The sequence below is a fragment of the Nicotiana sylvestris genome, chromosome 3 (assembly GCF_000393655.2).
Source record: "Nicotiana sylvestris chromosome 3, ASM39365v2, whole genome shotgun sequence".
Classification (NCBI taxonomy): Eukaryota; Viridiplantae; Streptophyta; class Magnoliopsida; order Solanales; family Solanaceae; genus Nicotiana; species Nicotiana sylvestris.
In genome coordinates this window covers 152,910,699-152,982,787 of record NC_091059.1, presented here as the reverse complement: position 1 = coordinate 152,982,787, position 72,089 = coordinate 152,910,699, and the positions used below count along the sequence as shown (strand labels likewise).

Here is a 72,089-nt window from a genome sequence, read left to right as displayed (position 1 = left end):
GAAAAGGTCCAAAATTGTTCCTCTACTATGGTATATTATTTACTTCTGCCACCCGTTATACTTTTCGTCCAAATCTATCCCTACAATTAACAAAGTTTGCAAATTGCCCTCAACCCTGACGTCCCTCCACTGTGGCACTCAACCCTTCTAATATTTTGTCTATGTCAGTCTATCCTCTAATATAAAAGTCCATATTAATCTATTTTTTTATGTTTCTGCATTTGAATAGTTGACCAAAAAAAGTTCTCATTTCCTCGTACAATCTCTTTACCCCTCCCCCTAAAAATGAAATCTTTTCCCAATACTTTTTTATTTTTTTCCATTCTTTCCCAAAACCTTTTTCATTGCATAGATTATACCTCCACCAAATGAAATCTAGTCTTCTTCTCCCATTAACAAATCATCATTGCTGAAATATTAGGGTTCATCAAAGGAATCACAATTGAAAGACCTTCAATGTGTCAACAATGGTGTTCTCCAATACTGGTTCTTGAATCCCACTACGGTTTATTTTTGAATGTCTAAAAATTTCAAATTTCACTTAGATTAATTGATTATTTATGGAGGAGATCGACTGAGTGTTGTCATTTTGAGCTTAAAGTCGTGAATCAAACATTGATTTTGTGGATTTGAGTAAAAAAAAAAATAATACTTGAACTATATTTTTTTGGTCGTCGAAATTCAAAGCTGGAAAAAGACTCAAAATCCTGAAATTTCTTGCTTCTTTTATACTGAAATCTAGTGGAGAAGACAAATTTTGGATTTTAAAAAGGAAAGAATTAAACTGGTGTTCAAAATTTTGAAAAAAAATAGAAATCACCATTGAAAGAACTATAAAAGAGCTCGAAAACATAAGATGGGTATTCTGATTTGCTGAAGTTTGAGCTAAGTGTTTTGGAGTTTGTCGGGAATATTTATGTAGAGAAGTTGTGGACGATCTGAGTCTGTTTGGTTAAAAATTTTGTTTGGATCGAAATATTTGAAGCAAAGATGAAGAAGCATTGAGGAAGAAGGAGAAGCAACTTTTTTTGGGATTTTTTTTAATTTGCTAATTTAGTAAATAAGTGTAATAAATAAAATATATTTTAAAATAATGACATGGACTATTACGTGGCACTTTACTAAATGCAATAACTAAGATATTATTAAAAGTGGTGATATGGACTTTACCTTGGCATTTTATTTGGTGGGGTCAAGTGACTTGGCAGATGACATGGACAAAATATTAGAGGGGTTGGGTGCCACAGTGAAGGGACGTTAGGGTTGAGGACAATTATGTAAACTTTGTTAATGGTAGAGATATATTTGGACGAAAAGTATAACGAGTGACAGAAGTAAACAATATATCATAGTACAGGGATAATTTTGAACCTTTTCCCTTTCCTAGTTTCCATTTGGATTATTTCAAAAGTATTTTTCTCTTTCTTGAATCAAAAGTTGTAAATTAAAATTAAAAAGGTCCGACTTTTCTTATTTTATCATAATCAATAAGTATTATCTTTATTGGAGAATTACACAAAATACAGTCCACCCACATACATTGCAGCAGAATAACCCAGTTACAATTTTGCAAATCTGGCCCATTAACAATAGGCCAAAGTGTGAAAATTGAGCATTTTTCTTATTATTTTTATTCAACAGATCTTCAAGCACGAAAATTGGGTAACTTTTATACTTCTTCCCCAAGTTTGTATATATTCCTATTCCATCTAAAAAAAAGCAAATTAATATATAATGCAACTCGAGAACCTTAAATTTTATTCTTTTCCAAATTCCAAATAGCAGAAATAAAAATGAAATTTGAAAATTGTTGCACATGATTGGAGATAAATCAACAAGGAAAGTCGATTTATACATAGATTGTTCGAGAAAAAATAAAAATTAAACATATGAAAATTTCAATTTTGGATTTAACTGCACATGTGTATAACTTTGTATAAGCTTGTATATACAATCTCTAATAATGTATACCAGAAAAATAAGACAAAGAAGAAAAAGAGAAGAAAGTGTCAAACTTCGATGGATGCCTATTATACATGTACAACGTATATACACACTTATACATTAAAAACATATGTAACACCCCTTCTTTTTTACAAACTTCACTAACCCTCTTAAAAATAATATAAAAGATTTAGTAAAGCTCAAAAGGGTTTTCAATTAGAAAGTGACAAAATTTTGGTATTCAAAAGGATTAACTTAGAGTCGCCACCTGACATTTAATTTCGGTGTGCCAGGTCACCGATTTTAAAAAAAAAAAATCCTTTTAAAACACTTGAGACTCCAAAACTAAGTCTGCACCAGATATTTGGGTAAGGGAGTTTATTTGACTCGGGGAGAAGGTGTTAGGCACTCCCAAGTCCCGTCACTAGTACGATTGCATACTTGATCTAGTCGGTTTTTAAAATATTCGAATTGAGGTAAAAATACACAAATAAATAAATAAATAAACAATCAAAAGAGGCTCAAGATCGTTTCCACATAATAAAAGAAAGATAAAAATAAAAATAAAATAAGAATAAAAGTACTACGAGTTCACTTTTGGACTCCAATTATAGAATACTACGGGGCATTCCCCGGAATAGAATATATACAAATACTTCGGGGCATTTCCCGAATAAATTTAACTAAGGGAACGACCTATCGCCTCAAAACTAACAAAAATCCTAAGGCTTGCCTACCCAAGTGTGATCGGCTTATACATAATACTAGCGGACAAAGCAAGAAATAAGAACGTAAAAATGTGACAATGAGTAAAGCAGATACAAATTACCTTTTTAGTTTCAAGTTCTCAACCCCACGACCCAGTACACTACTTCTAATTCACATCATCAATATCCTTTAATTTAATTACAATAACTAATCCAACAACCAACCATTTAAATTCCAAACAAAGCTTGATTAGAACAATTTCATATTCGGTAAAAAATTCATCATCACACAAACAAACTAAATAAACTTCCAAAACATATTGAGCAAACTAACGAGATAGAGGAAAATAATAGACCTCAATGTATTTTGCCAAATGAAATTTGAAATATTGTTCCCCAAATCCTTGAACCATGAACAGGGACCCAAGATTGGAACTCACTGACGGAACCGAGAAATCAACTGATGGAGATTGATTCAAGTGAAAATCCCAATTGACTATTTGATTATGAGTTGAGAACTGATATCACTTCCAATTATACTAGTATCCTTCCTAACCACATTTTGAATCAATCCTCTAAAACATCTTCTTCGTCTCTGTTTCTGTCGCTTTTTTTGCTTGTTTTTTTGGGTTTTTTGATTGTGTATACGTGCTTCGCCGGTGGAGCTGGTGAGGACGGCTGTGGCTCTGTGGGTGTTCTTTTTGATGGCGGCAGGTTGGTGTGTTAGTGGAGATTACCGTTTTGGGGTCGATTTATTGGTTCTAAGAGTGTGTAAGGGTGAAGTAGAAGATGAAGAAGCAAGACTCGTTAGTTGGTTGACGTGAGGTCTGGCAGGTGGCGATGGCTGAGTAGAGTCCTCTAGGGTTCAGCTAGGGTGTTGGAGAAGGAAAGGGAGCAGCGGCGAATCTGTCCTCTAGAAAGGGTCCTCCCCGCTAGTCTTGTTCTCTTAGGGTTATTAGGAGATTAGACTTTTTTTATCTCCTTAAGGGAAATGGGGTATGGGCTAACAAGATTTGGGGTTCAAAATTGGGCTCTAGTTTCCTACAAAAATTGAGCTAAGAAAGCTGAAAATTCAATTTGTTTTTTTTAAAAAGTAATATGAATACTTATAAAAATATAAAATTACTCTTACTAATTGATTTTAATAAATTATTAATATTCAAATAAAATTAAAATTAAAGTTGAAACTATTTTTGTAATGTTCAATTTTTAAATTAAAATAAATTTGGTTTAAAATAATATTATCCTTCTAAAAATATCTAATACGTGAATTAAATAGGGAAATATGGAACTATTTTTGTAATTTTCAGTTTTTGGCCTTAAAATAAAGTAAAAGAGTCAAAACTAGTTAAAATAACAATATTAGGCCTAAACTAAATATTTAAATACTAAAATATATAAAATCTTGGGGAGGGTAAAAAATCACATGTCTACAGCTGCCCCTCTTTGACTGGAAATACGAAGTGTTTTCAGATAAAGAATGACTAGACATGTTTTTTGACCCGACCCTTATTAGGGAGACCAAAAACTAAGAGGAAGGAGAATGTGACCGAGCTCTGGTATCTGAGTTGCCTACATATCCTTGGCTATAAAGGAATCAGACCACGTGTAGTTCAGAAGTTGGAACAGTGATGGAGTGTACCGAGGTGGAGAGCCGATTGAGGTGTCGTCGAGGTTCCGGTCTGAGGTCCTGTTATTACATCAAAATCAAAAATAAAAAAGACTAACTAGGCATGTCAACTATGAATTAAAAGATTCATATCTATAAGTCTTTTGAAGCTTGATCTTGAGTCTTGAATGATTTTTCATGCAGACTTTAAATTTGAACCTTGACGCTTGCTAGCTGCAGGTGCTAGTTCATTCTTCTTAAGCTTTTCGGATCAAAACCGGACATGTAGCGCTCGTGACTTCCACCATGTCTTGAGCAGTTCACATTTTTCTTTGCTTCTGCGTTTTGGGTTCACTTCTTTTTTTTTTCTTTTTTTTTGGATTGAGACTACTTCTGCTGGTCATCTCAGATTATTGACTCGCATTCTTGCCGCGAGCTTCTACTACTTCTAACTTGAATTGAATTCTGAAATGACATTCCCTTGTTCTTCATGCGGGCGCCTGCTACTGACTTAAAATTTGAAGTAGCTCTGAAAAGAATTCCCTCATTCTCCAGGTGTGTGCCTGCAGTCAAAACAACAAAACAATCAAAATTTTCTGCCCCAGTTTGCACTAGGAAGATTTATGAGTTGTTAGCAAAACTGTAAATCACCTATGTTATTGATGCAATGATGAGAGCAAAACTAAAGACTTGACTAGGATGTGCATCTCCTGTGAGTAAAACCAAGAACATTTGACTAGCAAATTCATCAGACTAGGTCTACTATCTTAGGAGAAAGATTCATCAGACTAAGATTTCGATCATAGGAGAAAATTCATCAGACTAAGTCCCTCTCTTTCTTTTTTTTTTCTTTTTGTTGTTATTTTAGGAGAAAGATTCATCATACTAAGACGTCGATCCTAAGAGAAAATTCATCATACTAGGTCTTTTTGTTATCTTAGGAGAAAGATTCATCAGACTAAGATTTTGATCCTAGGAGAAAATTTATCAGACTAGGTCTTCTATCTTAGGAGAAATATTCATCAGACTAAGATTTTGATCCTAGGAGAAAGTTCATCAGACTAGGTTTTTTTGTTACTTAGGAGAAAGATTCATCAGACTAAGATTTTGATCCTAGGAGAAAGTTCATCAGACTAGGTTTTTTTATCTTAGGAGAAAATTCATCAGACTAAGATTTTGATCCTAGGAGAAAGTTCATCAGACTAGGTCTTCTATCTTAGGAGAAAACCTCATTAGAATAAGATTTCTATCCTAGGAGAAAATTCATCAGACTAGGTTTTCTATCTTAGAAGAAAGATTTATCAGACTAAGATTTTGATCCTGGGAGAAAGTTCATCAGACTAGGTTTTCTTATCTTAGGAGAAAAATTCATCAGACTAAGATTTTGATCCTAGGAGAAAGTTCATCAGACTAGGTCTTTTTCTTCTTCTTTTTTGTATCTTAAGAGAAAGATTCATCAGAATAAGAATTTGATCCTAGGAGAAAGTTCATCAGAATAGGTTTTTTTTGTTACTTAGGAGAAAGATTCATCAGACTAAGATTTTGATCCTAGGAGAAAATTCATCAGACTAGGTCTTTTTGTTATCTTAAGAGGAAGATTCATCAGACTAAGATTTTGATCCTAGGAGAAAATTCATCAGACTAGGTCTTCTATCTTAGGAGAAAGATTCATCAGACTAAGATTTTATTGAGAAGAAAATCCATCAGAATAGGACTTTTACTAGGAGGAAAAATGTGAAGAGCAATGGCAATATTTTATGCGCACTAGCAAGATAGGTAAGGGAAAAGATTTGAGAAACTTCCCTTTGTCGACTCTTCTCTTATTCTTCTTTTTCCTTTTTCTTTCTTTTCTTTTCTCTCTTTTCTTTTTTTTCTTTCTTGTTTTTCAACCAATTTGCTTGCATTGCTTTGTTCCTGTTTCAAACAAAGAAAACTTGTGAGTTTAAATGTGGTGGTTAGTTTGTGTCCTTGACCTTGAGGGCGGCTGCTTCTACACTTGCCAAGATAACTTAGATTTCAACTTGGACGACCTTGACTGTTATCAACTACCCATTTTCTTTCAACCTTTATCACAAAAAACACCTCTGATCCATTCGATCCCAATATCCTCTATCTATTGCATTTTGCTCATGAATTGACATTTATCGAACCCTCTCATTTCACATGAATCCCTAAGCATGTTGATTGTTACCAACTCAATGCGCATACCACTTTTTCCTAACATATGCCACTTTGATGTGCTAGCCAAATTCGTTTTGTGCAATTGGAAAGCTGGTAGCAAATTTTGAAGTCATTTCTCACTTGTTCTGACCAAACAGACTCAAGAAGAGACTCAAACAAAATAAGAGGAACAATATAAGGGACAAGAAAAAGAGATGATACCTAACAAGAAAATTACAAAGTAGAAACTTATCAGATGTGGATACCAACTTTAATGACCATGACATGCACCTTTGGATTAAGTGGCCTAATTTCTCAAGCAAGTCTAATATTCAACTCTTATTATACCTCTTCACTGTGAAACTGGGCTTCATCATTTCAATTGTCCCATTTGATCTACAATCCTCAGTTGACTTGTAGTGCCCTGAAGGTTTTCACCATCAAGCCTCTCTCATTTTGCTCTTTTATCAACTCATCGTCGCCTTACGGTGCCCCTGATGGTTTTCACCGATAAGACTCTCTCATTTTATCATTTTCTCTCATTGTGCTAAGAACAAAGGTATTACCCATGATGCAGGAAAATCATACTTTCACCACACACTTGATTTGACATCCTCAAAGATTTGTCAGAAGGTCTTTCTTTGGACCGTAATGTAGGTTTTTGGACAGGGTTGGAAAGAAAGGATGGTATGAAGGCTCAAAAAAATTTAAGATGAAAAGGGTTCAAAATTACAACTTTTGGAATCAGGCCTTTTGGCAAAATTAAAACTTCTGCCCCAGTTTCTTGGAGTTTGAGGATTTTTTTGGGGGATTTCTAAGAAATTCTGCCCCACTCTTAACTTCGGGGATTATGAAATATTTTATTTGGTGTGATCGAACCGTAAGGCTGCCTCCGTATCTTGTGGTGACAAGAATCAGGTCAAACGTAGTTCAAACACAAAGTTAGTTTTTTTTCCTTTTCTTTCTTTTTTTTCCTCTTTTTTTTCTTTTTTTCTTTTCTTTTTCCTTTTTCTTCTTTTTTTTTTCTTTTTCTCTTTTCCTTTTTTCTTCTTTTTCTCTTTTTCTTTTCCTTTTCTAGTTCTTAGCTCTATTTCTGATTCCAAAAGAGGGGTATGAAACAAAAATTAGGGCTCAAAATGGGTAGTAAAGGATAAAAGTGTTTGTGTAGCAGAATAAAATGCCTTCATCATACCAAACTTTAAAATGCCAAGTATAAACATGCAATTGAAGATAAGCAAATAAATCATACATAGTATCTATTGATAACATCAACACAAACAAAAAATGTCAATGGGCAATACATGTGTCCTAATGAACAACCCTTGCCAGTTCGAAGCAGACTTGACTCAACCTTATCTTGATGTGGAAGAATGCATTTCAGCACTGACTGATTTACCTCAAACTGCTTGAGAGACATTTCCTTGTTGTATGCTCTTATCAACCTCTTAATTTCCCAGACTTACTGCCTCAGTTTCATTCAATTCAAAGTTCATGTCATCTCAGAATGCGTGAAACTTTAATTATTTCCTCAAACGCATCCTTTTATCATAATCAAAACTGTGCCATTACTTCATGATTATACTAACTTTCAAGATCAGGCTGAGAATTATGCGTGCATGTCATGTCTCTAGAGTCGGCATGAAAAGAACTATAAAAGGAAAAATGACCTAAACAAAAACTTATTAGAATTAACAGAAAATAGGAGATTGCATTAGACAGATGATGAAAAGCGTTTGAACAAGACAAACAAAATAGACATGGGTTACAACCCTGGAACAATCCTAAATAATACTAGACGAGTTACTACAACTAAACAAACTAGACAAAATAAGAAGAAGAAGGGTTTGAGCCACAAGACAATATCCAGATTACAACCCTGAAATAACCCGGACAATAGTATTGACAACAAAATAAACCACCAAAACTCCTCCCTAGCTAGACAAGAAAGGAGTCTTTCCAATTACCAAGCTCGACATCTTAGCCACTGGACTGCACATCAAAATTACTTGGACCAATTTCCATCACGTTGACCTTAGCAAATAGCTTTTGGGTCCTTTTTGCCAACTCGTCCTTACGATCAACCTTTGGAACCGAGACTGATAGCGTTGAAAACTTTGCGATAAGTGGTTCTCCAAGGGATTCAGAAGTGTTCTTATATTCCTTGTCCATACAATTCATGCCCACCACATGCGTCTTATTATGAACAAGCAATGGACTTTGGCTAGTATCTGTTGCATTTGGATTTTGCACGGTAATGTCACCTGCATCAATAAGCTTCTGGACTGCTCTTTTTAGATGCCAATACTTTTCTATGCTGTGCCCCAGGGCATTAGAGCAATATGCGCACCTTTTAGAAAAATTAAAATTCTTTGGAAGGAGCTTCGACATTTTTATCTGAATCGGCTTCAACATGTCCAATTGCCTCGGCCTTTGGAACAAACTGGCACATGATTCTCCAATAGGAGTGAAAGACTTTTCTCTTTGCTGCTGCTTTCTCATTTTGTACTTCGGCCTTGGTTGGAACCTCTTTCGGGTAGGGGGTTGATATGCTTGTAGAGGTGGGTGCAAACTGTTGCGAGTTTTGTGGGTGTGGAGCATACGACAGTGCATTGTGGATAGAGTACTGGGAAGATGAGGTATGACTTTGGGGATTTTGTGGAGGAAAGTAGCATTGGTGAGGATTATCTGGAGTACAAGGATATTTATAGGGTCTGTATTGAGGCTAAAAGCATTTAGCAGAAATGCCTACTGGATCCTGTCGTTCGCTGGGCTCGACAACATTTTTTCTATCAATTGGAGGACTGATCCCAGCAACTTGTTCGTTCCATCTGAACCAAAACTCCCTAAAACTTTCCTTGGGTCTCTATCCTTGGGCATCGAGGACTTGAAAACAGTCTCGCTAGAGGATCGAGGAAGAGTAGCTGGTGGATGAGATACAAAAATACGAGTGGTCAAATGAGCGGGATATGATGTGCTTTTGAGGGGTGGAGTGTGAAAAGGTTGTGGGGAGATATCAGCAGCAGTGGGAACCTGGGCTTGTGATAGTGGTGGGATAGTTGCAGGGTTTTCAGTGTAGTTAGTGGGGACTGAAGGTGGAGGATGCCCCCTGATCCAAGACTGATACATTTCTGCCATCTGTTCTTTCAACCTTTGGACCTCCTCTTTCAATTTCTGACTCCGACTCCACAAACTCCCTTGGTGGGTCTACAACCCCAGTGTCTATTTCTTTGCTAGCCATGGCTTCCTTGCTCTTTGACCTTGTGTTGTATGGGTGAATTGCCAAAGTACCACAAACTAACCACCCTCTGTTACAAGAACAATGAAAGTAACAAAAGGAGCAAAACAAAGTCAACATGTTAGCGTTAGGGCATTTATCAGATAGAAATATCACATTGCGTGCAATGCACCTAGCAACAATTAACTGTTCTAGAATGACTTCAAGGGTCACAAGGTCATTTGGCATCATTCCAATTTTGTTCATTTCAATCTTCTCTTTTCTTTCTTTTCTTGCACTTCTTTGCTTGCTCATTTTCCTTCCTCTCTTTTTCTTTTTAATTGCCACTCTTTTCTTTCCTCTCATTTTTCACATGCACAATTTCATCTCTTTTTTTCTTTGTTTTTTTTGGTTGTTTTTTTTGTTTTTAAAAGATGATTCGATCGAACCCTATGTAGGTTGCCTACGTATCATGTCCCTCATGAATCAGATCAAGCGTAGTTCTGGAAAAGTAATGGACAAAATAAATTAAGAAACAAAATCTTTTTGAATTTTTCATTTACAAATATTTTTGGTTTTCAAATACATCATAGGAAGTAGGATAACAAAAGACTAGACAAACTCTTAAACCACCTAAAAGTCTCAAAAACAGGCTCAAAATATAAACAATCTCCTCAAATAGCTCTTGATGCAATTGTCCTGGGATATCTGTCATGCTCGAGTCCTGGTACGTAGATCCACACCTGAATGAGAAAAATAGGACCAAATAGATCAATGACTCAAGACACCATGGAATCTCCTATTGGACACATGCAAGGCATAATTGGGCTATTTTTTGCAAAATGACCTATGTGGCTCAGGGTGGCTATAAGTGCAAAATCAACAAGGGTGACTACTCAGATATAGAAATACCTCACTAAGGCTTACATGGATTCACACTCCCAATAATCATGGCCCGAAATTAATTTGCAGAAATGACCCATTTTGCAAAAAACAGCCGATATGGCCAGAAGTGGCCAAAGGTGCAAACTCAAAAAGGATGGACCTTAAAGTAATATGATACCTAGTTGTGGATCAAGATCCTAAGACATGGGTTATTGAACCACTTTTGCGAAAATGACCCCATTTTGCAAGAATGGCCGATGTGGCAAAAAATGGCTAGTCATGCAAGATTTGGCTAATACCCCGCGAAACCAAAAACCTAAGATTCACTAGGAAGACGGATCCTATGTGGGTTGCCCACGTATCTCGCCCCGAGAGACGAGAATCAAGTTCGCGTAGTTCGGGAAGATTGGACATGGGAGAAAGCCTTTAAAAAAAGGCAACTAATTTGGAAAAACCATATTTATTGTCTTTTTGAGAAATGAAGGAAAATATAAAATCTTTTGGATTTTCTTTTTCTCCCTTTTTTGAATTTTTGAAAAAATGATCGGAAAATGTAAAATCTTTTTGAATTTTCTTTTCCATTTTTTTTTGAATTTTTGGAAAATAATGGAGAAGTGTAAAATCTTTTTGAATTTTCTATTTTCATTTTTTGTGAATTTTTGGAAAATGATGGAAAAGTGTAAAATCTTTTTGAATTTTCTATTTTCAATTTTTTTTGAATTTTTGGAAAATGATGGAAAAGTGTAAAATCTTTTTGATTTTCTATTTTCAATTTTTTTTTAATTTTTGAAAGACTATGAAAGAAAAATGCGAGTGGGCCCTGCTTGCTTCATTTTATATTTCACCCTCAAATATCCTTGGTCTGCCAAATGACCCATTTACCTCTAAAGAGATGCATCATGTAGCACATAGAGATGATTAAATGCCTTTTTGGGCCATAAGCCCATTTTGACATAATTTGGATAGGCCTCCTACAATGGGACACGGTGCCAGGGACCGAACCCTGATAGGTTTAAATGATATGATGCACATAAGCATGACCTAAAGGATGACCTACGGTTTGGGTTCACTAGACAAGGCAATTCGGGGCGGCACGTGGTCAATGGCGGCTGCTCTAGCTGTCCGCCCACTCCACGCTCCCACGCCACCCCCCTAAAGACACGGGTGACTCACAAAAGGCCGTGTACGCTCAAACGTACTCCGGAAGACTTGTTGTAGAAAGAAGACTCGGGGTTATGCAAATGATGACAGCTTATGAAGCAGTAACACATAAAGAAAAAACTGTAAACAAATGAGAAGCTAGCAAATAATAAACGACATAAACAAAATAAAAATCATATAAAGCAAACAAAACACATAAAAACCTCAACCGAATAAAAAAACCAACAATATCAAGCACTAGCTCGAACCTGCAACTCCCCAGCGGAGTCGCCAGAGATGTCACACTCCTTTTTTTTACAAACTTCACTAACCCTCTTAAAATAATAAAAAAGATTTAGTAAAGCTCAAAAGGGTTTTCAATTAGAAAGTGACAAAATTTTGGTGTTCAAAAGGATTAACTCAGAGTCACCACCTGACATTTGATTTCGGTGTCAGGTCACCGTTTTAAAAAAAATGATTTTTCCTTTCAAAACACTTGATCTCCAAAACTAAGTCTGCACCAGAGATTTGGGTAAGGGAGTTCATTTGACTCGGGGAGAAGGTGTTAGGCACTCCCAAGTCCCATCACTAGTACGGTTGCATACTTGATCTAGTCGGCTTTTAAAATATTCGAATTGAGGTAAAAACATACAAAAATAAATAAATAAACAATCAAAAGAGGCTCAATATTGTTTCCACCTAATAAAAGAAAGATAAAAATAAAAATAAAATAAGAATAAAAGTAATACGAGTTCACTTTCGGACTCCAATTACAGAATACTACGGGGCATTCCCCGGAATAAAATACATACAAATACTTCGGGGCATTTCTCGGATAAATTTAACTAAGGGAACGACATATCTCCTCAAAACTAACAAAAATTCTAAGGCTTGACTAAACAAGTGTGATCGGTCTACACATAATACTAGCGAAAAAACATGAAATAAGAACGTAAAAATGTGACAATGAGTAAAGTAGATAAAAATTACCTTTTTAGTTTCAAGTTCTCAACCCCACGACCCAGTACACTACTTCTAATTCACATCATCAATATCCTTTAATTTAATTACAATAACTAATCTAACAATCAACCATTTAAATTCCAAACAAAGCTTGATTAGAGCAATTTCATATTCGGCAAAAAATTCATCATCACACAAACAAACTAAATAAACTTCCAAAACATATTGAGCAAACTAATGAGATAGAGGAAAAGAATAGACCTCAATGTATTTTGCCAAATGAAATTTGAAATATTGCTCCCCAAATCCTTGAACCATGAACAGGGACCCAGGATTGGAATTCACTGACGGAACCGAGAAATCAACTGATGGAGATTGATTCTAGTGAAACCCAATTGACTATTTGATTATGAGTTGAGAACTAATATAACTTCCAATTATACCAGTATCCTTCCTAACCACATTTTGAATCAATCCTCTAAAACATCTTCTTCGTCTCTGTTTCTGCCGTTTTTTTTTTTTGCTTTTTTTTTTTGGGGTTTTCGATTGTGTATACGTGCTCTCTCGATGGATCCGGTGAGGACGGCTGTGGCTCTATGGGTGTTCTTGTTGATGGCGATTGGTTGGTGCGTTAGTGGAGATTGGCGTTTTGGGGTCGATTTATTGGTTCTAAGGGTGTAGGGGTGAAGTAGAAGATGAAGAAGCAGGACTCGTTAGTTGGTTGACGTGAGGTCTGGCGGGTGGCGATGGCTGAGTGGAGTCCTCTAGGGTTCAACTAGGGTGTTGGATAAGGAAAGGGAGCAACGGCGAATCCGTCCTCTAGAAAGGGTCCTCCCTGCTAGTCTTGTTCTCTTAGGGTTATTAGGTGATTAGCCTTTTTTTTATCTCCTTAAGGGAAATGGGGTATGGGCTAACAAGATTTGGGCTTCAAAATCGGGCTCTAGTTTCCTATAAAAATTGAGCTAAGAAAGCTGAAAATTCAATTTGTTTTTTTTAAAGTAATATGAATACTTATAAAAATATAAAATTACTGTTACTGATTGATTTTAATAAAATATTAATATTCAAATAAAATTAAAATTAAAGTTGAAACTATTTTTGTAGTGTTCAATTTTTAAATTAAAATAAAGTTGGTTTAAAATAATATTATCCTTCTAAAAATATCTAATACGTGCATTAAATAGGGAAATATGGAACTATTTTTGTAATTTTACAGTTTTTGGTCTTAAAATAAAGTAAAAGAATCAAAACTAGTTAAAATAATAATATTAGGCCTAAATTAAATATTTAAATACTAAAATATGTAAAATCTTTGGCAGGGTCAAAAATCACATGTCTACAACATAGATAATTATGCAACATTGTATGCAGATATACATACTTATACAACCTTATACAATATTGTATAAGTGTGTATAAACATTACCCATACAATATTTACACTAGAAAACATCTTCTATCCATCACTACTTTGTATTTTTGAGTGGCGGCTGGTGTTGAAATTTTCCGGCGAGGTTTTGGCATTCAAATCTGGGCTCCACCAGTAGCAAAGGATGATATAAAAATTGGGAAAAATAAGAAAATACGAGACGAGGCCGTCTGAGATGCTCTTCTAGGCAAGATTTGATAGTTTTAAGCCAGATCTAATAGTTTCTGGACCGATAGGCCAAATTTATTGTGGTTCCTTAACCTCTTTTCGTCAATTAACTCATAATTCGAAACCTAATTGACATAGAATGTGAGGATTAAAGAGCTCTTGTGCTCAAAAGCAATTAACACAAATGTGTACAAAATAATTCTGTAATTTTTAGGGAGAAAAAAGAGAGCGGCGAGTGGGGAGAGATTGAGTATTCTGAGAAAGAAGATGTCACGACCCTAGTTCACCAACCGTGAACATGTCATGACGGCACCTAGTCTCCGTGACCAGGTAAGCCTAACACTTGCGGATACATAATAATTGCGGAAAAATAGAATACCATATTTAATTATCTAAAAAGGAAATTGTACTGAATGCCGCTCGGCATATATGACTCAATATCTCAAGACTAAAACAATCCCAAAACTCGGAAACTCACGGGAAAACATAGGCTACAGAAATGTATAGTGAGGCTCCAAACTCCAGAATATCTAACAAACGGAAGGAAAGAGAACTAAGTACTAAAGATAGAATAAAGAGGGAGACTCGTCGGTCTGCGGACGCAACAGATCTACCTCGAAGTCTCCGTAGTCCTCCTGCCTCACTGATAGTGCGCCTGAGTAGAGGTACCTGGATCTGCACATGAAAACATGCGCAGAAGAGGCGTGAGTACACCACAGCGGTACTCAATAAGTGCCAAGCCTAACCTCGATTGGGTAGTGACGAGGAAGGTCAGGGCCCTACTGAGGTTATATAAAATATAAAGATGTCAGGATAAGATAAGAAGTGCAATTGAGAACCTACAGTAAGAATCTATGCAGGATAATAAGAGTACAATAACGGAAACAATGATGAAAGCAAGCCATAAGGAAAGTAACTGGGGATCTCTAAGTATCCCGAGGATCTCTTAGTATCCTCGACATGTACTAGGGATCTCTTGGTATCCCGAGGATCTCTCAGTATCCTCAATATAAGCCAGGGATCTCTTGGTATCCCGAGGATCTCTTGGTATCCTCAATAAGTACTAGGGATCTCTTGGTATTCCGAGGATCTCTTGGTATCCTCAATATGTACTAGGGATCTCTTGGTATCCCGAGGATCTCTCGGTATCCTCAATATATGTGTCGGGGATCTCCCGGGAATCTAACCCATAGTCCCAAAGTAAACATGCAGGGGGAATCTCCCGGGAATCTAACCCGTAGTCCCAAAGTAAATGTGCAGGGGGAATCTCCCGGAAATCTAACCCGTAGTCCCAAAGTAAATGTGCAGGGGGAATCTCCTAGAAATCTAACCCGTAGTCCCAATTTAAAACACAGAGCAGCAACACAAGAATATTAAATTAAACGTTAATTTCGTACCAAGTAAACATTTACTTCTAGCCTAACATGCTTCACGTAATGCAATTCAGGCAATTTAAACAAATAGGCAATTAAGTCAACTAAACATGCCTTTCTAGACTAGCAACATGCTAAATTCACAAGTAGAATAAAACAAGAAAAGAACTCAATTGAAATACTTAAGGAAAAACCGGATTTTCAACAATTAGCTCAAGTACGCGCTCGTCACCTCACGTACAGGGCATTTCAATTATCAAATATAGCACATCCTAAGGGGAAAGGTCCCCCACACAAGGTTAGACAAGTCACTTACCTCGAATGCTCCAAACTCAACTCACGCTTCTAGAATAGCTTTACCCCTCGAATTCACCACCCAACCGCTCGAATCTAGTCATAAATTGCTTGAATGCATTAATAATTACTATTGGAACTAACCCCAATGCATAAAAATAGTTTTTACAAGGTTTTTTCCAAAAAGGTAAAAAATACCCCCGGACTCACGTGGTCGAAACTCGAGGTTCAGACCAAAACCCGGTTACCCATTCTCCTACGAATCCAAATATATGTTTTGTTTTTAAATCGGATCCCAAATTGAGGTCCAACTTCTCAATTTGTAGAAAACCTAGGTTCTACCCAAAACACCCAATTTCCCCATGAAAATCTTTGATTTGAAGTTGAAATCATGTCAAAAGATGTTAAGAAGTGAAGAAATTAAGTTAGAAATCACTTACAAATGGTTTTGGAGAAGAAAAGTTGTTTGGAAAATCGCCTCTTACGTTTTAGGTTTTTGAAAAGTGGAAAAAATGACTGAAGTCCCGAATATATATACTTTTGCTGGGGGCTGGCGCGGACCGTGCAGAAATGCACCGCGGTCGCGCCGAGGGAGGGAAGAAGTGGGCTTTCTCTGAACCCACCCAGCGCGGACCGTACTGATTTGGTGCGCGGCCGCGCTGGTCGACCCTCTGAAATCCACCACGCGGACCGCACAGAAAAGCACCGCGGCCGCGTGGCTGCCAGCGCGGACCGCGCAGAAATGACCGCAGCCGCACTGGGGCCTGCAACATCTGAACCTGCATTTTTAAGCCTAAGACCTCCCGGGCCCCACTCAAAACTCACCCGAGCCCTCGGGGCTCCAAACCAAACATTCATATGATCTCGAAAACACCTTACGGACTTACTCGTGCGATCAAATCGCCAAAACGACATCATATACATAGGATCAAGCCTCGAAACACATGATTTTCTTTCGACTTTCATAAAACTCAAATTCCCCATTTTAAGTCCGAAACACGTCATATGACGTCCGTTTTTATCCAAACTTTACAGATAGTGCTTAAAACATATTTAAGACTCGTACCGAGTGTCGGAACCAAAATACGAGCCCGATACCACAGTTTTCTGATCAATTTTCTTCTTCTTTTTCCTTAATTAATTTCAGAAAACAATTTCACACAAAAATTCATTTCTTGGGCTTGGGACCTCGGAATTTGATTTCGGGCACACTCCCAAGTCCCATATTTTTCTACGGACCCTCCGGGACCGTCGAATCACAGGTTCGGGTCCGTTTACCAAAATGTTGACCGAAGTCAATATTATGCATATTAATATCAAAATTCATCAATTTTTTCACATAATTCGCATATTTCAACATAAAAGCTTTCCGGCTACGCGCCCGGACTGCGCACGCAAATCAAGGCAACTAACAACGAGATTTTCAAGGCCTCGAAAGCACAGAACAAGGAAGAATTACGGTGATGACCCTTTGGGTCGTCATATTCTCCACCTCTAAAACAACCATTCGTCCTCGAACAGGCAAAAGAAAGAAGTACCTGAGTCGGGAAATAAATGAGGATAACGGCTCCACATATCAGACTCGGACTCCCAGGTCGATGCCTCAGGAGGCTGAGCTCTCCACTGAACATGCACTGAAGGAAAACTCTTCGGCCTCAACTGTCGAACCTGCCGGTCTAGAATAGCCACTGGCTCCTCCTCATATGACATATCCTTATCCAATTGGACAGTGCTGAAATCCAACACGTGCGATGGATCGCCGTGATACTTCCGGAGCATAGATACATGAAACACGGGATGCACAGCTGACAAGCTAGGTGGCAAGGCAAGTCTATAAGCCACCTCTCCCACACGATCAAGAATCTCAAATGGACCGATGAACCTAGGGCTGAGCTTGCCCTTCTTCCCAAATCTCATCACGCCCTTCATAGGCGATACACGGAGCAATACCCGCTCACCAACCATGAAAGCAACATCTCTGACCTTGCGGTCTGCATAACTCTTCTGTCTGGACTGAGCTGTACGAAGTCTATCCTGAATAATCCGGACTTTATCCAAGGCCTCCTGAACCAAATCAGCACCCAATAATCTAGCCTCTCCCGGATCAAACCATCCAACTGGAGACCGAAATCGCCTACCATACAACGCCTCATACGAAGCCATCTGGATGCTAGACTGGTAGCTGTTGTTGTAGGCGAACTCTGCTAAAGGCAAAAACTGGTCCCACGAGCCTCCAAAATCAATAACACAGGCTCGGAGCATATCTTCAAGAATCTGAATAGTCCTCTCGGACTGACCGTCCGTCTGGGGATGAAATGATGTGCTCAACTACACCTGGGTGCCTAACTCTCGCTGAACTCCTCTCCATAAATGCGAGGTAAACTGCGAACCCCGGTCCGAAATGATAGATATGGGCACCCCATGAAGGCGGACGATCTCCCTGATGTAAATCTCAGCTAATCTCACGGATGAATAGGTGGCTGCAACGGGAATAAAATGCGCTGACTTGGTCAGCCTATCAACAATAACCCAAACCGCGTTAAACTTTTTTCGAGTCAACGGAAGTCCAGTAACGAAGTCCATAAAGATTCTCTCCCACTTCCACTCGAGAAGCTCAAGCCTCTGAAACAACCCACCAGGTCTCTGATGCTCATACTTAACCTGCTGACAATTCAAACACCGTGCCACATATGCCACAATATCTTTCTTCATTCTACGCCACCAATAATGCTGCCGCAAATCCTGATACATCTTCGCGGCGACCGGATGAATAGAGTACCGGGAGCTATGGGCCTCCTCTAAAATCAATTCCCAAAGCCCATCCACGTTAGGCACACAAACTCGACCCTGGAATCTCAATACACCATCATCTCCCAAGGTCACTTTCTTGGCACCTCCACGTTGTACCGTGTCTCTCAAGTCACACAAATGGGGATCATCGAACTGCCAATCACGGATATTCTACAATAACGAGGAACGAGCGACCATGCAAGCTAATACTCGACTAGGCTCAGAAATGTCCAACCTCACAAACTGATTTGCCAAAGCCTGAACGTCCAAAGCAAGCGGTCTCTCACCGACCGGGATATAAGCAAGACTGCCCATATTGGCTGACTTCCTACTCAAGGCATCGACCACCACATTGGCCTTTCCCGGGTGATATAAGATAGTGATGTCATAATCTTTCAACAATTCCAACCACCTCCTCTGCCTCAAATTCAACTCCTTTTGCTTGAACAAATACTGAAGACTCTTATGATCCGTGAACACCTCACACGTCACACTATATAAGTAATGGCGCCAAATCTTTAGGGCGTGAACAATGGCGGCTAACTCAAGGTCGTGAACAGGGTAGTTCTTATGTATCTTTAACTGTCTAGACGCGTAGGCAATCACCCTACCATCCTGCATCAACACCGCTCCGAGGCCAACCCTCGAGGCATCACAATAGACTATATAAGGCCCCAAACCTATAGGCAGTATCAAAATTGGGGTTGTGGTCAAGGCTGTCTTAAGCTTCTGAAAGCTCGCCTCACACTCCTCCGTCCACTGAAATGGAGCACCTTTTTGGGTCAACCTGGTCATAGGGGATGCAATTGATGAAAACCCCTCCACAAAACGACGGTAGTAGCCAGCCAAACCAAGGAAACTACAGATCTCGGTAGCTGAGGATGGTCTGGGCCAACTCTGCACGGCCTCTACCTTCTTCGGATCCACCTGAATACCTTCACTCGAAATCACGTGGCCTAAGAATGCCACTGAATCCAACCAAAACTCATATTTCGAGAACTTAGCATATAACTTCTTCTCTATCAGAGTCTGAAGCACAGTTCCCAGGTGCTGCTCATGATCTTCCCGACTCCGGGAATACACCAGAATATCATCAATAAAGACAATAACGAACGAGTCAAGATATGGCCGGAACACACTGTGCATCAAATGCATAAAGGCTGCTGGGGCATTGGTCAGCCCAAATGACATAACAAAGAACTCGTAATGGCCATACCGAGTCCTGAAAGTAGTCTTCGGGATATCTGGTTCTCGAATCTTCAACTGAAGGTAATCTGAGCGCAAATCAATCTTAGAAAACACTCGTTCACCCTGAAGCTGGTCAAACAGATCACAGATACAAGGCAAAGGATAACGGTTCTTAACTGTAATTTTGTTCAACTAGCGATAATCAATACACATATGCATAGAACCATCCTTTTTCTTTACAAACAAGATAGGAGCACCCCAAGGCGATACACTGGGCCGAATAAAACCCTTATCAAGCAATTCTTGCAACTGATCCTTCAACTCCTTCAACTCAGGAGGAGCCATACGATATGGGGGAATAGAAATGGGCTGAGTGCCCGGCAACAGATCAATGCCAAAATCAATATCTCTATCAGGCAGCATGCCTGGAAGATCAGCTGGAAACACATCGGGAAAATCTCGTACTACTGGAACTGAATCAATTGAAGGAGTATCAATACTGACATCTCTCACATAAGCTAAGTACGCGGCACACCCCTTTTCAACCATACGCTGAGCTTTAAAAAAAGAGATAACTCTACTGGGAGTGTGATCTAAAGTACCACTCCACTCAACACGCGGAATACCTGGCATAGCCAGCGTTACGGTCTTGGCGTGACAATCAAGAGTAGCATAATGGGGCGACAACCAGTCCATGCCCAGAATAATATCAAAATCAACCATGTTGAGCAACAATAGGTCTGCTCTAGTCTCAAAACCACGAATAGTGACAAAACACGACCAATAAACGCGGTCCACAACAATAGAATCTCCCACATAAGTAGATACATAAATAGGAGAACTCAACGAATCTCGGGCTACACCCAAATGCGGAGCAAAATAAGAAGACACATACGAATAAGTGGAGCCTGGATCGAATAGAACCGATGTATCTCTGTGACAAACCAGTATAATACCTGTGATGACGGAATCAGAGGCAATAACCTCGGTACGGGTAGGAAGGGCATAGTATCTGGCCTGGCCTCCCCCTCTAGGGCGACCTGTACCTCCCCGATCTCCACCTCTAGCTGGCTGAGTAGGTGGGGTAGCAACTGGAGCTGTAACCATAGCCTGAGAACTCTACGGGGCACGCTGTAGCTGAGAAGTGCGTGGAGGTGCACCCCTCCCAAGTCTAGGGAAATCCCTTACCACGTGGCGTGTGTCACCACACTCGAAACAAGCTCTGGAAGGACGTGGTGGCTGTGACTGGCTAGGGCCAGGTCTACTAGGATGACCTCTAAAAGCACACCGCGCAGGAGGCGCGCTAGAAACTGGAGGTGTATAATATGGCTCCTGAGATCTGGGAGGAGCTGGAGCATTGCTGGCTGCTGGAAGAGCTGAATGAACGGGGCGACTCATATAGCCCCTACCATGACGACCTGCAGCTGGGGCACGTGCACCAGAAAAATGGCCCGACTCACGAGACCTCTTGGCCTCCCTCTCCTCTCTCTCCCTAGCATGCATACCCTCAACCCTCCTAGCAATGCTCACTACCAGCTGATAAGAAATATCCATCTCCAACTCACGAGCCATGCTAGATCTGATGGGAGGAATAAGCCCCTCATTAAACCGGCAAACCCTCTCGCGGATAGTAGCAACCAAGGCTGGTGCATGCCTAGCCAATCTGGTGTAACATATAGCATACTCTAAAACAGTCATAGCACCCTAGCACAAATGCTCAAACTCTGCACGCCATGCGTTCCTGAGGCTCTGAGGGACGAACTCTCTCAAAAACATGTCTGAGAACTGGGTCCAAGTCAGTGAAGCAGCCTCGTCTGGACTGTCTAACTCATAGGTGTGCCACCACTCATAGGCGACTCCCCGAAGTTGGAAAGTAGTGAAAAAAAACCCGCTCGATCCGGTAATACCCATAGTACAAAGAATACGGTGGCAATCCTCCAGAAATCCCAAGGCATCATCTGTCGCTAGTCCACTAAAAACCGGAGGATCATACTTCTTGAACCTCTCGAGTCTCCGCTGCTCATCCTCAGAAGCAGCTGCCCCATCCTCGGGCTGAACTGGAACTGTAGTCTGTACAGGAATGATCTCTGGGACCTTCTCAACCTGCACTCGCTGCTCAGAAGTGCGGTCGGCAGGAGTCTGTGCCCCTCCCCCGGCCTGGGATGTGGCTGTAGCAAAGGGAAGCAACCCTGCCTGAGCCAGCGTGGTGTACATACTCATAAACTATGCCAATGTCTCCTGAAAGGCTGGAGTAGTAGTGGTTGTAGGCGTGTCGGGTGCCTGAACTCTAGCTGGATCTGCTGGCGGTACCTCAGCGGTAGCTCGCACAGGTGCTCTGGCTGCACCCCGTGCGCGTCCACGGCTTCTGCCCCGACCCCTGCCTCTGACGGCTGCAGGAGGGGGTGCGAGTGCCTGATCATCCCGAGTAGCACGTGTCACACCTCCTTTTTCCGCCCCCGCGAGGGGTGCATAGGGAGTTTTTCCAATTAAAGGACAATCGAAACGAGATTTATTTATTTATTTCAGAGTCGCCACTTGGGAGATTTAGGGTGTCCCAAGTCACCAATTTTAATCCCAAATCGAGGAAAAGAATGACTCTGTTTAACAGTCTACGCACCAGAAATCCGGATAAGGAATTCTGTTAACCCGGGAGAAGGTGTTAGGCATTCCCGAGTTCTGTGGTTCTAGCACGGTCGCTCAACTGTTATATTCGGCTTGATTATCTGATTTTATACAAATATGAACTTATGTGCAAATTTTATCTTTTTACCGCTTTCATAATTGTTATTATTATTTTTACAAGAATGTGAACATCGTTTAAAAATATGTCTTTGGATTGCGTCACATAAAATGCACCCGCGATCCGGAACGTATTTTTATTCAATGTTTTAGGATTTGGATTTGGGTCGCATAAATGCGCACCCGTGTTTAAGAATGTATTATTATTAAATCGTGCCTAAAGCGATTAGCGTATTATTATTTATGGGTAAGACTGTGGAATTCACTAAACAGTCCATCCCGAATTCTAAATACTCAATTAAATATTTATTGAGGGCCCCACAATTTTGTATTTTTTATTCGGCGAGGCTCGTCTCATTTATTTTTAAAAGACAATCCTAAAATGCCTACATTATTCTCTATTAAATTTGTCTCTACAAAATAAAATAAAAAAATGTCTTAATTTATTTACAGGCTGAAATTGACCAATAATATTTAATTAAACAACATTCTTCCAAGTTCCAAAATGGTCTATTTTGATAAACTAACGTGTTTTTTGAGACATGATAATCATCCAACAATAGCAAATTAACTAGACGAAGTTACTACATCATTTATTTATTTTTAGGCAATATATAGGTAGTTCGTCCGTTAAGCTATCATCCGATGTTTCACTATATGTATTAAATATCTACATGATTCTGATTTTTGCAAGCTAAATAATTTATACATACAAATAAAATTCAGAATATAATTAAAGCTAATTCAGAATTTCAACTCTTCATTTTTCGTATTCATGCTTCATATTCGGATTACAATAACCAGCTTTTCAGTTGTGTACCTGATATTGGAAGCAAAAGAAAATGAAGATGAGAATCAGCAGCAGTAATAACAGTACAACACAACAACAACAATCCAGCAACAGTAACAACCCAGGAACAGAGTTTGCAAACCGGTGGAGTATTAATCCCAAAACAAAAGCTTCAAGCTTTGATGACACAACAACAATTAATGCTGATTTCAAACAATGAAAGAAAGCAGAAGATTTTTTTTAGTTTTCTTTTAATTTGAAAGTTTTAATATTTTTCAGAATTTTTCTCTCTCTTCAATATTCAGCTTTTTTTTTCTTTCTCTTATTCTCTGTTATTCTCCTTATCTCCGTCTTATAAATCAGTTTCAAGACTTCTATATATATCCCATCCCATAAATCTTTTAATCAATTAAAATCAACCCATTTTCTCTACCAAACCCCTTATCTTCCCACTCATCCCCATTACATTAAATAAATATATCACACCACCCCATTATATTTTGTCCCCCATGCTTCATATAAACAATTACAAAATGTATAATTCCTAAACTACCCCTCCGACCTTACTGAAATTACCAAATTACCCCTGAACGTACTGCAAATTACCAAACTACCCCATCAGCTACAACAAATCAATTAATCACACTCAACCAAAATATAGCCAATATGACCAATTTCTACACAAATTTAAACAACAAATTTCATGAACATGATTTCTTCAACATTTCAACAACAAATCACATGAACACAAATTGCACAACAAAGAACAACTAAAATTTGATTGAACAATATTTTTAGCAACATACAAACCTATTTTCAGATTCAACAACAACAACAACAACAACAAACAAGTATATTCAGATTTCTAAATTCAATAATATTGAACTTAAAATCAATTCTAACAGCATTACAACCAACAATTCCTATAAAACTTAAACAAGATTATGAGACAAATTCAAGAGATAATCATAAATGATAAACAAGAAATCAAACTATACAAATTTCGGATTCAAGATCAACCAAACAAAGTATGAACATAAACGAAAACATTCAATAACAATAACAAACAAACTTTGTTCAAATTTCGAATTAAACTTAAACAAAACAAATAAACCAATTCAAATCACTAATCTTCAAATAATCAACTAATCTTTCTTAGATTAAATCCAACAAAACTTATAACAAAGATGCATGATTAAAAACATAACTTCGCATTAAATTACTGGACGAACTTCAAACAATGAATAAACATGCATTAAACTCTATTTTAAGCAACATGACGGATTCAAACGATTCAAACAACATTAATAATTTCTAGAAAATACATAACAACATGAAACAAATTGAAGAAATAATCAATTAAATTTCAATTTGAATCTAACAAACATTAAACTACCAAATATTTACCTAAACAATAATACAAATATGAAATAAACATGAAAAACAACTAATTAAACTTCCATTTGAAATCTGAAAATTAACTCAACAAAACATATAAACATGAACAAAAACCAAAAAAATCAAATATCTACTAACCGGATTGAACGAAATATGTATGGACTGTTTCGACAAGCCTGGACCAAAGCTCGACCAAACGACGATGAACTCGAACAGTGATCGACGACATAGACCAAAACTCATCCATGTACGCGAACTCGACTGGAGTTGACGCCGAAGTGAAGCAACAGTCGACGCAGCATCGTGGTTTGTTTTAACCTCAGCTGTTCGACGTGCACAATAGGGTCATGTGGGCTGGGAGCAGCTGCTTGTCGAAGGTCGTTCATGGCTGAACGACAGTGAAGCCTGGTGGGTGTTAATGGTTGGTGGTTCTTGGGGTCGCTTGAACGTGATGTTGAGGTAGCAGCTAGGAGAACGCTGAAGTAGAAGCAGCGGGCAGTCCATGGACGAGCTCGAGCTTGCCATGGAGAAGACAAATCAGCAAAAGGTAGCCATGGTCGAGCTTGAGCTCGTCAATGGAGAAACAACGCTGGGGCAATGGACTATCGTGGTGGTTGTGTCATTTGGTTGTGTATGTGTGTGTGAGTATGACGACGTGAGGGGGTGTTCGTGGGGGAGGGTGGTCGACGTTGCAGGCTGGGGTTTGTAGGGGGGGGCAGCCATGGATGGGGTGTTTTGGAGCTTGAGGAAAAAGAAGGAAAATGAGGGGGGGGGTGGCGGATGACTTAGTATAGTTTTAGGGTTTTTGGCCCTTTTTTTGTTTTGTTTTTGTTTTGTTAAAATGAAAAATGATAGGATGTTGGGTTATGGACTGGGTCGACCCAGTTCGAAATGGACTGGGTCGTTTGGGAAGATTGGGCCATTTTTTGGGCCTGAGGCTTGAAATCGAAGAAGAGGCCCAATTCCGACTTTCTTTATATTTTCGCTCTCTTTTCTTCTTTTATTTCTCTAAAACTAAATTATAAAAATACTTAACTTATTATTAAGAACTAAATTAAGTTATAAAAGCGCAAATTAACAATAAACGCATAATTAAGCAATAATTAAGCATAAAATTGTATATTTGGACATTAAATGCTAAAAATGCAAACGATGCCTATTTTTGTAATTTTTAATTTTTGTAAAACAAATTTAATTACTAACAATTGTATAATTAAATCCTACATGCAAAATGCGACATATTTTTGTATTTTTAATAATTTAACAAATAAACATGCACAGACAAACATACAAATATTTACACAAAATATCACAAAATATCACAAAAATTCCACACCAAGGAAAATTATTTTATTTTTGAATTTTTTGGGAGTAATTCTCATATTGGGCAAAAATCACGTGCTTACAACTGCCCCTCTTTGCCCGAAGACACGAAGGGTTTTCGTGCAATGATAAAGCGAGCGATTTTTGCCCATCCGAGTACTCCGTATGAAGCATTTTTTGAAAAAGATTTGACCGAACCTTTGCTTCAAAGGTTTCCTACATATCCTGGGCTAAACAGGAATCAGGTCAATGTAGTTCGGGAAGTTTTGGTAGCTGGGACTACCGTTGGACTGCAATGTTACTGTTGTTGCATGCTATTACTACTGCTTACCGATCTCCTTGTTACACCGTGCTTAAAAGAAAACAAGAAGCTAGGCTAGACTGCAATTTTTCTTGTTGCCTTGCTTTCTTGTCTGCTTGCATTTTTTTCCGGTGCTTTTCTTCTTTTTTGACACATGCACTTGAGTTTGTACTGAGACCTCTTGTTGCAACCTTCTGCTTCCCGGTGCTGGGGATTTTTATTGTTTCCTGCTGGGGATTCCTGTTGTAAACCCTCTGTTTTATTGTCCTTTGACTTGATCTTGAAATGTATTCTTCTGTTATATGGGCGGGCTCCCAACTTCAACGCTCAAAATCTAAAGACTGAAATGTATGCCTCGTTATCTGAGCGGGCTCCCAACTTCAACGCTTGAAATATAAAGACTGAAATGTATGTCTCTGTTATCTGGGCGGGCTCCCCACTTCAACGCTTGAAATGTAAAGACTGAAATGTATGCCTCTGTTATCTGGGCGGGCTCCCAACTTCAACGCTTAAAATGTAAAGACTGAAATGTATGCCTCTGTTATCTGGGCGGGCTCCCAACTTCAACGCTCGAAATGTAAAGACTGAAATGTATGCTCTGTTATCTGGGAGGGCTCCCAACTTCAATGCTTAAAATGTAAAGATTGAAATGTATGCCTCTGTTATCTGGGCGGGCTCCCAACTTCAACGCTTAAAATGTAAAGACTGAAATGTATGCCTCTGTTATCTAGGCGGGCTCCCAACTTCAATGCTTGAAATGTAAAGCCTGAAATGTATGACTCTGTTATCTGGGAGGGCTCCCAACTTCAACGCTTAAAATGTAAAGACTGAAATGTATGCCTCTGTTATCTGGGCGGGCTCCCAACTTTAACGCTCGAAATGTAAAGACTGAAATGTATGCCTCTGTTATCTGGGCGGGCTCCCAACTTCAATGCTTGAAATGTAAAGACTGAAATGTATGCCTCTGTTATCTGGGCGGGCTCCCAACTTCGATGCTTGAAATGTAAAGACTGAAATGTATGCCTCTGTTCTCCAGGCGGACTCCTGATTGCTAAATTTGAAATGGAATGTCTCTATTCTCCAGGCGGACTCCTGATTGCTAAATTTAAAATTGAATGTCTCTATTCCCCAGGCGGACTCCTGATTGCTAAATTTGAAATTGAATGTCTCTATTCTCCAGGCGGACTCCTGATTGCTAAATTTGAAATTTGAATGTCTCTATTCTCCAGGCGGACTCCTGACTTTTGAAATTTAAACTGTATGTCTCCGTTCTTCAGGCAGACTCCTGACGTCAAACTTGAAAAGTATGTCTCTGTTCTCCAGGCGGACTCCTGATTGCTAAATTTGAAATGGAATGTCTCTATTCTCCAGGCGGACTCCTGATTGCTAAATTTAAAATTGAATGTCTCTATTCTCCAGGCTGACTCCTGATTGCTAAATTTGAAATTTGAATGTCACTATTCTCCAGGCGGACTCCTGATTGCTAAATTTGAAATTGAATGTCTCTATTCTCCAGGCGGACTCCTGATTGCTAAATTCAAAATTGAATGTCTCTATTCTCCAGGCGGACTCCTGATTGCTAAATTTGAAATTGAATGTCTCTATTCTCCAGGCGGACTCCTGATTTCATCAACAACTTAGGAGGAAATGTCTCTCCTATGGGTAAAAACAAACTTAGGAGGAAATGCATCTCCTATGGGTGAAACTAAACTTAGGAGGAAATGTCTCTCCTATGGGTAAAAACAGACTTAGGAGGAAATGCATCTCCTATGGGTGAAACTAAACTTAGGAGGAAATTCATCTCCTATGAATGAAACTAAACTTAGGAGGAAATGCGTCTCCTATGGGTAAAAGTAAACTTAGGAGGAAACGCATCTCCTATGGATAAGAAAAACTTAGGAGGAAATGCCTCTCCTATGGGTGAAAACAAACTTAGGAGGAAATGCCTCTCCTATTGGTTCAACAACAACTTAGGAGTAAATGCCTCTCCTATGGGTAAAAACAAACTTAGGAGGAAATGCATCTCCTATGGGTGGAACTAAACTTAGGAGGAAATGCCTCTCCTATTGGTTCAACAACAACTTAGGAGGAAATGTCTCTCCTATGGGTAAACACAGACTTAGGAGGAAATGCATCTCCTATGGGTGAAACTAAACTTAGGAGGAAATTCATCTCCTATGAATGAAACTAAACTTAGGAGGAAATGCGTCTCCTATGGGTAAAAGTAAACTTAGGAGGAAACGCATCTCCTATGGATAAAAAAACTTAGGAGGAAATGCCTCTCCTATGGGTGAAAACAAACTTAGGAGGAAATGTCTCTCCTATTGGTTCAACAACAACTTAGGAGTAAATGCCTCTCCTATGGGTAAAAACAAACTTAGGAGGAAATGCATCTCCTATGGGTGAAACTAAACTTAGGAGGAAATGCCTCTCCTATTGGTTCAACAACAACTTAGGAGGAAATGTCTCTCCTATGGGTAAAAACAGACTTAGGAGGAAATGCATCTCCTATGGGTGAAACTAAACTTAGGAGGAAATGCATCTCCTATGAATGAAACTAAACTTAGGAGGAAATGCGTCTCCTATGGGTAAAAGTAAACTTAGGAGGAAACGCATCTCCTATGGATAAAAAAAAAATTAGGAGGAAATGTCTCTCCTATGGGTGAAAACAAACTTAGGAGGAAATGCCTCTCCTATTGGTTCAACAACAACTTAGGAGGAAATGCCTCTCCTATGGGTAAAAACAAACTTAGGAGGAAATGCATCTCCTATGGGTGAAACTAAACTTAGGAGGAAATGGGTCTCCTATGCGTGAACCATTTCCTTCTTCCTGAATTATTTACTTACCTGTGTTGTCTTCCCTCGAAACTGCTGGGGATTATTTTGATGGGGATGACTCTTCCTTTTCTTCCTTACCCACTCTGGGTTGCCCGAAACTCTGTCGAGGATGCTTCTACATCTCGATGATCCATTGGGAATAAACTGCTGTGGATAACTCTGCTGAGTAAATATGTTAGCTTATTCCTTCCAAAATTACTTCTTTTTGAGTAGGATGTTTCATTCCTCTGCAAACTACTTCCCTTTTTTTCTTTTTCTTTTTTTCGTTTTTTTTTTCAACACTGCTGGGGATAAAAGTGTTATCTTCTCGGGATAACGTTGTTGAGGATAACGCTGCTGGGGAATTTTATCCCTTCAAGTCGATGCTTCATTCTTCTGGAAGCTGCTGGGGATGATAATGGCTTTTTGCTTTTCTGAGCACAAGTGTCATCCCTTTATTCTGTCTGCTGGGGAATACTTCCTCCATTTAAACTTATTATGTTGGGGCAACACTGGTTCAAATACCACTTCCCTTGAGACTGGTGCTATCTTTATTCTTCCTCGAATGGGTACCTGACTTCCAGAAAATTTTCCAAATGAAAGGAAAATTTTCTGCCCCAGTTTGACAGTCTCCCTTATGGCATGCATTTCTGTCATCAATGCCATTTCCTTTACCTGTTTCAAATCAAACAAAATTTGTTAGTTTAAAACGTGGTGGTTGGTTGTGATACTCCTACTGGGATGGCTTTTCCTTTTCTCCTTCCTTGCTCTGCGCTCCACAACTTGTTGGGGATGATATTATTTGCTGGGGATAATCCCTTTCTGCTGGGGATATCCCTCTTCTTTTGTGGCATAGCTCGGAAACTGGCATTTCCCCGACCTTTTAGTCTAGTATGAATTTCCCCAAATCATGCTCACTGCTCTCCTTGCTTTGTTCAACGGGCCTTGGCCTTGAGGTTTATAACCTTTGATTTCGGCAAGGGTATCCCTCTTGACACTTGTCAATCCTTTTGTCAATTCCCTTTTGCTGGGGATATCTTTTTTTGACACTGGCCTCGCGTTTGTTCCTCGCTGACTATACCACTTGGATGTACTAGTCAGATCTTATCTTGCATAATTGGAAAGCTGATGGCATATTTTGAAGTCAATTCACACTTGTTTTGACCAGACAGACTCTATTGGGGAGTTTTTCTATGAAAGGAAAAAGATAAAAAGGGAACAGAATAAAAGACAAATGAAAAAGATGACTCTGTAACAAAAGAAACTATAAATAAAAACCTATCAAACGCAGACACCGACTCTAATGGTCATGGCATGCATTTGTGGCCTATCTTCCGTCGTCAATCGTCTTTCAAGACCTTCAATTGGAAATTCCCCATCTGATTCTCAATCTTATTCGACTTGTAGTGCCCGAAGGGTTTTCACTATCAAGTCTCTCTCATTTTGGTTTTTCTCTCAGCTTTCATCGCCTTATGGTGTCCGTGAATATTTTCACCGATAAGACTCTCTCATTTGTATCACTTTCCAGCTGGGGATTTGGAGTGTTGCCGGTATGACTCTCTCTGCTGGAGATTAGAGTCCTTTCTGCTGTGGAACATAATGTTATGTTCGCCGGTAAGACTCTCATTTGTCTAACTTGGCATCTTTTGCAGACTGGTCAGAAGGTCTTTCTTTGGACCGTAATGTGGGTTTTTGGACAGGCTAGAAAGAAAGGGTATTAAAGGCTCAAAAACAAATCAAATTTGGGGTTCAAAATTACAACCTTCGAAATCATATTTGTTTACAACAAGCGCAACCCTTGCCCCAGTTTCTTGCTTGGGGATTATTTATTATTATATTTTTTTATTACACCATGTACACTGTGACCATTGTGGCCATTATGCACCCTATGACCGAGCCGTGAAACGCCTACGTATCATCTTTGAGGAATCAGGTCAAACGTAGTTCCCAATTCCTCTGTTTTCATTTGACTTTCTTTTGTTTTTTTTATTGTTATCATTTTTCTCTTCTTTTTTTCGTTTTTTTTTAATTTTTTTTTCTTTACCTTCCAGGCTCGTATTTCCTAGTCGTTGCTATTGATTCCGAACGAGGGGTATGAAAGAAAATAAATAAGGCTCAAAGGGGGTAACGAAGGATAAAGTGTTTAGATAGCAGAACAAAATGCCTTCGTCATTCCAGTCTTCAAAACATGCCAAATGCAAACAACACAATTGATCATAGATTTATAGTCTCTTCCAATGGTGCTGGACTTGACAATTATGTTAAACACTTGCTTTTTCATTTGTCATTTCTAAAGCATCGTTGGGCGACACTCTCACTCTTATGAACGATCCTCATGCCAATTTGGCGAATCTTGCATTTAACGATTTTCTTTATGTTTTACTTGCCCCAGTTCCACATGACTCGGGCTTCAAATAATCTCAAACCGTTCTTATTTCCTTTAAATGTTCTGGTTGCCTTTCCGGGGTTTTATGATTAACTTTAGAGACTAGGCCCAAACCGTGTGCGCATGTCATGTCACTAGAATCGGCGCTGACCAAAAATGATAAAAGGACTAAACAAAAGATGACTGGAAATAATAAAAGATCAGATTTTGCATTAGACTACCGGTGAAATGGTTTGAATAACAAAAACGAACCAGAATAAAATCCTAAAACAACCTGGACAAACTTAAACAAACCGCTATGACAAAACGGAAAGATAAGACAGTTTGACACGAGACAATATCCGAATTACAACCCTAATAATCCGAACAACAGAAATGACAACAAAATAAGCCACCACAAGCTTCTCTCTTGCTAACCAAGGAACGGAGCGTCCTCCCACTTTATCAAAATTGGCATCTTAGCCACTGAGCTTCGCATCAGTATTGTCCAGACCATTGCCAACTTCGATATCATCAACCTTAGTCAACAATTCCCCAATAGGATTCAAGTGCTTCTGTCATCAGGCCTGATCCCCGCAAAGTGTGTATCATGATGTGCAGGTAAAGGATTCCGCACAATATTCTGGGTGTCATTGTCCGGCTTACCACAAACCAACCACCTTAACTTTCTTTGTGATTCAAAACAAAACAGGTTAAAATGGACTCAGCCGGTCCTCATTATTAACAACATCTTTTTTTTTTCATTTTTCTTTTTTTCTTGATTTTTTTTCGATTTTTTTTCTTTCTTTTTTTTCATTTTTTTTTCATTTTTTTGTTGTGGTCGAATCTTATGTAGATTGCCTACGTATCATGACCCCGCATGAATCAGACCTTGCGTAGTTCAGACCAATAAAAGATAAACAATAATAAACTTTTTTTCAATTTTCATATTAAAACAAACTGGGTTTCAAAGGTTTGAAGATGACCTACAAACTCGAAAATCAAACAACCCACATATTCTAATCAAAAGATTTACAAACGGCCAGTTTCTTTCCCCGTTTGACAAATGCAACCAAACGGCTATTTTTGCAAATGTGGCCCCTTCCAAATCTCACATGAATTTCGAGGTCGGGGAGGATTATTTTGACACTTTACAAACTAGTCCATTCTTTTACGAAAATAACCTTTCGACAATTGAAAGATACTCTAAGGCTATTTCGGCAAGAACGGTTTAAGACGCGGCCGAAGCTGGCTCGGCTTATTATGACAAAATTCAAACGGTATTCACCTGACCGCCGACTCTTTTTTTTTTTTTTTTAAATTATAATAAAAACCTGGTGTTGCAAACACGGCCCTTCAGCGCCTTGGGGACGAAGATTTATAGGGCTGTGTGGGTCAACTAGACCAAAAATCCTAAACATGACCCAAAAGTGGTTGTTTATGCAAAGTCAGCCTTCCGGCGTTCCTTTCGGGAACATTCGGCTATTTATGACATAACAACATCACCTGACTTATTTATGACTCTTTTTATCGTTTTTCAAATTAGAAAACTCAATATTGCAAACACGGCCTTTCAACGTCTCGGGGACGAAGATTTTTAAGGCTGTGTGGGTTAACTGGACCAAATCCTAAATATGACCCAAAAGTGGCTGTTTATGCAAAGTCAGCCTTCCGGCGTCCCCTTCGGGAACATTCGGCTATGTCTTGATAAAACAGCGTCACCCAACTTCTTAGAAATTCGATATATATATATTTTTGCTATTTTTTTTTGTAAAAGGGGAAGTTGGACATCACCCGACTTATTTATGACAAAATTAAAAATCTTGACATGTTTTTTTTTATATTTGTTTTTGGCTTTTTTAGCAAAAGGGGGGTTAGACCCGATGAGGGTTGCCTATGTATCTCACATCCGGTGAGAATCAAACCCGCGTAGTTCGGGCAAATTAACCGAACTATTTTAAAACATGACTCTTTTCCATTTTTATTTTTTCCTGGCGAGAAAATCTATTTTCCTTTTCTATTTTTGAAAAAGACAAAATAACGATTTTTTTTCATATTCAACAAACAATAAAACAATCTATTTTTCCAAAAATAAAAGACTCTTTTTTTCTATATTTTTTAGTAAAACAAAATAAAATATTTTCCTCTTTTTTTTCAAAATTTCGGCAGAGTTTCGCCAGTAATTGGTCATTGATTTTTTCTAAAATAATCAATTAACTCCCCAACTGATATATTATTTTTCCCTTTTTTTTCTTTTTTTCTTCAATTTTCCCAACATTCCCGAGATTCAGAAACCGGTCAACATGCAAGTTCGAAACAAATATATGTACAGAGCAAGTTGGATGCATCAGAATGGTCTTTTCATTTCAGGTTGCTACTTCTAGACGGACCCAACCCCTGTGTTGAGTCCCCTAAGTCAAATGCAACGTGATGCAAATAAGCTTTCCTACTAGGGATCCGACATGAGGTTTCGTTATACTAGGTTTATAACCTGGGTATATGTTCTAGACTGTGTATCCGAGCGGACAACTTGAGTCGAGGAGGGGGCAACTTACCGGGAACCAAAAGGCCATCCGGCTTCGTAACTTATCCATCCTCTTTCTTATTTCAGGTATTGACACTAACAGAATAGGGAGCCTCGACCAGCGAGCTTCTCCCCGGAGGTAAGAAGAGAAAGGTTTCGGCACAGTTTATATACAGTTCAGATAATATCAAAGCGGTAAAAGACAATATTTAGTATGTTATGTCAGAACATGCAATATATATGAGATAATAAAGCCAAATATAACAATTATTCTAAGCTCGAATTCTTGAACCCTGAACCAGTGGTTCTGGGTTTAAAATATCCCCAGCAGAGTCGCCAGAGCTGTCACACCTCCTTTTTCCGCCCCCGCGAGGGGTGCATAGGGAGTTTTTCCAATTAAAGGACAATCGAAACGGGATTTATTTATTTATTTCAGAGTCGCCACTTGGGAGATTTAGGGTGTCCCAAGTCACCAATTTTAATCCCGAATCGAGGAAAAGAATGACTCTGTTTAACAGTCTGCGCACCAGAAATCCGGATAAGGAATTCTGTTAACCCGGGAGAAGGTGTTAGGCATTCCCGAGTTCCGTGGTTCTAGCACGGTCGCTCAACTGTTATATTCGGCTTGATTATCTGATTTTATACAAATATGAACTTATGTGCAAATTTTATCTTTTTACCGCTTTCATAATTGTTATTATTATTTTTACAAGAATGTGAACATCGTTTAAAAATATGTCTTTGGATTGCGTCACATAAAATGCACCCGCGATCCGGAACGTATTTTTATTCAATGTTTTAGGATTTGGATTTGGGTCGCATAAATGCGCACCCGTGTTTAAGAATGTATTATTATTAAATCGTGCCTAAAGCGATTAGCGTATTATTATTTATGGGTAAGACTGTGGAATTCACTAAACAGTCCATCCCGAATTCTAAATACTCAATTAAATATTTATTGAGGGCCCCACAATTTTGTATTTTTTATTCGGCGAGGCTCGTCTCATTTATTTTTAAAAGACAATCCTAAAATGCCTACATTATTCTCTATTAAATTTGTCTCTACAAAATGAAATAAAAAAAACGTCTTAATTTATTTACAGGCTGAAATTGACCAATAATATTTAATTAAACAACATTCTTCCAAGTTCCAAAATGGTCTATTTTGATAAACTAACGTGTTTTTTGAGACATGATAATCATCCAACAATAGCGAATTAACTAGACGAAGTTACTACACCATTTATTTATTTTTAGGCAATATATAGGTAGTTCGTCCGTTAAGCTATCATCCGATGTTTCACTATATGTATTAAATATCTACATGATTCTGATTTTTTGCAAGCTAAATAATTTATACATACAAATAAAATTCAGAATATAATTAAAGCTAATTCAGAATTTCAACTCTTCATTTTTCGTATTCATGCTTCATATTCGGATTACAATGACCAGCTTTTCAGTTGTGTACCTGATATTGAAAGCAAAAGAAAATGAAGATGAGAATCAGCAGCAGTAATAACAGTACAACACTGCAGCAACAATCCAGCAACAGTAACAACCCAAGAACAGAGTTTGCAAACCAGTGGAGTATTAATCCCAAAACAAAAGCTTCAAGCTTTGATGACACAACAACAATTAATGCTGATTTCAAACAATGAAAGAAAGCAGAAGATTTTTTTTAGTTTTTTTTTATTTGAAAGTTTTAATATTTTTCGGAATTTTTCTCTCTCTTCAATATTCAGCTTTTTTTTTCTTTCTCTTATTCTCTGTTAATCTCCTTATCTCCGTCCTATAAATCAGTTTCAAGACTTCTATATATATCCCATCCCATAAATCTTTTAACCAATTAAAATCAACCCATTTTCTCTACCAAACCCCTTATCTTCCCACTCATCCCCATTACATTAAATAAATATATCACACCACCCCATTATATTTTGTTCCCCATGCCTAACATAAATAAATACAAGATTCCTCCCCACTAAATTTTGTCTTGTCCCCCCTTTATATTAAACAACTATATCACAACCCACCCCATTACATTTTGTCCCCCATGCTTCATATAAACAATTACAAAATGTATAATTCCTAAACTACCCCTCCGACCTTACTGAAATTACCGAACTACCCCTGAACGTACTGCAAATTACCAAACTACCCCATCAGCTACAACAAATCAATTAATCACACTCAACCAAAATATAGCCAATATGACCAATTTCTACACAAATTTAAACAACAAATTTCATGAACATGATTTCTTCAACATTTCAACAACAAATCACATGAACACAAATTGCACAACAAAGAACAACTAAAATTTGATTGAACAATATTTTTAGCAACATACAAACCTATTTTCAGATTCAACAACAACAACAACAACAACAACAACAACAAACAAGTATATTTAGATTTCTAAATTCAATAATATTGAACTTAAAATCAACCATAACAACATTACAACCAACAATTCCTATATCAAACTTAAACAAGATTATGAGACAAATTCAAGAGATAATCATAAATGATAAACAAGAAATCAAACTATACAAATTTCGGATTCAAGATCAACAAACATAATATGAACATGAATTAAATCTAAAAATAAAAACGACGGATTCAAATGATTAAAACCAACATACTTCCTTTATTACAACTTCAAATAATCAACTAATCTTTCTTAGATTAAATCCAACAAAACTTATAACAAAGATGCATGATTAAAAACATAACTTCGCATTAAATTACTGGACGAACTTCAAACAATGAATAAACATGCATTAAACTCTATTTTAAGCAACATGACGGATTCAAACGATTCAAACAACATTAATAATTTCTAGAAAATACATAACAACATGAAACAAATTGAAGAAATAATCAATTAAATTCAATTTGAATCTAACAAACATTAAACTAACAAATATTTACCTAAACAATAATACAAACATGAAATAAACATGAAAAACAACTAATTAAACTTCCATTTGAAATCTGAAAATTAACTCAACAAAACATATAAATATGAACAAAACCAAAAAAATCAAATATCTACTAACCGGATTGAACGAAATATGTACGGACTGTTTCGACAAGCCTGGACCAAAGCTCGACAAAACGACGACGAACTCGAACAGTGATCGACGACATCGACCAAAACTCATCCATGTACGCGAACTCGACTGGAGTTGACGCCGAAGTGAAGCAACAGTCGACGCAGCAGCGTGGTTTGTTTTAACCTCAGCTGTTCGACGTGCACAGTAGGGTCATGTGGGCCGGGAGCAACTGCTTGTCGAAGGTCGTTCATGGCTTAACGACAGTGAAGCCTGGTGGGTGTTCATGGTTGGTGGTTCTTGGGGTCGCTTGGACGTGATGTTGAGGCAGCAGCGAGGAGAACGCTGAAGCAGAAGCAGCGGGCAGTCCATGGACGAGCTCGAGCTTGCCATGGAGAAGACAAAGCAGCAAAAGGTAGCCATGGTCGAGCTTGAGCTCGTCAATGGAGAAACAACGCTGGGGCGATGGACTATCGTGGTGGTTGTGTCGTTTGGTTGTGTATGTGTGTGTGAGTGTGACGACGTGAGGGGGTGTTCGTGGGGGAGGGTGGTCGACGTTGCAGGCTAGGGTTTGTGGGGGGGGCAGCCATGGATGGGGTGTTTTGGAGCTTGAGGAAGAAGAAGGAAAATGAGGGGGGGTGGCGGATGACTTAGTATAATTTTAGGGTTTTTGGCCCTTTTTTTTTTGTTAAAATGAAAAATGATAGGATGTTGGGTTATGGACTGGGTCGACCCAGTTCGAAATGGACTGGGTCGTTTGGGAAGATTGGGCCATTTTTTGGGCCTGAGGCTTGAAATCGAAGAAGAGGCCCAATTCCGACTTTCTTTATATTTTCGCTCTCTTTTCTTCTTTTATTTCTCTAAAACTAAATTATAAAAATACTTAACTTATTATTAAGAACTAAATTAAGTTATAAAAGCGCAAATTAACTCCAAATAACAATAAACGCATAATTAAGCAATAATTAAGCATAAAATTGTATATTTGGACATTAAATGCTAAAAATGCAAACGATGCCTATTTTTGTAATTTTTAATTTTTGTAAAACAAATTTAATTACTAACAATTGTATAATTAAATCCTACATGCAAAATGTGACATATTTTTGTATTTTTAATAATTTAACAAATAAACATGCACAGACAAACATACAAATATTTACACAAAATATCACAAAAATTCCACACCAAGGAAAATTATTTTATTTTTATTTTTTGGGAGTAATTCTCATATTGGGCAAAAATCACGTGCTTACAGCACGTGTCCTCACCATCTGTGGGAGAATAGAAGACAGAAGTTTAGAATTGATGTCAAAAATATCGCACGACAAGGAGATCAATGAAGTGAAGGATTTTTCCTAAACAGTTACATAGCCTCTCGTAGATAAATACAAACGTCTTCGTACCGATCAGCGAGACTCTAATAAACCGGCGTGTGTTCCGTGACTCCTATGAACCTAGAGCTCTGATACCAACTTGTCACGACCCTAGTTCACCAACCGTGAACATGTCATGACGACACCTAGTCTCCGTGACCAGGTAAGCCTAACACTTGCAGAAACATAATAATTGCGGAAAAATAGAATACCATATTTAATTATCTAAAAAGGAAATTGTACTGAATGCCGCTCGGCATATATGACTCAATATCTCAAGACTAAAATAATCCCAAAACCCGGAAACTCACGGGAAAACATAGGCTACAGAAATGTATAGTGAGGCTCCAAACTCCAGAATATCTAACAAACGGAAGGAAAGAGAACTAAGTACTAAAGATAGAATAAAGAGGGAGACTCGTCGGTCTGCGGACGCAACAGATCTACCTCGAAGTCTCCGTAGTCCTCCTGCCTCACTAATAGTGCGCCTGAGTAGAGGTACCTGGATCTGCACATGAAAACATGCGCAGAAGAGGCGTGAGTACACCACAGCGGTACTCAATAAGTGCCAAGCCTAACCTCGGTTGGGTAGTGACGAGGAAGGTCAGGGCCCTACTGAGGTTATATAAAATATAAAGATGTCAGGATAAGATAAGCAGTGCAATTGAGAACCTACAGTAAGAATCTATGCAGGATAATAAGAGTACAATAACGGAAATAATGATGAAAGCAAGCCATAAGGAAAGTAACCGGGGATCTTTAAGTATCCCGAGGATCTCTTAGTATCCTCGACATGTACTAGGGATCTCTTGGTATCCTGAGGATCTCTCGGTATCCTCAATATAAGCCAGGGATCTCTTGGTATCCCGAGGATCTCTTGGTATCCTCAATATGTATTAGGGATCTCTTGGTATCCCCAATATGTACTAGGGATCTCTCGGTATCCCGAGGATCTCTCAGTATCCTCAATATATGTGCCGGGATCTCCCGGGAATCTAACCCGTAGTCCCAAAGTAAATGTGCAGGGGGAATCTCTCGGGAATCTAACCCGTAGTCCCAAAGTAAATGTGCAGGGGGAATCTCCCAGAAATCTAACTCGTAGTCCCAATTTAAAACACAGAGCAGCAACACAAGAATATTAAATTAAACGTTAATTTCGTACCAAGTAAACATTTACTTCTAGCCTAACATGCTTCACATAATGCAATTCAGGCAATTTAAGCAAATAGGCAATTAAGTCAACTAAACATGCCTTTCTAGACTAGCAACATGCTAAATTCACAAGTAGAATAAAACAAGAAAAGAACTCAATTGAAATACTTAAGGAAAAACCGGATTTTCAACAATTAGCTCAAGTACGCGCTCGTCACCTCACGTACAGGGCATTTCAATTATCAAATATAGCACATCCTAAGGGGAAAGGTCCCCCACACAAGGTTAGACAAGCCACTTACCTCGAATGCTCCAAACTCAACTCACGCTTCTAGAATAGCTTTACCCCTCGAATTCACCACCCAACCGCTCGAATCTAGTCACAAATTGCTTGAATGCATTAATAATTACTATTGGAACTAACCCCAATGCATAAAAATAGTTTTTACAAGGTTTTTTCCAAAAAGGTCAAAAATACCCCCGGACTCACGTGGTCGAAACTCGAGGTTCGGACCAAAACCCGGTTACCCATTCTCCCACGAATCCAAATATATGTTTTGTTTTGAAATCGGACCCCAAATTGAGGTCCAACTTCTCAATTTGTAGAAAACCTAGGTTCTACCCAAAACACCCAATTTCCCCATGAAAATCTTTGATTTGAAGTTGAAATCATGTCAAAAGATGTTAAGAAGTGAAGAAATTAAGTTAGAAATCACTTATCAATGGTTTTGGAGAAGAAAAGTTGTTTGGAAAATTGCCTCTTAGGTTTTGGGTTTTTGAATAGTGGAAAAAATGACTGAAGTCCCGAATATATATACTTTTGCTGGGGGCTGGCGCGGACCGTGCAGAAATGCACCGCGGTCGCGCCGAGGGAGGGAAGAAGTGGGCTTTCTCTGAACCCACCCAGCGCGGACTGCACCAATTTAGTGCGCGACCGCGCTGGTCGACCCTCTGAACTCCACCACGCGGACCGCACAGAAAAGCACCGCGGCCGCGTGATTTCCAGCGCGGACCGCGCGGAAATGACCGCGGCCGCACTGGGGCCTGCAACATCTAAACCTGCATTTTTAAGCCTAAGACCTCCCGGGCTCCACTCAAAACTCACCCGAGCCCTTGGGGCTCCAAACCAAACATTCATATGATCTCGAAAACACCTTACGGACTTACTCGTGCGATCAAATCTCCAAAACGACATCATATACATAGGATCAAGCCTCGAAACACATGATTTTCTTTCAACTTTCATAAAACTCAAATTCCCCATTTTAAGTCCGAAACATGTCATATGACGTCTGTTTTTAGCCAAACTTTACAGATAGTGCTTAAAACATATTTAAGACTCGTACCGGGCGTCGGAACCAAAATACGAGCCCGATACCACAGTTTTCTGATCAATTTTCTTCTTCCTTTTCCTTAATTAATTTCAGAAAATAATTTCACACAAAAATTTATTTCTCGGGCTTGGGACCACGAAATTTGATTCCGGGCACACTCCCAAGTCTCATATTTTTCTACGGACCCTCCGGGATCGTCGAATCACAGGTCCGGGTCCATTTACCCAAAATGTTGACCGAAGTCAATATTATGCATATTAATATCAAAATTCATCAAATTTTCACATAATTCGCATATTTCAACATAAAAGCTTTCCGGCTACGTGCCCGGACTGCGCACACAAATCGAGGCAACTAACAGCGAGGTTTTCAAGGCCTCGGAAGCACGAAACAAGGAAGAATTACGGTAATGACCCTTTGGGTCGTCACAGAAGAAAGAAGAAAAGAAAAGAAAAGAAACCTTATAAGTGTTTCTTCAATAATGGGCTAAAGGTTGAAAAGTTTCTTTCAAATTTTATACAACCTGGAACAAATCGGATAAGAACTTACAATGAGATTTTTACCTAGCTATACTATAATAGAAACCTATTTACTACATTTATTTAAATTCCTTATTAATTACTTTATATACCTATATTTACTAGTTTTATACAAAATCATAAAAAGGAGGAAATGAAACATACCTTAAATACAGGATATCAGTTACACATAATCCTCCTACATTTAAGATACTCTTCCTTTTTCAAAGGATTACAAAACATCATCCGTCTTTGTACTTACCTACCATAAGAAACCCACTGATACCCAAAATCATCACCTCTCTTTCATACAAATCAACCAATATCTCTCTCCCCCCCCTCATACAAATCAAACTATTATCTCTCTAAAATTATAGCATCATATATTTCTCTGAATCAATTCCACCAACAACCATTAAAAAGCTTCAACTATTGACAAATCTATCAACATTATCTCTGAAATTGTAGGTGGAGGGGTCTGCCATTGACATACCATTAAAAAGCTTCGAAGTTTTGAATTAGATATTCAGATTTTACGAATTTGTGATTTTTTTGGATTGGGTGTTCTTGAAAATGATTGAAAATATCCTTTAGAGTTTATATCTCAATTTTAAGAGAGATATGTTAAGTTTAAAGTTGGGTTTAGGTTGAATCTCTTATTGAAACTCGAGGAAGAAGAAGTTTCAGAATTGTATTACGATTGTATGATAAATGTATCATAATTGTATCTGAGTTGTATTTGATATGTCAATACCTAAGAAAATTATGGTACAATACTAATACTATTAAAATACAATATTGTATCATAATTTAAGTTTAGAGTTGGTTCTAGGTGGATGTTTTAAATTGAAACTTGAAAAATATGAAGATCAAAGTTGTATCATAATCAAGAGTTTTATCATAATTGTATCGCAATTTGTATCTAAAACAATATATGATACAATACTAATACAAATATAATACGATATTGTATTAATTTAAGTTTAAAATCGGTTTTAAGTTGTATCATAATTGTATCAAAATTGTGTAAGAATACTTTCGGGATTATATCAAATTTGTATTTTAATAATGAGTAGTTGTGAGTTCATGACAAATTTCACAGTTTATATCACAAATATATGATAATTATATATTAATTTATTTGTATTTTATCAGGTATTATTTTCGATATTATTGTACCATCGTCAAGCTAGATACAATTGTGATACAAGTATGATACAATTATGTTTTACGCATTGATATATCTGATATAATTCAAATGCAATTATAATACAGTTATCATACAATCCCTGAATATTTTTTCATTTTCAGTGTTGTCCGGTCTCCCAACAAAAGAACGATGCAATTGATAATTTAATAGTATAAAGCTATCGCCAATGGTGGAAAGAGAGAAAATGGAGGCGTAGATTAAGAGAATTTGATGTTAAAAAAAAAGAGAGAGAAGAGGAAAGGGGAAAAAGGATACAATTAAATCCCTTAATTGAAGGCACTAATAATGAGATGAGAGCCTTTTAAGGAGAAATCTACACAAAATGTAAGAAAAACCTAGATACTTATTAAAAACTACAAAGCATAGAGAATATTGATAAATAAGTTTCCAATATAATATAGCTAGGTAAAAATCCCAACTTTAAACCTAGGCCATTTTAGGTTGGGCTCTTGCCTCTTGGGCCAAGTGACAAGAGCTGTAATTCTTCATATCTGCTCTTATCTTAGAGAAAAATACCCTCCTAGCCCTCAAAATTTTAAGAGCCTATGTTTTTACCCACTTACATGAAATGGCCTTTCGGCCCAATTTATTTGTAACTTGTAGTCATTATCTATTTCCAATGCATTTATCTTCCCAAGACAACATTTAATCATAGCCTTTTTATCTTTCTTTCATTCTATCCAATGCACGCCTTTTTATCTTTCTTTCATTCTATCAAATGCACAGATTTTTCTTCTCATTACCACTTTCATTCCTATCCTCTTTCTCACCCCTTTCTTTCTTTGTCTTCTTCGTATTCCTTTTATCTTTCTTTGATTTTTTTATTTTCCTTCCCTTCTCTATTTCCCATTTCAGATCTATATTTTTCTCTTTATTTTTTATTTCATACTGGAAAAACTTCTTTTAGTATCTAGAAAAATCACAAATTTTTTAATTCAATTCTTAGAAAGATTTACTTAATTACGATGCATGATACAAGAGTGACAGCAAAAGTTGTGGGTTTTCTAGTCAACCTTCTTCTACTTCTTCTTCTTCTGTCATAATAGTATTTTGTGAGTGAAGAATTTTTACAGTGAGTATCGATGGTGGGTCTGAATTTAATGGGGTAGCTGGATGTAAATATATATATATATATATATATATATATATATATACAATGTATTAAATATTTTATATACACATTGTATAAATTTTATATATAAGTGTATCTTGTATTTCTCAGTGTATATTATAAAAATTATATATAAGTTGTATAAAAATTGTATATATACTATTATATTGTATAAATTTTATATATAAAGTGTATCCTCTATATTTTAGTGTATCCCTAATGTATCATAGTGTATATTCACTATATAGTGACAATCTGTTTTGTATATATTTTGTATAGTGACAGTCTATTTAGTATATTTTTTGTATAATGAAAGTCTATTTGTACATATTTTGTATATTTTTTGTATAGTGAAGACTATCCATGAGATAAAAAATTAAAGAGAATTGAGACCTAAAGTTAGACTATGCATTAGTTTCCGCCATCTTTGTGTTCTCCTACAAAATGCAATAAATCAAAAACCTTCAGCTCCATTACCGTTGCTATGGCCACAACAACACAAAGAAACCTCTCAATTTTCTACACTAGAAGACACTTCACCGTCGTCGGAGCCAAAGTTGTCGGAACGAGGTCCCGTCAGCATCGGAGATTGGAAACTTACTCGTCGTCGCTTCAATTACAAAAGCCTTGACAGCACCATGAGGAAAACGTAACCTAAAAAAATACAACGATTCAATTCCCCTATCAGAAACCCTAGTCCTCCAGATCCTCTTGGCTTTAGGTATGTATAGTACAATGGCATTGAAGATCTCAAATTCCTGCTTCTTATCTTAGATTTTATTTTTCTATTTTGGAACTTGAGTTGAAATTGGAGAAGAGCGGTTTTTGGATGAAGGACGGAAGTGTGTAAAGATGGGGTTTGAAATATAAGGAAGGACTATGTTTCGGTGATAATTGGGTCAGTGGCTAGCCTTTTAATTAGTTTTGGGCTATAAAATGCATACTGCAATTTTGTGGCTAGCGCATGATATTAATTTTCAACGGCTGGCCATAAATGAAGTTTGCTCTTTATCTTACAAACAAGTCGAAACATGCCCGTAAAAGATCCTCAATTAATATTAAAATACCGAGAGCTTTAAATTTTATAAAGCTCATTTGGAACATATTCACCTCAATTAAATTTAAATAATATGAGTTTTGCAACTAGAATATTATGGAGCATTTAAATTTTGAATATACTTATTTTATTTATTTAATCTCCACTTTGGAGAATGGGGGTGTTTCAGAAAACTCACAATATTTTCGGTGTTGGCTGATAAAGTGTAATGATGTTTTGTTGTTGTTGAACGGTTCATACTGTTGAAGGTATAATTAAATAAATAGAAGTGTTCTCTGTCTATCCGCTTAATCTTTCAAGATGAGACAGTCACACATCTCCATATGGTATTAGAGTAGGAATAGATCGTACGACTAATTCATGGACAGAATTATAATATCTTTCACTTGCACACATATGTGTTTGTCATTGAATTATTGTGGTGCAGAATGTCATTTGCAGGTTTTAGTGATGACTATTTTAGTTACTAGGTTGAGTCTGTTCGTTGTTTCCCATTGTAGTGGTTCGTTTTATATATTCTTGGGGGATCCCATTGGAACAATGTAGGTGTACATATGTAGAATCCAATAATAAATGCTTATATTGCGAGTGCTGAATGACACTCCACCCAAAGTTGGATGTTTGATTTGAAATTGGTTTCTGAGGACTCATCTTTTCCTCCTTGTTTTCTCATTCAAAATATACAGTTCAACTGTGAAGCATCTGGAGTACATGTTATTTGGTTTACATTGCATTTTTTCTTTATTGTGTTTTCCTTGATAAGTTGCACAGTATTTTCACCTCTTCTTGAAAACAAATATAGAAAACATAGGGTGTGTTTGGTATAACGGATAATGTTTTTTTGGAAAACAAGTAGTAATCTTATTTATTTTTCGGTGTTTGGTACGCAAATTAAGGAAAATGACTTCTCAAAAGTATTCATAAATAATTTAGATATAATAAACATGAAGCCATAAACTTTCAAACCAACACCTTCCTAATCCACAAATTTCATAAACTTTCAAACCGCTAAACTATCGAAATCGCAGAATTTCGAACCCGTAAACTTTATAATTTCTAAACCCGTAAACTTCCAAATACATAAACCTCTGAACTCATAACTTTGGAACTTGTAAAATTTTGAACCTTTAAACAGATAAAAAAAAAACTAAAACTGAAAATATATTTAAAAAATATTTTTTCCCGGGAAGGGATGGGGGGGGGGGGGGGCAAAAAAATAAAAAAGCAGAAATTTGAAATTACAAAAAAAAAAGTAAATTTGTGTGTGTGTGAGTGTGTGTGGAGGGGGTGCAGAAAAACGAAAAAACAGAAATTTAAAATTGCAAAAAAAAGGTAAATTTTTTTTTTTGCGTGTGGGGGTAGGGTGGAGGGGTAGTAGGGTGGGTGGTAACAGAAAAATTGAAAATTGAAAAAGAAAGCTTGTTTTGGAGAAAGGGGGTGGGGTGGGGGTGGGGCAAAAAAATGAAAAAAAACATAAATTTAAAATTACAAAGAAAAAGTAAATTTTTGTATGTGTGTGTGTGGGGGTGCAGAAAAACGAAAAAACAGAAATTTGAAATTGTAAAAAAAATAAAATAATTAAGGTAAATTTTTTATTTGCGTGTGGGGGCGGGGTAGAGGGGTAGTAGGATGGGTGGTAAAAGAAAAACTGAAATTTGTAAAACAAAAAACCTTTTTTGGAGAAAGGGGGTGGGGTGGGTAAGGTTGAGATGGAGTTTTGAAAAATATTTTCCCTTCTCTTGATAAGGAAAACATTTTCCTCAAATCGGAGGAAAATGAGTTGATAAATAAAATATTTTTCAAAACATTTAAGCCAATTCGTACCAAACACACCCATAGTCTCTTTCATTCTTGGTCCCTCTATTTTTTATTTCAAAACTCATGTCTTGTCTGATTTTTGCTACTGGTGATATTTGATTTCAAAGACATCAATCCTTCCTCCCTCTCTAGTTATTTTGAGGTGTAACGGCTGATGTTAGAATTGAAGCCACTCTAATATTAGAGTTGCACTTTGATGCTTGAGGAGATCTAAAATATTTGAGGTAACTGCTTATGTTCCCTTCTTTTACTGGTCTGCCAGCATAAGCATTACTTGTCTTTATGCTTTAGCTTACTCCTAGCGAACATGGTATGCTAATAATTATTGGATTTTTTTAGGGGGGCTTCCGGTACTTTCTGTTACAGGTTTCTAACATGATTGATGACTGCTGGACTCTAGTTGTAATACACAAATTAAATACTCAGGTTATGAGGATAAGAGGATTCCTTGCTATTATATTTCCTAACATGATATGCATTCAAAAAGCAGCATATGCATCTATGCTCCATGCAGATTAATGTTCTTTGCCGTGTAATTTTACTATTATTCATGATGCTTTTTAAATTCAAAGTAAGTTGAGTCATTTTATGCCACTTATCACAACAGCCAGCTCCCCTGGTTTGGTTGTTTGATTTTGTGTTCAGATCCTCTGTAATTTAGGGCAAGGGGATGCAGAATTTCTAGAATTCCAGCTAGTAGCTGGAAGCCAGCTCTCTACAGATGTTAAGCTGCTTGTGCTGTACAATTTTTTTTGTTATAAAAGTTTCATCTCTAAACATTCATTGAGTGTCACCACTCACCAGCATAGACAAGTTGTTTATGTGACTTAAGACAAGTCATTTACAAGCGCATCTATCAAGTTTGCCAACAACAAAGGTATTCTCTGTTTACATAAAGTATGCTAGTATAATAAGAAAAGGATCTTCACATCATTTTTACTATTATGAAACAATCTTTATCTTTCATTCCATAAGCACCAAAAGAAGCATTGTGGTGATATTTCCCAGGCTTCCCTCCTTTCACTGCCAATTTCTATATATTATCCATCTTGTGATTACTTCATTCATAGTCCTTGGTGACACTCACAATATATTAAACACAGAGAATACGACGTTCCCCAGCTGAACAATTCTAGGTAGCCTTTAGACCAGAAACTGTTCGGTTTTGGAAGAATTATTTTTGGCTATGCTTCTCATAGAAAATTGAGTTTTTGGATTTAGTGTTTTAGAATTATTTTGATGCTTTCATATTGACAATTGTAAAACGCGATTCCTCTTTTTCTTGCTGTACAGACTTCCTCCCATTATGTAGTTTTATGAAGTTTTTTAATTCTCTTTGGTGGTTAATACTTCCCTAACGACTACAAAATGTTCTCTGCAGTTTCGCCCCTTAACTGGAGTTGGGGAAGTATGCAAGCTAACAATCTACAAGTCAGGGAATTTTTTTTGATGGACAATAATAACGAAATATTGTTATAAAGAAGTTTAACTGTACTACGTGCATCATAAGATCTCTTGAATGCATTGTTGTCAAAAATGTTGAAAAGGTTAAGGCGGCGTGAACAAACATTTAAAATTTCTTTTATGATTAAACATTTTAAAATATCTTTCACGGATTGAACTTTGCGTCAAAAGCTGTTTCCATTAATGGGTTGGTAACGGAAAGAAGCAAGTTATTAATGGATGACTTCTAATTTCATGTGACCATCAATGACTCCACTAAATGCAAAATGAGCAAGAGCACTGATTTGTTTACATTAATTAATTATCTGGCGTCATTCATCAATTTTCATCTAACACCACTGACGCAAAAATTATTATTTATTCTTGAACTTAAAAAGATATGACGGCAATAGTAAATACTACTAATTTGTTTTATTAACGAAAACTGGGGGTTTCCGTTCAAGGCAGGGTCAATTTGGAAGCAAACAAGTGAGACTAACCAGAAAATAGTTTCTTTTCCTTTTGTTGGTACCTTTTTTGTGGATCGCTTTACCACTTGATCCATGTCTCATACGTTTGAAATAAACGATTAATAGTTATGTGCGTGACCAAATTCTATTCCCGATTCTTTTTATTTGTTATTTTACCCAAAAAAACAATTCGATCCAAAATATTTGTCACTTTAAAAAGTTAAGAAGGTATTAGTTATTTTTTAATTTCTTATTTATTATTCTAAGAAGATATATAGCCATCAATCACTCATTAAAAAAAGAAAAAGAAGTATGAGTATCTTAGTCAAATATATTTGTTATGATTTATGTTATTAAAATGAATTTTGTAACTAGTGTATTGAAAAAAACACACGAAGGACAATATGGAGTGGTGACACCCACCCGTAAAGATTGGTTTACGACTCTCAATGTAGTGGTACCAAAATATTATACGATCGAGTTTAGTAAATGGAGATCCAAGAATATACTTTTTGTTCTTTTCTCTGAACTTTCTCTTAGGCCTACTAGATCTGACTTTTGTTTGTCAAAAAAGAATAAATAAATTAACGAAAGAGTTACACTTTTGCTGATAATCCCTCCGTCATATTAGAGGAGGTAATTTGACTCGGTACAGAATTTATAAAAAAAAAATTTTAAAACTTGTGGTATTAAAAACTTAAGGGGTGAAAAGTTTATGAGACCATGACATTTGTGTGGCTATAAAAACTTCTAATTAAAATGAATGAGTAAAATAAAAAAATTAAAGTTAAATTATGTAGCTAATCTAATATGACAGGTAGGGAGTATTAATTTTTAGTCGAATTACGAGGCACCAGTACAGCATTCAACTACTCAAAAGCCGAGGTAGGTAGTGAGATTCGTGTCACAATTGGACTCTCCCTCTCCCTCCATTTAAGGCATGAGAGTAGTAAGAATCAGATTACCCAAATTTACAGCACAATAAAAAGCTAAGGCCAAACAAGAATTGTGGAGACTGATACATTCACTTTAGAGATTTCTGACTTCAAATCGAAACTCCATTCAAATGGAGAAAGAAATTCTGGATTACGTCTTGGTACCAGTAGGGTTGCTATTTATGGTGGCTTATCACATATGGCTTCTTAATCGCATTCTTAAACACCCTAATCGTACTGTCATCGGCATTAATTCCATTAATCGTCACTTCTGGGTTCGTGCTATGATGGAGGTAAATTCGTCTAATTTCCCTTACATTTACTAATTCCAATCCATTTAATCTTTTTCCCCAGAGATAATTGTTGCATGCAACCATGTATACGTGTTTAATTAGAAACTGTTGCACCACAACAACAACATGCAAACTGTTGCAACCATGTAAATTCTCACATGTGGTGTCTTGGAAGGTAATGTGTACGCAGAGCTTAGAGGCAGATCTAATATTTCTAGAACATGGGTGCACCACTAAAGAAAGGAGGAGGAAAAAGTGTAAAGTGGGAATTGATCGTTGTTTCTTTGAGTAAATAATTAAGTATTGAACCAAGTCCAACATTCAACATTTATGGAACATGGGTGCCAATACATAATATTGGATCAGTTCTATGAAATACATACATAAAATGCCTAATTTGATGGAAAGATCATGAGTTCACATGCCCTATAATTGAGGCTATAGATCGTCCCCTAGCATACCTTACCCCTACCTTGTGCAGGTAAAGTCATCATAGAGAGGCTCTTTCCAGAGACCCTCGGCTCAGGCAAACTGTTGCACCAACTAATTTTATATGCTACTACGGGCTACTTCTGTTTCTGTATGTATTTGTATGACACTTTTTATGAGTTCATTTAATTTTAAACTTTGTATTGAATCAAATTATTTCGTATAAATTGACACCGAGGGCATACTATTTTGAAATTTCTAATAAATCAATGAATGTAACTGCAGGACGCGTCGAAGAATGGGGTTCTAGCAGTACAAACGTTAAGGAACAACATAATGGCATCAACCCTTTTGGCATCTACAGCTATTATGCTTAGTTCTCTAATCGCCGTCTTAATGACTGGCGGAAGCAAAGGTCGTTCTATCGGATTTCATGTTTACGGCGATAAGAGCGAGCTTTGTTTATCAATTAAATTCTTCTCTATATTGGTATGTTTTATGGTTGCATTTTTGTTTAACGTGCAATCAATCAGGTATTATAGTCATGCTAGTATACTTATCAACGTACCTTACAAGAAGTTGGATTGTTCAAGACATATTGTGACGGCGGAATATGTAGGGAGGACAGTGAATAGAGGCAGCTATTTCTGGTCACTTGGACTGCGCGCTTTTTATTTTTCGTTTCCTCTATTTTTGTGGATCTTTGGCCCTATTCCTATGTTCCTCTGCTGTATTTTCCTGGTTTTTATGCTTTATTTCCTGGATGGTAGTTCAGATTTTGGGTGGGTTGCAGCAACTGATGTGGACACCCACCAGACTGCTTAGTAATTTTTTTTTTGTTTGGGGGGGGGGGGTGGGCAGTTTAGATTCAATCAAAGTTGCATTGAACTGCTTGTGTACTTTTTGTAATGGCATATTCAGTAATGTGGAATTTTGTTATGTTTTGTGCCAGTTAAAAAATTCGCAATCCAAGTTGCAATTCTTTAATTGAAAGTACGGATTATAGTGTCAGGACCTTTTTATAATAATATTTTTATATAACAATCATTCACTATAAAAATCAAATTTAATATTATATTATAATATGTATTCTTTATAATAACACTTCGCTATAGCAAACGAGGCTCTTATAAATAGATTTGACCGTAATACTATTGTAATGGGACAACCTCGAATACGAAACGTATGCTCCAAGTCTTAAGGACACTTTCAGTCCTTATCATTTTTAACTCGTCTGGGGTCACATTTTTTTGTCATTTAGCTAAACGAATTCGGGCAAAAGAAAGGAATATTACTCCGTCAGTTTAAAAGAAATTGTTTAGTTTAACTTGGTACAAAACTTTAACAAGGAAGACTTTTAAGGCATGCAGTCTTAAATAAGCAATAGCATTTGTGTGGCTGTAAACTTTTGAAATTTGTGGTTTTAAATTTACTATAGTATTTGTGTGACTACAAGTGCTTACTATTATTTGAAATGTGTCAATATTTTGAAACGGAATAATAAGAAAATAGTGTCAATCTTTTTTAAACGGAGCGGGTGATTATTTTACTTCAAATATACCTATTACGGGAAGAAGGTGCATTGTCATTAATATCTCACTTGAAGAGGAAATATGTAACAGTCCAGCTTGCTAGTGATATTATTCGTTCTGGATTTACGTCCTCACGGGTTTAAAATGCGTCACTAGGGTTTAAGGCCTGTCTACTTATATACCTATCATCTCTCGTATTTTGTTGATGTGGGATTTGCCTAGGGTGTCACATACACCCCCTTAGGGACTCAGCGTCCTTGTTGAGGTTTGTCCTACCACCATTCAAGGTTGCACGCGAAGTGGCTCGGATACTATATGTAACAGCCCAGACCGCTAGTGATACTGTCCGCTCTGGATCTAGGTCCTCACGGGTTTAAAACGCGTCACTAGGGTCTAAGGCATGTCTACTTGTATACTCACCATCTCTCTTTAAAAATTTGAACCATTTCTCAATTTGTGTGTGTCATCCTTGCGTAGGGGCCATGCTAATTTCTTTATATCATTCCAATTTTTTTTGAATGTCCTCGAAGGAACCATCACAATACGTTGTTTTAATTAAACAATCGGATTCCCCTTGTCCGCACCAGTTCTGAGTTGGCTGTTCGACGCATTCAGCGCTCCGGGGAATCCGACTGTTTAATTAAAACAAAGCATTGCGATGGTGCCTGCAGATATTTATGCAACTCCCTAAGGGGGTGTATACGACACCTTAGGCAAATCCCACATCGACAAAATACGGGAGAGATGGTGTGTATACAAGGAGACAGGCCTTAGACCCTAGTGACGCGTTTTAAACCCATGAAGACCTAGATCCAGAGAGGACAATATCACTAGCGGGCTGAGGTATTATATATGGTATTAGAGTCACTCCGCGTGCAACCTTGAACGGTGGTGGGACAAACCTCAAGGACGCTGAGTCCTTAAGAGGGTGTATGTGACACCCTAGGCATCGGCAAAACACGGGAGAGATGGTGAGTATATAAGTAAACAAGCCTTAGACCCTAGTAACGCGTTTTAAACCCTTGAGGGCTTAGATCCAGAGCGAACAATATCACCAGCGGGCTAGGCTCTTACAAAATATTTAAAAATAAAACCTTGAACGGCAAAAAAGAAGTGGAGGAGGAGTCAATGTTTTTGGCACCTATCGAGGCAACTAAGCAAACCTAGCGCAAATAAATGGACTATAATGTCTCTCAGAATCTAGCAGTTGACTTTTTTTTATCAAATTTAGCATACTCAAATAAATGTAAGAGCAATTGAACGAGGAGAAAGCAGATCGTCGACCGAGCAACAACGAAGTCCCATATTTTGGCCACACTGCCTCGTAGTCGCATATGACAATGGAATTAATGAAATGAAATTATTGTTTGCTCACTAACATTGGCGCATATTGGCACAACAGCAAATCTCGATTAAATTTCCTCCTCGGCAAAAATCTCAAGAGATAAAAATGTCTACTCAAACAGCATTAAGATGCATCTATAGTAACGTTATATATGCTACTACAGTATCGAATTACCGATACTGGAGGTTTTCATTTCGTGCTGCTGCCGCCTCAGTTGTTTTTCGTAAATTTCTGTATGTTTGATTAATAATGCTGTATTCTTTAATCCCCCATTTTTCTGGTTATGTAAGCAACTTGTGATGGAGACCATTAGTGATAATCTACTAGTTATTGCCAATGTTACACTTGGTTAAAATGAGCATGTTGCAGGTAATCAATAATGCTTAGTCCATAGACTTCAAAAAGTGAACTTTGCCACAAATGCTATACCCCTAAATGAGTGCATGACATTGAAAGAGGAATTTGTTAATGGGTGACTGCTAATTGAAAGGCAAAATGAGGAAAAGCACGATATTTACATTTAATTTTCTCTCGTCATTCATCAATTTTCTAGTACAATCGGACAAACTAGTTGTAAAATAAAATTACTACAAGTACCTTTTGTCAGACAAAAACGTAGCCTACATCTAACACCACTGATACAAGAAATATTAAAAACTAGGGAACTTTCTGCGCTTCGCACGATGATAAAAATCACAATAATTTATAATTAGTTTATATAAAAGAGGAAAATTTTGAACAATATGAATACAAAATTAGCTACAAACATTGATAAAATCCCCAATATAAATTTTTTAGTAGAATTAGAGCTTTGATAAACTACATTTTTTAATCAAATTTTTAAGAAAATATTTCATATATTTTGTGCATGGGGAAGATTAATAGAGAAAAAATCGGAAATAAGTTTTTATTTCTCTTTACTTTTTTTGTTTTTATTTTCCGTCAATTGATCTTCTTTTACTTTCTCTTTTCATTTCTTAATCCCTCTCATTTCTCAATCAATCTAAAAAGGCTCTATCCTCTATTTTTTCTATCTTTTTATTTTCTTTTTCTCCCTCTGTTACTTCCTTTATTAATTACTTTTTTTTCTCTTTCTCCCTAGTCCCTTCTCCTATGGTTACTCCAAAAAATATAAACTTTTCTCACTTCTTGATGTTTATAAATTTTTATTGTTTCCTCTTCATTACCTTCAAAATATACAATAATTTTTTTTTTATGTCAACATTTTGATCACTCGTCATATAAATAGAGAAAGATAACTCTCTAGAAGAGAGAACTTTCAAAGTGGATAATAGTCGAAAAAAGAGAAAACTGTTATGAAATATAACTCAAAGTAGCAATATGGAATAAGGAAATAAAAGTAATTTAGTAAAAGATGAATAAGAAATGAAGATAGAGAGAAGGAAGAGATTTTTTTCTTTAATTGTGTGTATTTTCCTATCTATTACAAGACCTTTATATAGGCATGAAAAATGAAGAAAATATGTCATGGAATATGTCATTGAACATAGAAAATATGTCATTGAATATATCATTAAGCATTTGACATGAGGATCATGGAGGAAGAGTAGACATCCACCATAACATGATATTTATCATAACACTCCCCCTTGGATGTCCATAAATAATGTGCCTCGTTAAAATCTTATTAGGAAAAAACCCTATGAGAAAAAAAATCCTAATGAAGGAAAAAGAGTACACATATTTAGAAATACGCCTTTTGGTTGCCTCGTTAAAAACCTTGCAAGGAAAACCCGGTGGGACAAAACCTTGTAAGGGAAAAAGAGTACACCGCGTATTAACTCCCCCTGATGAGAGCATCAGTTCACATCCTTCAGCCTTCGCATCCCAATCTTGTATATTAGTTTCTTGAAGGTTGACATCAGTAGAGATTTGGTGAACAAATCAACCATATTATCACTTGAACGAATCTGTTGCACATTGATATAACCATTCTTTTGAAGATCATGTGTGAAAAATAACTTTGGTAAAATGTGCTTTGTCTTATCTCCTTTTATAAATCATCCCTTCAATTGGGCTATGCATGCTGCATTGTCTTCATACAAAATTATGGGTAGTTTGTCATACTTCAAACCACATTTGTCTCAGATAAGATATATTATAGACCTCAACCAAATACATTCCCGACTTGCTTCATGAATAGAAATTATCTCAGCATAATTAGAAGAAGTAGCCACGATTGATTGCTTAGTCGATCGCCAAGATATGACAGTGCCTCCACATGTAAACACATAGTATATTTGAGATCAAGCCTTGTGTGTGTCAGATAAATACTCTACATCGGCATAACCAACAAGATCAAGATTGCAATCATTGCCACAAAATAAGCTCACATTGGTAGCCCCTTTTAGATAATACAATATGTGTTTGATTTCACTCTAATGTCTCCTTGTAGGAGCAGAGTTATATCTTGTTAAGACATTAACTGAAAATGTTATGTCATGCCTTTTAGTGTTAGCAAGATACATTAGTGCATCAATTGCACTAAGATATGGTACTTAAAGACCAACAAGTTCTTCATTATTTTCATGAGATCGGAATGGATCTTTATTTATATCGAGTGATCTCACAACCATCGGGGTACTAAATGGATGTGCTTTATCCATATAAAATCGCTTTAAAATCTTTTCAGTGTATGCTGATTGATTGATAAAAATTTCATCTTTCATATACTCAATTTGTAGACCAAGACAAAATTTTGTCTTTCCAAGATCTTTCATTTCAAATTCTTTCTTTAAATAGTTTACTGCTTTAGGAAGCTGCCTGGGAGTTGTAATGATATTTGAATCAACATACACAAAGATTATAACAAATTCAAATCCAGATTTTTTATAAAGATACAAGGACGAATTGAATCATTCTTGTACCCTTTTTTCAATAGGTACTCACACAAGTGATTATACCACATGCGCCTTGATTGTTTCAATCCGTATAAGGATTTTTGAAGCTTTATTTAATAGATTTCTTGGAAACATTAATATGCTTCAGAACAATTTTAATCCTTCAATGATTTCCATTATACGCATATCAAGTTTTCATGTATTGCCAGATTAAAACCTGAAATAATTATATCCACCATAAGAGAACATGTCTCCATATAATCAATGTGAGGATATTTACTAATTTTCTTGTGTCAAAAGTCATCTTTATGTCTATCGACATGAACTTTTTTGCACAAGAACACATTTATACCTCCATTGGCTTTATACTTTCAGGTGTTGGGACTATCCGCCCAACTTCACATTTTTTCAAGTGAAGTCAATTTTCATTGCGTATTTTTCATTTGGCCAATCATTTATCTGTCCAAATTTCATGACAGATTTGAGCTCAAGATCCTCGTCAATATTAATAATATTGAGCGCTACATTATGTTAACAATATCGCTGACGATCATTTTATATCGGTTCAATTATTACACAATAAAGACATAACTTATTGAGATCTCTCTATCTCATTATTTTCAGGTACCTGAGCCTCTCACATGAGGTCTTACGAAGTATTATGTCATGGTTCTCTTCTAGAGCACTTGCCTCCTTATTATGACCATTTTGCCCCTCTTCTTCTTCAAGGAGTTTTATCTTTGGAACCGATCGGCCTGTTTCGCTTCATGCATGCCATAGACTCTGTCCCTCATGGACTTTATTCTAGTTGGAGCATTAACAGCTGAAATATGACATTTAGCTTTAGGTCAGCAAATGCGTCTGTCAATAATTTATAAATTAATTATCACTTGAACTTCAAGTTCATATATTCTTGTACGAGGATCTATATGTATTCATAATAATTCATTTCACGTATTGTCACACTTCTTTTTTCACCCGCGCCCGCAAAGGCGCAGAGGGAGTTTTTCCAATTAAAGGACAATCGAAACAGGATTCATTATTTAATTCAGAGTCGCCACTTGGGAGATTTATGGTGTCCCAAGTCACCGGTTGAATCCGGAATCAAGAAAAAGATTGACTCTGTATTACAGTCCGTGAACCAAAAATCTAAGTAAGGAATTCTGTTAACCCGGGAGAAGGTGTTAAGCATTCCCGAGTTCCGTGGTTCTAGCACGGTCGCTCAACTGTCATATTCGGCTTATTTATCTGATTTTAATACATGTTGAACCTATGTGCAAATTTTAACTGTTTACCGCTTTTATTATTATTATTTTTAACGAGAATTGCAACGTCGTGAAAATACATCTCGAACTACGTCGCATCAATGCACCCATGGTTATTGACATATTTCAACTCAGTTGAGATCTGGATTTGGATCACATAAATGTGCACCCGAGTTTAAGAAAGTAAATTATTAAAGGCGCGCCTAAAGCGACTAGCGTATCATTATTTTGGGTAAAGCCATGAAATTTTGCTAAACGGCCCATCCCGAAATCTAAGTAATTTTACCAACACTTACAGAGGGCCTCGCAGCTTGTGTACTTTTGTTTGTCGAGGCTCGTCTCATTTATTATTTTTAAAAGGAACTTGCAACGTCGTGGAAATGTATCTCGAACTACGTCATAATCAATGTACCCGTGATTAGCGACACATTTCCACTTCGTTGAGATTTGGATTTGAGTCAGATAAATGTGCACCCGGGTTTAAGGAGGTAATATTATTTAAAGTACGTGCCTAAAGAGACTAACGCGGGGTTATTTTGGGAAGTGGCCGTGAAATTTGCTAAACGACCCATCCCGAAGTCTAAGTATTTAAAATAACCATTTATTGAGGGGCCCGCCGTTCGTACGTTTTATTTGGCGAGACTCGTCTCATATTTTATTTAAAGGATATCCTAAAGCGACTAAGATTTTCTATTTTTTTTCTAAAGATAAAGAAAAGGTCCTAATTAGTTAATATTATAAAAGCGGGCTTCGAGTTCAAGTTCGAGTCCAAACAAAGGACAGACCTTTTAATTTGAACCCGCTACCTAACTCAAAGCCCCAAACTTATATTGTGTTAACTATATACTGAAACCTTTAAATCATGCCCAAATTAAATGGGCCAACTAATTCTACTTGTGAACGAACAATGACAGGTGGGCCTTAAGGCAAGCCCAAAACCGAATGGGGCATGCCAAGCTGCGTAGGAGAGATCGAGGGATCGAGCCCCTGAAGTCAAGCATTTACTTATTCATTTGCATGTCATTAGGTAAGCATCCTGATTTTATAGTGAAAGCAGTACGTCATTCTACTTGGAACAACTTGAACAAAATAACCACAACACTCTTTATGGGCCAATTTTAACATGCCATGATGTAGCAAATAAACAGTCCTATTTTAGTACAAAACACATGACGACCATTACTAAAGGTTTATTGCAATGTGAATCGCCTTCAAATGACTTCACGAAACAAATTACCAAAACTGAAATTAATCTAACAATCCTATTACCTAACATAAAACTAAATACAACCACTGCTCGAGATCACAGGCTTATATATATTCAAGACATATCGAGTGATAATCTAGCTAATAAAGAAACAGTTTCAGTTTATTTATACAGTCATGTCAAATAGAACTAACAGTTGCATTTCCATTTCATCTCAACTTCAACTTCAAATTCGAGCTTACATCAACACAAGTTTTTTAGAATGTGTACCTGGAAATGGAATACAATGGAGAAGAAGAAGGAGTGATCAGCACAACAGAAAGCACAGCACAACAACAACAGTAACAGATATCCAGCAGCAACTCAGGAAAACCAGTTAAAAATTCCCCAGCTATACCAAACAGCAACACAAACAAACCAACACAGCAATAACATCACCCAAAATAAACCTAACTTGAAACCAACTTCAAACCAAAAGAGTAGCAGAAAGCAGTCCAAGAGTCAACATTAACTAGACAGCACACTAGTTTCAACTTCAGGAAGGAAACCAAACAGCTACAACAAACCCAGCTTACTCAAATCAAATCAGCAACAACTCTGGACCCCAATGGCACAGTAACAAACTCCATGAATGCCTAACCTTTTTTCCTTTTAAACTGATTCTCCCAAGCTAAAGAAGAAACAAGAACTAACTTAACATCTATCCTAGATTAATTTTAGGACCCTTTTCCATTGATTTTCAAGCGTGTGACTTCTTGAAAAAGTGGTGTTTTCAAAAGCCAACCCTTTTTAAACTCTCAAACAGTGATCTTTTTTCAGATTCAAAAACCCCCCTCCTTTCAGATTGCTCTCTTTTCCTTCCTTCAGGTCTGCCCTCTTTCTATCCTAAGTCCCTCCACTTATACCCCAAAAAACTGACCTTGCCAGCTCTCAAGAGCACTTAGGCAGAATTTTTTAACTAATTCTGCCCATGATCTTCTTTTAGTACCCCACTAGAGTATGTTTTCCCCATTACCCCTTGTCTTTTCCTTATTTAATGTTCAAACAGGCATGGGCAACATATTTTAATCAATCCCTTTTAAGCCTTCCCCTACCATTATGTTTTGTTCCCCATTAGCACTTAAACAATTCATTAGTTTATGGTACTTTAGTACTTAGTGGACAGAACACTCAAACTACCCATTTCTTCAAATTTTCAATTCCCAAATTACCCCTGAAACTACTGTGATTTACTGTCCTAGTCCAATCCTTTGTACCTTATCAGCTATAACCAGTTTAATTTAATTCATCTAGCAGTTCGAACTTAGAACTCAGATTAGATGAAATAGCAGACTGATGCTAAGTTGCTAAGATGCACATGTACATGGGAATAACTGACTACTTTCACAATTCTGAATCAAACTTAGGCAAAATGAATGATCGTTGTAAACGTATTGAATCGACAGACAAACTGAACTCATATGCCAAATGATGAACAATCAAAGAAAAGGAAACAAACATCACATAAAATGAAACAATTCGAACCAACAATAACAGCACATTCATAGCACTAAATTAGCCTTAAACACAAAACGTAGGGACCCTAAGGATATACTGAATGGAAACCTAAGGCTGAAAACAAAACAGACGACACCAAACAACTTGACGAGAACTACTAAACTACAGACATGAACGTATTAATCGACGAAACTGTTTATAATACATGTTAATCAACAGAAGGAAACTGGGCCAGAAAGGTCCGAAAGAGGAGGAAGAACTACCTGACGAAAATGACGAACTACTCAGTCAAAATAAACAAACAACAGAAGGAAAGGGAAAACAAAAGGAAATACCTCAAAACTTCAGACCAAACCCCATCCGTTTCAGTTTGAAACTTCGTCTTGAGACTTTGAAGCCAAAACAGACCTTAATCGAGTGTTCTCGACTGAGAACACTTGACTAAAGTCGGTTAAGACCTCAAATCTTTTGGATCGATTCCAAGGTTTTCTTCTCCTAGGGCTCGTTCGGTCGATTTAGGATTCGTTCAGTTCCGGCTTGATTTGAGCAGGACTAACATGGGATTTGGGTCGAGGGTGGGCTAGTGGCCAATGAGTGTAGGTTTGGGTCGGCTTAGGTTTGGCGGTGCTAGGGTTCTTGGCTCAAAATTAATATTCGAGTGACTGAGACTAGATTCGAAGGAATGGGAGGGTGGATTTGGAGAGAAGAGGTCAGGGCGGAGTTGTGGTGTGAAGTTGGAGGCGTTTGGGTGAACTAGGGTTAGGGGTCAGTTCTTCGATTTAAGATTCGAAGAACTCGGGAATGATTCGAAGGCGATGGAGTAGGGATTTGGAAAGAGGAGGGTGAGAGGGTTCTATGGTGTAATTTTAGGGTTGTTTGGACCACCGGAACCGCCGTGAGGCGATTTCCGGTGGGCGGAGGATGGTGGCTGAAGGCGGCGGGTATTTTGGGGCCTGTCTCTAGGTCAGAGACGAAGGCGAAGGGGGGGGTATGGCTTAGGGGGCGGGGTTCGTTTGGAAACCTTATATACATACGTGGGGATTGGATCCAAGCCGTTCGATCAAGATAGATCAATGGCTTGGATCAATTCCCTTATAGGGAACGATGTCGTTTGGTTTCGTTGGGGGACTGGGTCGATCCGGGGACAAATGGGTCGGGTTGTGGGGATTGTGCTGAGGCGTTGGATCAAAACGATTCAACGGTTGGGATTTGTTGATCCTGAAACGTTGTCGTTTCGATTGAGCTGATGGCAGACTGGGTTAGGACGGGTATTGAGGTGTTTGAATTGGGCTGTAAGGATTTGGGCTTGGCCAAATTGGCCCAACTGAATTTTCCTCTTCTTATTCTCTTTTTTCAATTTTCTTTTCAACAATAAAACTAAAAATCCTAATTAAATTATAAAATCGACAATTAACTAAAAATATTGACTCTTAATAATAACTATCACACAAAATTAAACATCAATAAAGATAAAATCACACAATTCAGACATCAAATGCAAAAAATGCAAAGTACATATTTTTGTGATTTTTCCATTTTGTAAAACAAACTTGATTATTTAATTAATTCCTAAATTGTAAATTAAATCCTAAATGCACATGCAACATATATTTTGTATTTTCCTTAAAGCATGCACAAATAAATCACAAACAACACAAAACCGTTTTTTTTATTTGAATTTTTTGGGAGTAATTCTCATAGGTCCAAAATCACGTGCTCACATCTGCCCCTCTTTGTCCGGAAATACGAAGAGCTTCCGTGCAAAGACAAATTGCGCAGATACGAGCGATTTTTGCCCGTTCGGCTACTCCATGTGAAGCATTTTTTGAAAGATTTGACTGAACCTCTGCTTCAACGGTTTCTTACATATCCCCGGCTAAAAGGAAATCATGTCAATTAGTTCGGAAATTTTTGGTAGCTGGGACTACCATGGGACTGCAATTTCGCTGTTACTACTGTTGCATGCTGTTACTACTGCTTTCCGACCTCCTTATTACACCGGGCTAAAAGAAAAAAAGAAGCTAGACTAAACTGGGGATTACAACATCTTATCTATCTTCAAATTGCTCTTGTAGTCTTCCTTCTGATTTCTGCAGCGGAATTTATGCTGAGGATATATTGTTGCAACCCTCCGCTTTACTGACTTCTGACTTGAAATTGAGTGTAGTACTCTGTTCTACATGCGGGCTCCTGACTTTGTTTTGAAATGTACTCCTCTGTTCTACAGGCGGGCTCCTGACTCCGTCTTGACTTTAAAAGATAATACGACCTCCATTCTCCAGGCGGGCTCCTGACTTCAACGAAAATTTAAAGAAAATGCAGCCTCCATTCTCCAGGCGGGCTCCTGACTTCAACGGTAGTTTGAAAATATGCAACCTCCATTCTCCAGGTGGGCTCCTGACCTCAACAATTTCTTAAAAACATAACACCTTCATTCTCCAGGCGGGCTCCTGACTTCAACTATTTCATAAAATATAATACCTCCATTCTCTAGGCGGGCTCCTAACTTCAATTACAACTTGAAAATATAACACCTTCATTCTCCAGGTGGGCTCCTGACTTCAATTATTTCATAAAATTATAACACCTCCATTCTCCAGGCGGGCTCCTGACTTCAACTACAACTTGAAAATATAACACCTCCATTCTCCAGGCGGGCTCCTAACTTCAACTACTTCTTAAATTATAACACCTACATTCTCCAGGCGGGCTCCTAACTTCAATTATGAATTAAAATATAATACGGCCTCCATTCTCCAGGCGGGCTCCTGACTTCAACAGCAATTTTAAAATATAACACCTCCATTTTTCAGGCGGGCTCCTAACTTCGACTACAACTCAAAAATATAACACCTCTATTCTCCAAGCGGGCTCCTGACTTCAACAACGACTTTAAAATATAACACCTCCATTCTCCAGGCGGGCTCCTGACTTCAATTATGACTTAAAATATAATACGGCCTCCATTCTCCAGGCGGGCTTCTGACTTAAACAGTAATTTTAAAATATAACACCTTCATTTTTCAGGCGGACTCCTAACTTCGACTACAACTTAAAGATATAACACCTCTATTCTCCAGACGGGCTCCAGACTTCAATAAACAATTTAAAGATAATACCTCCATTCTCCAGGCGGGCTCCTAACTTTAAACACGACTTAAAAATATAACACCTTCACTCTCCAGGCGGGCTCCTGACTTCAACTATTTCGTAAAATATAATACCTCCATTCTCTAGGCGGGCTCCTGACTTTAACTACAACTTGAAAATATAACACCTCCATTCTCCAGGGGGCTCCTGACTTCAACAATTTCGTAAAATGTAACACCTCCGTTCTCCAGGCGGGCTCCTGACTTCAACCACAACTTGAAAATATAACACATCCATTCTCCAGGTGGGCTCCTGACTTTGATTATGACTTAAAATATAACAACCTCCATTCTCCTGGCGGGCTCCTGACTTCAACAACTTCTTAAAAATATAACACCTCTGTTCTCCAGGTGGGCTCCTGACTTCAACTACTTCTTAAAAAATGTGTTTTATTGATGTTGTTCCTTCCTGCCTCCTGAACCATTTTCCTTCTAACTTGAATCATCTTCTTTCAGAACTGCTTCCCTCAAAACTGGTGTTTCATTCCTCTGAAAACTGTTGGGGATAACACCGGTGTTTTATTCAAAAATATGTTATTTTCCTCCTTCAAAGACTATTTCCCTTAAAGCTGGTACTTTCCTTCCACTGGAACTACTTCCCTTAAGACTTGTGTCATCTTCCTTCCGAAATTGCTTCCTTTAAAACTTGTTTGGCCTTCTTCCGAAAACTGCTGGGGATACCATTTTTCCCCAAACTTGTGTTATCTTGCTTCTTCCCCAAGTGGGTACCGGACTTCCAGAAAATTTTCAAAATGAAAGAAAATTTTCTGCCCCAGTTTGACAATCTTTCTTGTATCATGATGTCTTTTCATCATTTATAACATTTCTTGTCCCTGCTTCAAATCAAAGAAAAATTTTGTTAGTTTAAAACGTGGTGAATGGTCGTGCCACTCCTGCTGGGGATGGTTGTCTCTTTCTCCTTTCCCAACTTTGTGTTCCATTACATTACCAAAGCTTGTTGGGGATAAGATTATTTGTTGGGGATGATATTCCTGCTGGAGATCATATTCCTGCCGGGGATGGTTTTCCCCCTCTTCTTTCCCCGCTCCGTGTTGTCCGACCCTCTTGGAACTTGGTCGATAATCTGCCAGGGATGCTCTTGTTTCTTGACGATTCTTTATTCACCAATTGTTACTTCCCACTTTTCTCCATACTCTCCCGAAATCCTAGACCAATCCATCATTTGGTCTTGCAACAAACGTCTTTCTCGTTCCATTGCATTATCCACATTGTGTTTTTGCACCATCTTGGCAATTGGTAATAAGCTCTGAAAATCCTTTTCAAAATCAAACTGCTGGGGAGATAAAGTCTTTAAAAATAAAAAATGATGAATTCAAGAAAATAAGAGAAGAATAGTTTTCTGATAAGGAAAGGAACTTATCTGAAAGGTACAACCGATCCCAATGATCACGTCATGCATTTTGGATTAACCAACCCAGTCTATTTATATCAATCAATCTCTCTGATGGCCTTACTTTGTTGGGGATATGTAAGCGCCCAATTCTTTTGTCGACTCAACATCTTTGCACTACTTGATGTCGCGACGGATCCTTTCCGTCAATCTTATCTTGTTTGCCTCTTTTGACCCTTTGTCGCCTCATAGTGCCCTTCGAGGGGTTTTCACTAATAAGACTCTCATTTCCCTCAACTCCCGTCGCTTTATGGTGCCTATAAAGGTTTTCACCGATAAGACTCTCTCATTTTATTTCTCTCAGCTTCTGTCGCCTTATGGTGACTGTGAAGGTTTTCACCGATAAGACTCTCTCGTTTTATTTCTCTCAGCTTCCGTTGCCTTATGGTGCCTGTGGAGGTTTTCACCTGATAAGGCTCTCTCATTTTATTTTATTTTTCAGCTGGGGATTGGAGTGTTACCGATATGACTCTCTCTACTGGGGATTCTTTCGGCTATCAATTCATTTCCAGCTTATGATCCTCTTCTCTGCTGGGGATCAGAGTGGTATTCCCGACTTCCATTTGTATGACTTGGCACTTCTCGGATACTGATCAGGAGGTCTTTTTTGGACATCAATATGGGTTTTGTGTATGGCTAAAAGAAAAGGAGTATCAAAAGGTTCAAAATAATTTTAATGGGTAGAACATTACAACTCTTGGAATCAACTTTCTTTCCCAAAATTATAAACACAACTTCTGCCCCAGTTTCTTGATTGGGAATTTTTATTTTTTTGTTTGTTACACTATGACCGAGCCGTGAGGCACCTACGTATCCTTTTTGAGGAATCAGGTCAAACGTAGTTCCCAATTCCTTTGTTTTTCTTGTGATTTTTCTTTTGTCTTTATTATCATTATTTTTCTCTTCTCTTTTTCTTTCATTTTCATTATTGATTCAAAAAGAGGGGTATGAAAGAATAAATAAGGCTCAAAAGAGGAAGCAAAGGTTGAAGTGTTTGGATGGAAGAACAAATTGCCTCCGTCATTTCATTCTCCGATACCATGCCAAATGCAAACAAACAACGATTACAATTAACAGAAATCATACATAATATCTCTTAACTGTGTCAGAATTGATAGCCATGTTGACGCATTTCCCTTCGATATCTGTTAAACATAAAGCGCCATTGGACAACACTCTGGTTACAATGAATGACCCTTGCCAATTCGGGGCGAACTTGCCATTTGCCTCAGCCTGATATGGGAGGATGCGTTTCAGCACTTGCTGGCCCACTTCAAACTTCCGGGGACGCACCTTTTTGTTGTATGATCTTGCCATTCTCTTTTGATATAACTGGACATGACACACAGCTATCAATCTCTTTTCATCAATCAAGTTCAACTACTCCAAACGAGTTTTGACCCACTCGTCATCATCAATCTCAGCCTCAGCGACAATCCGAAGGGATGGAATTTCAACTTCTGCCGGTATCACTGCTTCAGTTCCGTATACCAACAAATAAGGAGTTGCACCTACTGAAGTACGAACAGTAGTGCGATAACCCAACAACGCAAATGGTAATTTTTCATGCCAATGTTTGGACCTTTCTACTATCTTCCTTAGTATCTTCTTTATGTTCTTGTTGGCCGCCTCGACCGCTCCATTCGCCTTGGGACGATATGGTGTGGAATTACGGTGTGTAATCTTGAACTGTTGACATACTTTTTTCATCAAATCGCTGTTAAGATTAGCACCATTGTCCGTGATGATCACTTTTGGGATCCCAAATCTATAGATGATATGGGAATGAACAAAATATAACACTGCCTTCTTGGTTACCGACTTGAAAGTTTTAGCTTCAACCCACTTAGTGAAATAATCGATGGTCACCAGAATGAACCTATGACCGTTGGTAGATGCCGGCTCAATAGGTCCAATGACATTCATGCCCCAGACAACAAATGGCCATGGTGCTGACATTGTATGCAATTCTGTCAGTGGAGAATGAATCAGATCTCCGTGTATCTGACACTGATGGCATTTCCGCACGAAACTGATACAATCACGCTCCATAGTAAGCCAATAGTACCCTGCTCGAAGAATCTTCTTCGCCAATACATATCTGCTCATATGTGGCCCACAAACTTCCGCATGTACCTCTGTCATAACTGTTGTGGCTTGACTAACATCTATACATCTCAGCAATCCCAAATCTGGTGTCTTTTTGTACAACACTCCTCCACTGAGGAAAAATCCATTTGCCAGTCGCCGAATGGCTCTCTTTTGATCTCCGGTGGACTGCTCCGGGTATATCCCCATCCTGAGGTATTCCTTAATATCATAGAACCATGGTTTGCCATCCCGTTCTTCTTCTAACATGTTGCAATAAGCATGTTGATCACGAACCTGAATATGCAACGGGTCGACATGAATTTTGTCTGGGTGGTGCAACATTGATGCTAAGGTGGAAAAAACATCGACAATCTCATTATGAACTCTTGGGATGTGTCTGAACTCTACTAATCGAAATCGCTTGCTCAGATCATGCAAACATTGTCGATATGCTATGAGCTTCAAATCCCTTGTTTCCCATTCACCCTGAATCTGATGCACCAGAAGGTCCGAGTCTCCCAAGACCAAGACGTCCTGGACATCCATGTCTGCAGCTAGCCATAGACCCAAAATTCATGCCTCATACTCAGCCATGTTGTTGGTACAACAGAAACACAGCTGAGCCGTAACAGGATAATGATGTCCTGTTTCAGAAATAAGTACCGCTCCTATTCCAATTTCCTTTGCATTTGCGTCTCCATAAAAAAAAAAGCTTCCATCCTGGTTCCTTTGTCATTTCCAACTCATCTATATGCATCACTTCTTCATCAGGAAAATACGTCCTCAAGGGCTCGTATTCTTTATCAACAGGATTCTCAGCCAAGTGATCAGCAAATGTTTGGGCCTTCATGGACGTCCTTGTCACATAGACGATGTCGAATTTTGTGAGTAATATCTGCCATTTCGCCAATCTTCCTGTGGGCATAGGCTTCTAGAAAATATACTTCAGTGGATCCAAGCGTGAAATAAGATAAGTAGTATATGATGACAGATGATGCTTCAATTTCTGGGCCACCCAAGTTAGGGCGCAACATGTCTTCTCGAGTTGAGTGTACTTAACCTTATAGCCTGTAAACTTCTTACTGAGATAATAGATGGCTTGCTCCTTCCTTCCTGTAATGTCATGTTGCCCCAGTACGCAGCCAAACGAATTCTCCAGGACCGTTAGAAAAGAATTAACGCTCTTCCCGGCTCAAGTGGAACCAACACAGGTGGATTTGATAAATATCCTTTGATTTGGTCAAATTCTTCCTGACATTCTGCCGTCCATTCTACCGCAGCATCTTTCTTCAGTAACCGAAAAATGGGTTCACAAGTTGCTGTGAGTTGCGCAATAAACCTGTTGATATAATTCAACCTTCCCAACAGACTCATTACTTTTGTCTTGTTCTTCGGCGGTGGCAAATCTTGGATGGATTTGATCTTTGACGGGTCCAACTCAATGCCTCGCCGACTGACGATGAATCCCAATAGCTTTCCAGATGGAACACCAAATGCACATTTGGCCGGGTTGAGCTTAATATCGTACCTTCGAAGTCTTTGGAAAAACTTCCTTAGGTCTGCTACGTGGTCTTCCTGATGCTTGGATTTTATGATCACATCGTCCACGTATACCTCAATCTCTTTGTGTATCATGTTATGAAACACAGTAGTTATTGCTCTCATGTACGTCGCCCCAGCATTCTTCAAACCAAATGGCATTACCCGGTAGTAATAAGTCCCCCACGGCGTAATGAAAGCCGTCTTTTCCACATCTTCTTCATCCATCAGAATTTGATGATACCCAGCATAGAAATCCACAAAAGACCCGATCTCACGTCCGGCACAATTATCGATCAAGATATGGATGTTGGGTAATTGAAAGTTATCAATTGGTCTTGCCCTGTTCAAATTGCGGTAATCGACACACACCCTAATCTTCCCATCTTTCTTCGGCACCGGTACCACATTAGCCAATCAATCAGGATATCGAGTGACCCGAATAACCTTTGCTTGCAGCTGCTTGGTTACTTCCTCTTTAATCTTCACACTCATGTCTGTTTTGAACTTCCTTAATTTCTGCTTGACGGGAGGGCATACCGGGTTAATGGGCAATTTGTGAACCACTAAATCCGTGCTTAAGGCATGTCATCATATGACCATGCAAAAACGTATTTGAACTCAATAAGTGCTTTGATTAATTCTTGATATTCGGTGCAATGTGGATGCTTATTTTTGTTTCCCTGATATCATCTGCATCCTCTAAATTGATGGCTTCTGTGTCATTTAAGTTGGGTTTGGATTTCTCTTCAAACTGGCTTAGCTCTCTGTTTATCTTTTCGAAGGCTTCATCCTCATCGTATTCCGACTCATCATCATAATCGACCTCTTGTACAATTAGTTCGGAATCAGATTGATTTTTTAGACTGGGTTGAAGATCTGTTGTGCATGCCATGTCATTAGAACCAATATAAAGAGAACTGTTTAGAAAGAGAAAAGAAGAAAACAAAATTAGAACAAAATAAAAAGAGAAAAGCGTTCACTTTATTAAAATACGGGATAACAAAGTTTCACACTTTGCCGAATACAAAACAAAACTGGATTACAACCCTGGAATAATCCAAAAAAAACAAGTCTCCATCTAACATACTGGAGTCCACTACCAAGGCTCCCTCCGGGTAGGAAGGGGAGTAGCAACCCAATTGTTGATATTTGCCCTAGGCCCCACAAATTGTACATCTAACATACTGGACCCTTCTCCAGCTTCTATCATGTTGACATCGGCGAACAGCCTTTCAAAGCCCTCATTCAAGTCTCCATCTAGCCCAATCAGTGGTCCGAGAACTTTCGGGACCGACAACTTTCTGATACCTGCTCTGACAAATGATCTGGATAGGCGCGGGATTGGCTTGGGAAGGACCCAGACTCTTTTCTTCAACTTGTGGGCCTGTCTCACATCCGCCGTTGTAGGCTTGAACCCCAACCCAAAGGTATCCAGATTTTTGGGCAAAGAAACCGGCTGAACAATACCCTGAAGATCAGCCCCTAAACCTTTGCCTGACACAAACCCGTTCTTCAACATCTCCGAGGCTACCATGACAGTTGCAGCTGCTATTTTGGGAAGTGTGATGCTTTCACCTTCGGGAACTTTGTCCACCAAAACCGTATCGAAAACCTGGTAAACCCACGGTACCTTATCATCATCAGTCTCTATGAAGGGTACGACGGCATCACTTACGGCGCTTGTATTGTCTTTCCCATGTACTACGATCTCTTGCCTATCCCACTCGAATTTGACCATCTGATGTAATGTAGAAGGTACTGCTTTGGCGGTGTGGATCCAGGGTCTCCCCAACAGAAGATTATATGACACTGCCACGTCTAACACTTGAAACTCCATGGTGAACTCGACTGGACCAATTGTTAATTCAAGTATGATGTCACCCACTGTGTCTGTACCACCACCATCAAACCCTCGAACATAGATGTTGTTCTTGTGAATCCTGTCACCATCGACCTTCAGTTTGTTCAATGTGGTCAAAGGACAGATATTGGCACTAGACCTATTATCAATCAGTACTCAAGTGACTACCGAATCTTCACACTTCACAGTCAAATATAGGGCTCTATTATGTTCTGTACCCTCCCCGGGCAACTCAGCGTCTGAAAAGTGACCCTGTTGACCTCAAAAATCTTGTTTGCTATTTTCTCTAGATGGTTCACAGAGATCTTATCTGGAACATGGGCTTCGTTCAGAATTTTCATTAATACCTGGCGGTGCTACTCTGAATGGATCAACAAGGATAACAATGAGATCTGTGTCAGGGTCTTCCTCAACTGCTCGACAATGGAGTAATCTTGCGCCTTCATTTTCTTTAAAAATTCTTCCACCTCTTCCTCGGTAACTGGATTCTTTGTTGATACTGGATTGGCCCTTCTTAACTCTGCGGGAGCAAAACACCTTCTTGAACGAGTTAAACCCTGTGCCTCACATATTTCCTCCACAATTTCCTTCCCCTTATGCATTACCATTACTTGACTGTAGCTCCATGGCACAGCTTTCTCGCTGATTATCGGCAACTACATTACTGACCTGATAATAACTGGTCCTATGCATGCCCCCTTCACGGCTACTGGCTTGCTTGATATCCCTTGCACTGTTACTTTGACCGGCTCTGGATTCTTGGCAACATTAGACGAACTCTTCCTCATCACCACCACTGGCTTGCCTTCTACCTTTTCCGACTGTAGTACCGCTTTTTCACTGATCAACTTTTCTTTCGGACTGGCACGCATCATCATTACCGTTTGTGAGGGCTTCTTGAGCTTCCCTCCTTCGTGCATTAGTTCGATCATGTGGGTTTCATGGTGTGCCGGCAACGGGTTCTGATTGATGTTAGGTGCCTCTGGCTCCTGGACCTCGATCCTATTTGTGTCAATAAGATCTTGTACGGCAGTCTTCAACTTCCAACACTTCTCAGTATCATGCCCGGGAGCCCCCGAATAATATTCACAGCTTACCGAGTGGTCCAGATTTTTGTGAAGTGGATTTGACAATTTGGGATCCATAGGACTCAATAGGCCTAACTGCCTCAATTTGCAAAACAGAGTAGCATAGGTTTCTCCCAGCGGAGTGAATGTTCTCTGCCTCTGCACCTTTTCATTCCTGAAAGTCTGATTCCCACGGAAACCTGGTCCTGAAGGATTCTTGTAGGCCCTTGGTGGTGGATATGTGTTTTGTGGAGGTGGATATGTGTTTTGTGGGGGTGGATATGTATTTTGTGGAGGTGGATATGTATTCTGGGGAGCTAGCGCACGCCATTGCGGGCGAGCCGGAGGCTGGGTGTAAGTTTGGGCATGATGGACAGAGAAATGTAGCTCTTGTGGTGGGTAGTAGGGCTGTGGAGGGCCCTATGGAATGTGTGGGTAATTTGAGTGATGGGGTCTAGGTTGGTAGAGAGGGGGACCTCTGGATCTGGACCAAGTACCTGCCTCGACTGTTGCGACATCTTCCCTTTTCTTCTTTCCGAGCGCACCTCCCGTGCCGCTCTGGATGGCCTGAGTGGTTGCTTTAATCGCTGAATAGCTCAAGATTTTGTTGGACTTAAGTCCCTCTTCAATCATACCGCCCATTTTTACTACTTCGTTGAAAGATTTGCCAACTGACGTCACCAGGTGACCGAAGTAAGTTGGCTCCAGAGTCTGCAGAAAGTAGTCCACCATTTCCCCCTCTCTCATCGGAGGATCAACTCTTGTCGCTTGCTCTCTCCAGCGGAACCTAAATTCTCGAAAGCTTTCCCCGGGCTTCTTCTCAAGTTTCAGCAATGTGAGACGGTCAGGGACGATCTCAAGGTTATACTGGAAGTGGCCTGCAAAGGCTTGTGCCAGATCGTCCCAGGTGTACCACCTGCTAGGATCTTGTCTTG

The 72,089-nt window shown here is 38.2% G+C and overlaps 1 protein-coding gene and 1 non-coding gene across 2 annotated transcripts; one reads left to right on the top strand and one right to left on the bottom strand.

Annotated features, from left to right (window-relative positions):
• The first annotated feature begins 49,583 nt into the window (after positions 1-49,583).
• Positions 49,584-51,161, top strand: LOC104245155 (uncharacterized). The gene is made up of 2 exons (XM_009800723.2): positions 49,584-49,897; positions 50,612-51,161. Exons 1-2 carry the CDS (start codon positions 49,736-49,738, stop codon positions 51,149-51,151), a joined length of 702 nt encoding a protein of 233 aa, XP_009799025.1. The 5' UTR covers positions 49,584-49,735; the 3' UTR covers positions 51,152-51,161.
• A 1,128-nt stretch (positions 51,162-52,289) lies between these two features.
• On the bottom strand, positions 52,290-52,393 carry LOC138888884 (U6 spliceosomal RNA). Its single transcript, XR_011406453.1, has one exon. It is a non-coding gene; the product is annotated as a U6 spliceosomal RNA (small nuclear RNA).
• Between the last annotated feature and the right edge of the window lie 19,696 nt (positions 52,394-72,089).

Excerpts from the sequence above, each read along its gene's own strand:
- LOC104245155 (XM_009800723.2), top strand. The coding sequence starts at position 49,736 with ATGGAGAAAGAAATTCTGGATTACGTCTTGGTACCAGTAGGGTTGCTA. Across the intron at positions 49,898-50,611 it reads GGGTTCGTGCTATGATGGAG|GACGCGTCGAAGAATGGGGT; the intron begins GTAAATTCGTCT and ends ATGTAACTGCAG.